Raw genomic sequence first — 72,089 nt, 5'->3', positions numbered from 1 at the left:
GGAGTTTCGGGACTGTTTAAATAAATCTAATAAATTACGTGGTCTCTTGAACGCTATCATTTTTTTATTCATTAACAGTTCGAAAGGATCATTGCCGTCTTTTTTTATGGACATTTAATTGAGATCTTCTAATCGGTACCGCACTGTTGCTTTTTTTTTTTTTCTTCTCGCTTCATCGTTTAATGTGACACGAGCAAACGCGTAACATTGGGCCTCTCATTGGCTTCACATGACACCAGGTATAGTTGGGTTATACCCAACCACATGTCCCAAAAACTGGTTTTATGATAAGAATGGCAGTAATAATATTATATTTAATTATTTCCATAGTATTTATTGCATTGGTATCAAGATATATTAAACTTTTAAGCGAGAATTTAGTTGAGTAGGCACCCGCTAAACGGTAAGCATTTTTCCAATTAACTTCTTCTTTTTTCCGGCCGTTTTTTCTTTGATTGAAAGAAAAGGAGAACGAAGTCTTCTCACTTGACTGACGAAGAGCCTACCAGGCCCGAAACGTTTCACTGATCTCTTTTTTGGCAACCTCCTCGGCTAACTCCTTTAAGGGCTATTATTGTGTTGAGCATATTTCTCTCGAGTGCCGTCTTTTGTTCCCAGGTGCTGTTCCTATATATATATATATATATATATATATATATATATATATATGGGCGGTTTCATTTGGATTCAGGCAACGAGGTGAAGTCGTAATTTCTTATTTTCCTTCAAATTTTTATATTACGTAGCAGATGTTCCAAGAAGAACAATCCTTTTTATTTTAATGTCCTGACATGTTTAGTTTCTGAGAAAAAAAAATATCAAAGAAGCGGGAAAGAACGACGAGGCTTTGACGATTGTCGTGTGGCGTTTCTGAATCACTCCTACTCTAAAATTATTCAAAAGAGAGCATCTATATTTTTTATTGTGATATATATGCAAGTAGGTAAAACGGCATTATAACTACTATGTATTATTCGCAGCTCTAATTGTTGTAAAAATCCCCAAACATGCCTCCGTGAAGAGCTGTGACTTAAACTCCGGATTTTGTTTTTTGAATCGACTATGTTTATTATCGTTTTTAAATTAATAGCACATGTAAAACCTTTTATTGCCTTCGAAGCTGAGCGAATATTGTGTCTTTATCATGTACGAGTACTGAGAAATAAATAACGAAACAGAGAAGGTTTTCACTTTTTGTTATATTTCAGCACTGCGTATATATAAAAAAAAAACATTTTAATATTTATTTCTTTTACGTCGCGTTCTCTTCTCACCCTTCTTTTAGCCAGAATACATTTTGTTAGAGATATGTGCACTGGCTTTGAATTTTAAGCTTCTAGATACGCTAAAAGAGAGCAAATGCCGAAGGTAGGTTAATGGGTTAAATTGACGATTGTCGTGAGTGGTTTTTTTAATCACTCTTTTTATTTTTGAAAATTTTGGTAAAACGTTATTTTTGCTTTTTTAATATCCAGTGCAAGTTTGTTCCTATATTTGTAGAGTCACTTAGTAAATTATTATTCTTGGTTTTGATAAACTTGGAAAACATTTTATCACGCGCTACTATTTATTTGTAGATCTAACGTGTAACCCAAGGTTTTCTTGACTTTGTAATTTCTTACTTCAAGTAATGGAAAGGCTTTATCGTAATACTCCTGTAATTTGTTATGAAAGAATCGTAGGCTTTCCTGGATTTGGGTGATTTAATGTGTCATTTCATGTTTCTAAGGAGACGATCGAGGTTGTAGAAGCATTCTAAGTTATTTTGATTTATATTCCTACAAAATATACTATTATTGTTGGTGGAGCAATTGTGTGGTGTATTGTTTTTAGGAAGAAAAGAAAAGAAGGGCAAATAGTCACTCAGATCTACATTTAGTACTCCAGCGAAAACATGCGAGCTTTGGCAGTTTGTGATGCAGATATCGATCAAGGTTTCGGTACATTTGGTTGCACGAGTTGGGACATTGATAATATTCTCGCATCTATTTAATTGAACGATTTTTAAAAAAAATCAATATTTATTTATTCATTCTTTAGCAGATCAACATTTCGGTCACCTATTGCATATATTTGTTGAGGTAACATATTCTATTGAATAAAAAAAAAATTGGAAAAAAACGAACACACAAGATGGCGGTCCATACATCACAGCAATTATGACACTTCCACACCTCGTAACGAAACCAACGGTTACACAAGTAAATTCAGAAAGTACGCGGTACGTCATTTTACTCCGGAAACACAACAAATCACCGCCCCCGCGACGCAATCGCGGCAAATCACTGCACATTTGTAAGCATCAAATTGAACAATATCTTTTTCGCCAGAATACCATACTTTAGAGAACGCTAGGACATCAAAAGTACAACAGCGTTTCCAGATATAGGACAGACATCATGAGATTTATTACGCAGACTACGTGCATTTAGGCGAAACAGTTTAAACATGTCCCAATTTGGGAAGTTCTTATTTATGCAGCTTCGGAAAGACGTCACGTCATAGTAAGCATCCTTCATGCCCTGAAGCGCCATGGCTAATTTTATATTCCAAACACTTTAGACGAGCATAATGGATTTTGGTGAGATCGCTTTCACTTTTTATGGCGATAGGTCGGTCACCTGACTGTCTCGTAACAAAAATCTTACCACACCTTTGCCATGTAAACTGATTATGCATTTCGGTGGCCTTGGTTTTTGTAAGTCAGAGCAGTGCTATTGTTTGACCGGTCAGATTTGATACCAACCAAAAGTCAGATTTGTTCCGCTGGAGTAACGTCCTATTTTCGAACCAGCGGTCTCAAGTCATTCTGGATGCGAAACGCATGAGCACTGGGGGAACCTTATCTAATTTCCCGGGGAGTCTATGGATGGCTCAATGTCTCCCTCTGTGAGCTCAGCAACGTCTAGCAGCTTTGCTACCTCTTTTAATCTGTCCAACAGGTTTTCATTTGATAGGCGTGGTGTACCATGCACTTCGAGGATCATCCTCCGATTGTACTACTGTAGCTCGCTTACTCGCTGCCTCAGTTCTTCCACTTCCCTTTGTGTCCCACTGTTTTTGATCTTTTCCACGCGTTCCTTCAGCTCTCTGATATCTTGATTTTGTTCTTTTCATTTCTGCAAGCACTTCATCGCACTTGTAAGACATGCGGTGCACGGACTGCTCGATCCTGTCTACGGTTGCCTTCATAGCCAGAAGGGTGTCCAGTTTTATAATCATCTGTGTCATTTGTGTCTCGGACTTTTCCGCTTCGTCACGCTTTTTCTGAACTAGGCAGTGCCTTTTGTTTTTTGCAGTTTGACACATCGGACACTGCCATGTCTCTCTCGTTCCTTCAGTAATTTTTTTCAGTGCAGTTTTGCTTATTCTGAGCGTTTCCCCAGGAGGTAACCGAAGCGACACCCTGAGCAAATCATTCACGTTTCACCCGATAAAAACTCCTTACAAGGCAAGAACACATCATCCTCCTACGACATCGTTCGCCGTTTGCTCAACCCCTCTTTTTGCACGAGCAACGGTGTTAAAAGTTCGGAAACAATAGCAGCAGTGCAAGCACTGCTGCTATTACTGCAGTGCTTGCTGCAATTCTGCCAGTGCACGCTCTGGCAGCAGCGATAGAAAACGTTCAAAAGGTGTACGAAAAATAAAATCGTTCCACCAACCTGAAAGACGTAAAGCCGCAGAGATTTAGCTGCGTGCCGACCCTCGCCACCGCTGCTGCCGCCGAGTGCGTGTGAAGCTGTCTTGGGGCATCGCGGCTGTACAACGCTTAATGTGCTCTGGCGAAAAAAGGTAACGGCATGACAGAGGCAAACGGGTTGCTGGTGCTTTTCTCGTAAAGAAATTTGCGCCCAGATCAACGACAAGACGTTATTAGTGAGTCTTACTATTGCGTATATGAGGAAACGCAAGACACTCTGCGTTCTCGTTGTGTTCCTCACTCAGTTTGGGCTCCGCGCACGCACGATGCGGAACACGTAACGCGAACGCCAACGCACAACCCTTGCTTTTATACGCAATACTAAAACTCTTTTTATAAAAAAATCGATTCATAAAAACCGGGCACAAAATATATAGCTAAATTATTTCGGACTTTACCTCCGAAGAAAAGCAATTCAAGCCTATAAACTGTTTTTGAGTGCAAGTAACCAATCACTGCTATACCAAAACGCACTCCCTTAGGCGCTGCCCTTATTGCTCGGCACCGAATTGAGCTGTCAGCAAAAGACTACGTTTATGGCCTTCGAAATATGCGAAAAATCAGCACTTCTACCGCCAATACAACTGCAGCAACTCCGCAACATATGCAATAAACCCGGAGGAATTGTGTGCCGTCGTAGCGTGCCGGCGAGACCTCTATATCCCCCAAGCGGGAACAGTACCAACTGTTCAATTTGTCCAAGCGGACCTTGAAACCAGTCTCGAATATTCCCGCCACCAGTTCACCATAGCTGTCTCTCAGCGGGAAGTCTTTTCGCACTGGGGTGCTCCCGAACTCCGTGTAGATCGTGTCTTTACTAGGAATCACCTCGTTGCCAAGCTTTGATCGGTGGCATCCGCTCCAGTCATACGAGACGAGCACGTGACTCCCTCTGCCAACCTTATCTGTGCAGCCCTTGTCGGTGTCGCTTTGGGTAGAGTTCTTGTCGGGCGATCGTTGCCGAGCGGCCGCCATGGCACTGATGATGCCCTGCTTGTCATCCGATCGCAGCAGAAGATGTTCGGAGAAGCTACGCCTTTTCACGCAGGGTACCACTTTCCCAGATAAGAGCTTGGGGTAGAGCTTGTCTATAGTGTCGTCGGCGTCCCAGCCGTATCTGGAGCTCAAGCTGGACGTCAGCACGCTCTGGAAGTAAACGGCGAGTGAGAATCCGCCGACCATCCAGCAGAAGAGCACGATGCGTCCTGCCAGAACGTGTTCAAACCGTCGCGGTACGGGATACGAGAAGAGCATTACCGTTGCGACAAAAACCAACGCCACGTCTTGGATGCTATGGAGGAGCTTCCTTCCCGAGCGGTAGTTGATGAGACAGAAGATGAATGCGCAGGCCACCATCGAGAGGAACAAAAGGGCGAAGAAGGTTGTCGGTGCTTCTCGCAGGAACTCATCTGCCAGGCGTGAAGGCTTACGGACCGTGTAGAAGACGATTCTTCCGTAATAGAAGATGCCGGGAAAGTGGACCAGTCGCCAGCGCTCTAAGGTGCAGCCAATATGGTCGACCATAATGTCTATCCTTCGCTCTCTGACTTTTGCAATCCAGTTCTCGGTGTTCACCATCACTGTTCTGCAATCGACACCAAGCCGCTCCAAAATGTCTAATATAATGTTTTCTTTCCTGTCGGCACACACAGGCTTCAGACAACCAAGTATGAAAGTTTGATTTTTAAGCAGATGCCAGGTTTGGGCAGCGGAGAAGCTTTGCTCCTGCATGGCTGAAGTGTTATGCAGGTTAATGTAGCTGGTGGTGGTGCAGTTCCACGCTGAGCTCTGTAAGGCGCCGTGGCTTTCTACATTCGTCGGTTGATTGTAAAAATATTGGCTTGGGTGCCCACGAGCCCGAACGCACGACAAACATTTTGTCTTAGAAAGAAAAAGCCAACTTGAAAAGTCGTGGGAAGAGAGTAACCGTGAAAGGCTGCCGTTCCATAAGGACTCTGGAATGACGACCACCGCCTTTCGGCTGTATCCAATGCTGTCACGGAGGTTCTTCAGGTAAACTGACCAGGAGCCTCACCAGTAGCTCGCTGTGAAAATGGTTCCGATTCTCCGCAGGAAGAGAAAGCTGTTCATGTCCCCACTTGCGCAGAGAATGTCGACGTCTATGTCATTCGAAAGCAGAAGTTGCACATTGTTTCTTGTGGAGCCCACCTGGCATGGGAAGAACGATCAGGACTATGACGAGAGACGCATGCATCTTTAAAACGCGTCTTTGTTAGCCGAGAACCTAACCACAAAGCAGAGCGAAAACGTCAGGCGAACTTTTAATCCAAGTGACAGCTCGTTCTTTCAGGTTTGTATTCAGGTTTTGGATCTCCAGAGTCTGTCGTCTCCCGTGCTGAAAGCAAATATTGTCATATTTGGAGAGTTTCAAATTTCGCCCTTTTGAATAGAAGAGTGGGTGGTCGATGTTTTTTTTTTCTCGCAGCTTTTTTTAATTTTTGTTATTGACGAATGTTCTTTGTGCATACAACATAAGTTGGTGAAGTTTTCAGACAAGATAAATATTTACCATATGGCTGATTTTCTTTTGTATTCGACCAAACTTTTCGGGTGGGGTCTTCGAAAGAAATATATCTGATGGCTTAACTCCCTCGATAAACGAAAATTGGCATAAAAAATTAATAACTAAGAGTTTTATACCAATAATCTTGAAGTGCCCATTGGTAGATTACGTTGAAAGCTCGATTAGTTTTTTTTTCGCAAATTTGGTCGTTGACGAACTTTCATTATGGTTGGGCTGCTAATATTTTTCATATATAGAATTTTACGACGTATTCTATACAAGTGTACTGCCTAGTTTCGATCTTTTATGGGTTTTTGTTTACATAATCGCAAACGTGCGACCCGATTAAATCAGCGCTTTGTGCATCGACTATTTGATGATATATTGCTCGTGTAGGGAACTTTTATGAAATTAATTCTATTCTGCTCCAAACTTGTTAAAAACCTAAACTTTTTTTTATATTTTTAAAATATATTTTCTGAAAGCTGTTTTTTTTTATTTCCGTGTAATTTGTGTTCGTTCCTCATAAGAATGACAAACACCGGACATAAATATGGGGTAATTTTTTGTTTGCTTTTTGCATGCCACAACTAGCTAAGAAAGCCTTTTTCTTTTTCTTTTTTTTTTTTGCTCTAAAGTTCAGAAAGCTTAGCATTTTTAGATATATTTGAAGTAGATTTCTTCTAAACATAAATTTTTCTTTCATTTTTTATTGTTGTGGTGATTTACATTAAGGTGCGGAATCGAAAAACAAATATTGCTTGATTTTTTGTTGCATTCTCGGGACAACTGGATAAGTAGCCTTTTGGCTTGAGTCTTACTTTTCGGGACAGGTATGCTAGCTTCACCGCAACGCTGCTAGTCGGCTCAATATTAACAAATGTTGCAATAGAGTACTTCACGACGACGTATTCTTTAGTATGTTTTTCGGTCTGCGCTGCAGACAACCGAAACCGAGTGATCATGCCAACCGCGTTTCTGAGATGAATGATATCACATCTAAATAGTATTAAATGAGCCACTCCAAAGAAAAAGATAAATTCATTGTTAGTTGCACCGTTGAACTTGCTTGCATCCCATGTTTGCATTAAATTTGAATAGCGAGATGAAACTACCGGCTAAACACCAGCCCATTAAACATATATTGATGTGTAACTAGAAATGAAAGCTCTCTTCTAGTAGTTTGTTTCGTGTAGGCAAACAAGTTCAAATAAATTATGTATTGCGCCGAAGTTCCGAAGTTTGCTTTAAAAGATTTTTTAAAGTATTGCATTTCTGAAGAAAAATATTAGTTAAACTTTTATTTATTTCCTCTTTCGTTTTTAACACCTGGATACAAGTTATTGTACGTCCCTTTTTTTTTTTGCTGTATTCGTTCTAACAGACGAACTAGACATCTTTAGCAGTTACGTCTGTGACGTTCCTGCATAATAGCTTCAAAGGTGCGTTGCGAGTAATCTCAGTGAAAAAGAAACAATAAAATCTCGAGCAACACTAGCAATAGTACAAAAAATCGTTTAAATTTGTTTAACTTCCTACATCGGTTCGAAGCGACAACGGGGAATTTCTTTCTGCCTGCGGTTCACACGAAACATGCTAGACCTTGAAATGAAAACAAACCTGTCCTATTTACTGTGGGAGCCGAGGGTGAACGACGAGGCAGAGGGCACGTGACAGGCGGTCGACGGAGAAGACACGAGCTTGCGCGAGACAGTGCGAGCTGAGCGAGGCTGGTGGCTGGACAAGGAACGTCGAAGCCAAGCTGCCTGACCTGGCCCATGGCGAACCCCGGAGCGGTCCACCAGCGAGGTCTGGGGCAAGACCGGTAGAAACGGAGAGCCCTGGCCTTATGACCTTGGCTAATACGATCCCGGGGTGGTTCCGCAGCAAGACTCGGGCATTGATAGCCCGGGACAGAAAGCCTACGCAGCGCTGGCGTGGGAAAAGCGATCCGCAGGCCTGGACACGGACCCCGACTGTGAGCTCTGATCGACGGGCGACAACAAGGGTCGGCGGGCCCGGACTACCGGCTCTCGACGACGGTCAACTGAGAGGTACAGTAAACCCATTCGCTGTCTTCTCGTTGCTGTATGCCACTCCCTGGGTGACGGGCGGAGCGCATACCGATCGGGCGGCGATTATTAGTAGAGCGACCTCCCTAAAGAAACCCACATTACCTACCCTCTGTACCGGCCGAAACGTTGAATCGTTGCGAAAGAGCGTTCCTCAGCCAAATATCCCTTCTCCCCTTCTCCTGTATTTTATGGAATGAATCTGAAAAGCTCAGTGACCCACAGGTATTGAGTTGTGTCTATCGTTCAATGCTTCGATCAAAACCTTGATTGGATACCACAGTCACATATTACAGGTCACAAACCTATCACGTGCAATTACCTTTGTAACGTAATCATGCACTGTTATACTGCTACAACTGGATGGCCGTCCTGTAGCACCGCAGGAGTCACAGCCTTAGAATGCACCCCTTCTCTATCGATGAACACCTAAAGGCCCGTCCACATACCTGCGTTTACTTAGAGTCGAGCTCTTGTGCTGTCTTACGCCGGAAAAACACCACTGGCACACTGGCGCCATCAATGAGTTGATCTGCAGCTGTATTTCACTGGAAAAAGTCAAAAAGCGGCCCCTTAACTATCCTACAATAGAATTGTAGGGGGCTGAAACAGAAGCAGGAAAACCCACGATTAGCACAGAACCCAAACGATATCATACTAATACAAGAAACGAAGAGTGACACAGACACATTAAGTGGATACAAGAAATTTTTCGCACCGCCTATCTAATACAAAAAGAGGGGCAAGGTAGTGCTACAAACGTATACCCAGTGTATACCCTACCGAGGAGTTGCCCGTCACACAGATAGACACCAGTAAGTGGTTTAATAGCTCCCAAGAAGTCATAGCAGTCCGAACGGAGGTAGACGACAAAAGAATCACACTAGTGAACACGTACGCCAGACCATGAACCCATGAAAACGACGAAAACGACTATTCATGCGTACACTAAATACGGCAATATGTTCCCTACCGTTGAGTTAATATTCGGTGGAGACTTCAACGCTCCAAACACGAAATGGAACTAGATAACAACCTCTATGAGAGGACAGAAATTAGTGGAAACATACGAAAGAGCAAACATAATTTAAATGAACGACTAATCGGTCAACACGAGATACGCCACTGATACGAAACATGAAGACACAACACCAGACCTGACCTTCACTACTCAGAAAATCAGAAGGATCAAGATCTGCTGAAAGGGAAACTCCGGCCAAACCTCAAAACGAAATAAATGATTGGTATCGCTAAAGCGACAAAAAATACGACCCCAGCCAAAATATTACGTCAAGGGGACGCCGAATTCTCCAACTAATGCCGATAATAAAAATGCGACCCGCTGCGAGCCGCTGCTCCTTAGCAGGTCGTCAGCGGGTTACCAATCGCTAAAGCAACGTTGAGCCGTGACGTCATAGCCGTTCTCTTTTTTTTTTTTTTTGTTTTCTTTTGTCCCCTGGTCCGGACGGGCGCACCCGTTGCGCGGTCGAGCAGTGCAAAATGCGTTTATTTGAGGCGCTGCCGCCGCTACTTCGGCTGGTGATTGGCGTGTTTTGCCGTTGCTTTTATCTGTAGCCGGTGTAGCTTCGGTGTAGCCTTTTGTTTATTTGCTTGTGAGGACTCCAAGGCTCGTTTCAGCGAGCAACTCGGTGCGCACTTGCGCGCATCATGGTGTCAGAAGAACTGGCCCAGTTGCAGTCATGGGCGCATTACTGCTCAAATGTAACAGTGTTACAGTTACTCAGGCAAAAAAGTAACCCAGTTACAGTAACTGTTACAAAATTGAAAGAGTAGCATGTTACAGTTAGTCACATTGCTAAAGAAACGGAGTTACTTCGTCGTTACTTCGCAAAGAAACATGAGAAAACATTTAAAAGTAATGTTCCTTTGTATGCCTTTAAATTTTCATAGATTTCTTATAAGACACTGTGTTGTTCACGGTAGTGAATCTGATTATTTTGAGAAACTAAGACTTTCTTAATAATCAATAATAACATGTTTGGTTCTTCCTATTTCAATTTTTACCATGAATAGCTCCTTGAACAAGATAATAATTTGAGGCAGTATCCGAGTAAATCCACTAAATGATAAACAAATTTATAGTCTCTTCTTTGGAACGTTACCGGCGACTTAAGCTTTTTCAAATTTTTAACATAGCACATACCTGGTCCATGAAGAACTTCAAGAAACTTCGACCACCATAAGGCATTCACGAACACAACAGCGGGCGTCCAGATCTCGTATATATCCAATCATTGTGCCAGTTCACAATCAGCCAATTCTAAGTTCGAGTTTCTTTGATGACGCGAAATTGGATAGAAGCAATAAAAATCGTGCAAATATGAAGTCAATAATAATATGTACCTTGCAATCAGCTTGTAGATGTTTTCTAATGTCACTCCAATCCACTCGTCGGTCGAATCAGTTTTTACCGCGCACGCAGAATCTTTCATGAAACATTTGGAGAGCAATGTTGCGGTAACATTCCTCCGACAAAATAAGCACTGATCAAGGTACAAATGACCACTGCGTGTAGGGTTCCAAACGGCTAGCGATCTTTTCTCCGACACTTCCTAACCAGATCGAACACGCTTGTGCTCCTCCATCTCACCACCCGAAATAGAAGAAACCACCCGGAAAACCCACAACGTGAATATCTATTAATCACGTGATGCCAAGTGCCCCTGGTACCGGCTAAGGGCGGTCTTTCAATATCAAGAAAACACACAAACAAGCAGAACGACACAGATGTTTAGAGCGAATACTTTTTTCTAAAGTGACAGGTCGACCCGATTGAAATTGGGTGACGGGAAGCAAAGCCAAATACCAAGTTGTAAAAAAAAAAAAAAGGAAGGAAGAGAAAGTGGGCCTGGAGTTGACACCCCGCAATAGTGCATCTGGGAGTTGGACGATTAAAATGAGAAGGGAAGGAAACTATGTTTGGCGGCAAGAAGACTATAGGTTTAAAAAATCGGTTGTACCGTAAGCCTGCGGGTGTTTGGGGCGACAATCGCCAAAAGCTGTCCTCTGCAAAAAACACTCGCTCCCTTCGCCGGACAAAGAAAAGCAAAACGCTTGATAGATGCCGCGCTTCGTTACATCTGCGTGCGCTGTGGGCGATCTATCATACACAACTTGTATGGGCACAAACGTCCACTCCGGGCCAGGAAGGGACCGTGTGGTGTAGGCAGGGTGGTTGCTGCGGACTCGGAAGTCGAGACCCAAAACCCTTGTGTCCGGCATGTTGCTTCCACTCCTGGGACGTCTTTTCCAGACTGCAGACCGCGAATTATACGAGTTCACTTTTTAGACGGTGCGGACTGTCTACAGCACGGGTGGCCAAAGTGTCAGGGGGTTAGAGCCGCAGACAAAACTACAAAAATTAAAAAAAAGACGCAGAAATTTAAAAGAAAGGGGGGGGGGGGGGGGCTACTTTTAGCAAGAAACGATATAGTCATTTCTTAAACCGGTAAGAAAAAATGAGTGCATGGTTCGCTAGCCAGCCACCGCCACTGAAACGCATTATGCGTAGGCAGTTCGAAATTCTTTCTAAAACACTAATAGAGGCTTTGCAAAATACTACGGGTGTAGCCGAAGAGCCATGCGGCAGTCGGGCAACGATGTGCAGCCGCTCCCTAGCCGTCTTGAGAAAGGAAGGCTTAGAGAAAGGAATCTCCGCAACTCGACGACATGGCCTCCGCTTCGCTCCAGGTCGTCTTTCCTATAACCGGTTGGGAGAATAACCTTGCCGTTACTCAGTGAGCAGCGCATTCTCGATTTTTATTCGGGAAGATCGTCCACAGAAAGGAGCGGTGCAATGTTGACATCGCTGGAAAACAGGATCACGCGCAAACTCGCCGAAAGTCACGCAAAGACAAACCAAACGCACTGAAACTGTCTGGTCATCACGCTCTGTGTGCGGCGCCCGACACAAACGTTTCGTCACAGGAGTAATGCTATATGCACTCCGGAGTGCAGCTCGACCGAAAATTGCTATATGCACTACGTTCGTCTCGTATAAAATGAATGATCACGACGATTTCTCCAACCTGTATGGGAAGGGAGTCTTCGTGCCCTGTTCTCTGAACTGCGACCTCTGCGGGAACACCGAGACCATCCAGCACGTCCTTGTCGAGTGCTCGAACGCCTACTTGTTCTGGGACGAGATGAGGACGTGCTTCCGCCTTAGGTCGGCCTTTGACGTTGAGTGGGGTACTTTCAAGTACCTCCTTCTCGGTGACGGAGAAGGGACGGAGGTGACGAGCGCGTTGGTGTTGCTGGGGCTACACGCCATCTGGCAGTCGCGCACAGCAATGGTGCAGTGCCACTTGGATGCGCGTCCAACCTGGGACTACTTCCTGGCTAAACTGGACTGGGTTGTCTCGGTGACCGGCAGGGGGGCAACGGGAGGGGCGGACGAGTGGCAGGGCCTGAGGAGACAGCTCGAGTCCAGACGTTATAGCCCGGGGCGCCGGCTTCTAGGTGGCCGCGGCTGTCGGCTGCCCTCTGGCGGGCAGGGTTCGGTTGTCGTGTGAGGGGGGCGGTGCGCGTGCGAGGCCACTTTTCTCTTTTTTACTTTTTTCTCCTTCTGTTTGTAATTTTTCTTCTTTTTTTTTTTTTATCTGTAATATTGGCTGAGCGTGGCGCGCATCGTGTGTGCGGGAGCACGTATGAGCACACGAGAAGAGCGGCGTGAGCAGCCGGAGGTTCTGTGAGGACTCAGGAGTTCCCATGGTACCAGAAAACCGACCACGTGCGTCCTTCGTCAGGTACCGCCTGAGTAGGCGTTCAAACGAATGGAACTTTCCAGCTGGCGTTCCTCCTCAGACATCGGTGAACAGTGTGCAAAACGGCTGAGTGTAAAATTGAGTGTAAAATATTGCTTTGCATATTTATTGTAAATAAAGTTCTTGTTACAAAAAAAAAAAAAAAAAAAAAGGTGGCATAGCGTAGGGGCTAGGGTGTCCGCTTCGTGCGCAAGTGGACGCGGGTTCGAATCGCGGTGAGCCGCCTACTTTTTTTTTTTTAACGTTGTTTTGTCGAGGCATTTGGCGATATTTATATTTCTTTCTTGCAATGAACACTAAAAAAAAAAAAAAAAAAAAAAACCGATTGTTGTCGACGAAACTTCGCAGACTTCGAAGATCGGGGACAGCGGGGCTTGGGTTGCCGGTTGGACGCCGCGAAGTGGCGTGTACTGGTTAACTTTGGTTAACTTTTCTAATTAGCAGCCGCATACTGTCGCCGCGAAGCGGCGTGAACGCAGGCGGGGGGCTGTGTTAACGAGCTCCCCAGTGATACACGCCCAGTTCGAAAAAGGGTGGCCCGAGCGGCATGAGCTCTCCCCGTAGTGCATATAGCAATTTCCGTCCAAAGTGCACTACGTAGTGCATATAGCATCGCTCTTCGTGACAGCGCACTAAATTTTGATCGTAACAAAAGCAACACAGTGACACGCGAAAATTTCTGTTCACGTCGACAAACTCCGGCAAAAGCACTAGCTGCGTGATCGGCGAGCTGAACGGGCCTGTTTTGAACGGCCCACTGAGTACGTTCTTTACAAAACAAAAGAGAAAGAAATTGAAGTATTAAGAAAGTGACCGAGCGACGCAGCTTAAAATTTTTTCCAAATAAATCGCACGACTAAAGACGCGAACAACGGGACGCGTGCGTACCTTTCGTCCGGACTCGTTCGTGTATCCGTACCGCTTAGAGAGCGGAACGCAGCAGCGGGTAGGCCTATTCATTCAGTCTCGAAACTGCATAAGCAGCTCGTAGAGCAGACGAGCTTTCTTTCTAATGGCGTCCACGTGGAGATTTGCTCAGTCTAGCCACCATGGGGAGTACAGTGTTGCCCGTCTATGTGTCAAAACAAGAAAAAAGAGAAAGGCCAGCTATGTGTATTTAGTCTAAAACAAGCCTGCCAAGGCTGTAGGCCTTTTTCGATATTTTTTTTTTTTAGTTCCAGAACACTTTTTGTCATGGGGACACACAGGAGGGGAAGGGGGGCGCGCTTACCAGGGAGGTCGGGAGCTGCACTTGGACCCGCCAAGAGCCGCAGTTTGGCCACCCCTGATCTACAGGCTCGTTTATTATCAGGAAACAAATTTTGTGAATGAAGGAGTGTGTTCAGTATGTATATAACTATCCAAAGTGTTGCCCCCCCCCCCCTCCCCTTCTAATAAAAATAAATAAAGAACGTGTGAGAGGCTCGGCTCCCCCGGACAACGTGGCAGTAGCCGTGAGGCTGCTGCTATGGCGGTTGCTTTAGACAGAAGGTTTTGCGCTATTTGAGACGTCAAATGTGAGTGCTATCTATGAAAAAATATAATCTTTTATAACACTGACAAAATATTTAAGCCAAAGAAAAAAAAAAGGGAAATGTGGAGGACCGCCAAGTGTTCCATGGCTACTCAATAGATGACGCCAGAGTGTTCTCTCGTCGTAAGAAATTTTACGAGGTTTCAACGGTTTCAGGGCATACGGTCCCGAGAAGTCACAAACGTGGGAACAAGCATTTAGATTAGCAACGCCACCCGCAAAATGACAATAACGCTTCTCACTTTCCGTATTTATTTTTTTAGACGCTTCCTCTTTTTTTCTCCTCTCTCTCTCTCTCTCTTTCATGCATTTCTTGGTGAGAGATGTAAGGGGAAGGGGTGTAACAACATGTTTTTCGCTCAGGTCTTGACGCATTCTAGGAACAACCGTTGAAACTAAAACGGATGCCCCATAATCTTGGCCTTAGTTTTCATTAGAGTCAATGCATGTTATAAGTTACTCAAAGACCAACAGGGTCCATAGCCAATATGGCTATGCGCTATGCCCCGACGTTTAAATTGACTTGTCCATGCCTTAGCTTTCGGCGTTTACCGAGCAATGTCGCCGACACGCAAGCATTTCCAAAATGAGAATTTACCAGGTGGCCCCATCGCTCAACCCCCCTACATAAATGCCCCCTGGGCGATGTAGGTATGTGCATAAATAAATAAATAAGTAAATAAAATAGTGCAGAATACTGCAAACCCGCGGGACGGTCTTATAAGACGAAGACGAATTTTGGGGGAAAGATACCAGAGCTATAAAAAAAGTGTGACTTCACTCTTTGAAGATTTGCATGGTTAATTTCTGAAGCGAGGTTAGCCGAACTGCGGACTTCGAGCAGCCTTCGGCTCTTTGAATGTGTGAAAATACAGAAAGAGTTGCAGCTGGTAGCCAAATAAAACATGAAAAAAAAAAAACAAAAAAAAAATTGCTGATACGTTTGGATTCTTGCAGTATGTGCATATTATGCCTCTTGCCTTGTAATTGCCCTTACCTCGTCACCACCATTAACCTTATCCCAGGTATTAGTAATCATCATGCTGTTATAGCAAACATTGGAATTCAATTCAACAGCACAAAGTCATGTCCATGGAGGAGAGTCTTTTGCTTTGAGATGTGTGATTACTCTAGTATTTCTCAAGAGATTCGTAACCATCTGACTGTTTTGGGTGCCTTTGCGAGGAATATGATGCTCACCAATCACGGTTTCCTTTTAACAAAAAAAAAAAAAAACGCTTCAACTTACGGACAAATATATTCCTAGTACAGATTCTGAAAAGCTCAATAAACGAAGGAAACCGTGAGTCTTTTCAAAATAATAAAACAACCGAAGGCGCGCATTCGTTAAATTTAAAAACTAACAAACAAAACGAAGTACCGAACAGGAAAACATTCCGAGCTTACGGGTGAATACAAATAAAGCATAAATACTGCGAAGAAAGACAATTTTAATAAACTGAAAGACAGGATAAAAACCAACTCGAAACTTTTCTGGAAGTGCTTAAAATGATGAGGATCAGACACAGTCGGAATAACTGAAATTATTTTAATCATCAAACAATTTCTAATGATGGGGAAAAAACAACGTGCTTAAATAACTTCTTTCAATCTGTATTTTCGCCCAAGCACATCGAGGTTAATCTTACAATTTTCAGCTAGGTTATATTAATGCAGCCTGTCGGAACTTAGCGTGAGTGGTATAGAGGTGGTCTTAAAGAACGTAAGGCAACTTGGCCGCATGGCATTTCCCCGCGCATACTAAAGCGCTGTGCCTATCCAATTTCGGTCAACCTTAATTTAATGTATTCTAAGACACTGGAGACGGTCGGTTTGCTTGATGAGGGGGAGATCGCTTACGTCATTCCTATTCATAAAGCCGCATAAAAATGGTGTAAATTATAGGCCAAATTCATAAATCTCTATCATGAAAAATCATGGAGCATACTTATATTCAGAGATAATCGGCTATTTGATAACAAACAACTTATTGATTACTACGCAACTTTTTAAATTTTACCTTGGCCTAGCCTCTGATGTTGACCTGCAGGGAGGCAGTAGATTCTGTATTACGGTTTCTTACTCACTTCTTCTTAATAAACTTATAATGTTAAACATAAATTCGTCTGTACTTAGATTGATTTAAAATGTTTTGCTTCAGCGTCGCCAATCTGTAGTAGTATTGAACTGCGAAAATTCGGATTACGTTGATGTAGCATCAGGAGCTACACAGGGCTCTGTCTTGTGTCCTCTTTTGTTTTTAAGTCATGTTAATGATATCCCTTTTAGAATGTCTCTTGTATTCGGTTGTTTGGCGATTATCGCGGTATGTACAAGAAAGTTCAAAGTTCAGATGGTGCCGCTCGTTTGCAAGTGAACCTAGATCGTATCCATAGTCGGTGCTCATGGTGGAAAATTGATTTAAATCCTAAGAAGAAAGTTCATGTTAGTTTCAAACGGAAAAAAGCGAATCCCAGTATTGCATACATAATTCTCCAGTGACTAAGGAGCTTACATACAGGTATTTAGGTGTCACGTTGTCATCTGACTTTTCGTGGAATACTCATACGGAAGAAGTAATACTAAAGGCTGGCACGGCAGTGAATTTCATTCAGCGTAGCTTAAAATGTGCACAACCAAGCTTAGAAACAACTGCTTATTTGAGATGTGTAAGACCCACTACAGAGTACGCATGTGCCGTCTGGTACCCAGTCCAAAAATCGTTATCAGATCAGCTAGAAAAAATGCAAAACAGGGCGGCTAGGTTTGTTCTCGGAAGATATGGGAAGAACGAAAGCTGCACAAAATTGAAAAAAAAAAAAAAGTGTTAAACACGGGAACCATTTTTCGCGCGCCGGGAAAAATTGCGTTTAAAATTTCTGTTCGGAATAGCCAAAAATAAAAATGAATAAAATGGCGAGACTTACCTAAAACAACCCTATTATATATATTCTTAGATGGTTAATGGAAGGTTGCTTTTAATGTATAACCGAGTGGGTTGAGGACCAGGTTCCAACTGATTCGGCCAGCATGCGCCGCGTGAGTCAATGACGATCACGGTGGCTCTGAATAAAGACGATGACGAAGTATGAACGTCAATCTTAACATTTTCCCCCTCTATATGAAGGATGGCACATTGGCGTCATAGGGGTATCACAGAGCTGCGATTGGTGGGTAGTACTTTTTGAGTCTGGCGACGTGAACGGTGTCACGGTAACGATGGCGGTGGTCCACGGGAATCTCAAGAGCTTCTATCACGTAGTTCACTGGGGATGTTTGGGATATCACCCGATAAGGTCCGTCATATTTATACAGGAGCTTTTCAGAGAGGCCTACTTGGCGTTGTGGGATCCAGAGCCACACTAAGCCTCCGGGATTAAATCTGTTTGGCTGATGACAAGAATCATACCGGCGCTTTTGTTCAACCTGGGAGTTGATGGTTCGCAGACGCGCGATTTACCGGCACTCTTCTGCATAGGAAGCCATTTCTGAAAGTGTCTGATTTTCAGTTGCGTCTGAACGGTATGGTAAGATTGTGTCCAGGGTAACAGAGGCTTCCCTGCCGAACAAGAGGAAAAATGGTGAAAAGTTGGGGGTGGCTTGGATGCTAGTATTGTAGGCGAAAGTTATGAATGGCAGAACCTTGTCCCAATTAGTTTGGTTGGCGTCGGTATACATGGCAAACATGTCGAGAAGGGTTCTATTGAGTCTTTCAGTTAACCCGTTTGTCTGTGGATGATATGCAGTGGTTGTAGAATGAATGGTATTGCAAGCTGCGAGAAGTCTTTGAACTAGAGCAGAAAGAAATACCCGACCGCGATCGCTGAGCAGTGTGTCTGGTGCGCCATGGCGGAGCAGTATATTGGTTAGAAGGAAGGTTGCCACATCTTCTGCGGTCGCGGTTGGGAGGGCGGATGTCTGAGCATATTGGGTGAGATGGTCGATTGCAACTACAACCCAGCGATTTCCAGAAGATGAAGTGTGCAATGCTCCGATCAGGTCAATTCCAACTCGTTCAAAGGGTCGCGAGGGACAGGGTAAGGGCTGTAATAGTCCAGATGGCGCTTGCGTGGGACGCTTTCGTTTTTGGCACTCAGCGCATGCTTGCACGTAGCGCTGCACGCTGCGAAAGAGTCCGGGCCAGAAGTATCGCTGGGAGATTCGAGTGTAGGTTTTTGCGAAGCCGGCATGGCCACATGTTGCGTCTGAATGCATGGAATTCAGTACTTCGCCGCGAAGGTGTTGGGGGATGTAAAGTAACCAACGTTGGCCATGAGGCAGGTAACTGCGTCGGTATACAAGACTGTCCCGTAGACAAAAATGCCGCACTTTTCTTGAAAACGCGCGATCCGTAGATATTTGAGATCCGTCCTGGTGATTGATAATTTGAGTGATACAGGGATCTGACGCTTGATCGCGGGCGATATTTGTTAGGCTTAACGATTGAAGACAAAGAGGATTCTCATCAAATAAGGTGTTTGGTGACTCTTCGGGAAGAGGGCAACGGGATAAGCCGTCCGCGTCACCATGCTTCTTGCCGGACTTCTAGCGAACTGTGTAGTCGAACTCTTGGAGACGTAGCGTCCACCGCCCAAGACGGCCAGATGGGTCTTTCAGTGACGCTAGCCAACAAAGAGCATGGTGATCGGTGACTACGACAAAATGGCGGCCGTAAAAGTATGGTCTAAATTTCCCGATGGCCCACACGATGGCAAGACCTTCTTTTTCTGTTGTGGAGTAGTTTCTTTCTGCTTTTGTGAGCGTACGGCTGGCGTATGCAACGGCGTAGCTGGTGTATCCTTCTTTCTTTTGAATGAGAACAGCTCCCAAACCGAATCCACTAGCGTCGGTGTGGAGCTCTATGGGTGCGGAACTATTGAAGTGGCGTAGTATGGGGTCAGAAGTTAATAAATGCTTTAGTTTGTCGAAAGATTGCTCGCGCTCTGAAGACCAGCTGAAGGTAGTGTTCTTGTTAAGGAGGCAGTAAAGGGGTTCGGCGAGGCAGGCAAATCCGCGAACAAACCTCGGAAAATATGAACAAAGTCCTAGAAAGCTACGAACGTATTTAACACTTTGTGGATGTGGGACATGTGAGACTGCTCGGATTTTATCCGGATCTGGTTGGATTCCTTCCTTGGAGATGATGTGACCAAGAACTCGAATGGATCTGCTCGCAAAGCGGCATTTCTTTGTGTTTAGTTGTAATCCCGCTTTAGACAGAGCTGAAAGAATGTTATCCAGACGGCGGAGGTGTTCTTCAAACGTTTGAGTTAATACTACGACATCATCTAGATAGCACAAACAAACTTTCCATTTTAGTCCACGAAGTACATTATCTATCATGCGCTCGAAGGTAGCGGGAGCATTGCATAATCCGAAAGGCATGACATTATATTCAAACAATCCGTCTGGCGTAGAAAATGCTGTTTTATCTTTGGAAGATTCGGCCATGGGAACCTGCCAGTACCCGGATCGAAGGTCGATGGAGGAAAAGTAGTTCGAGCCCTGAAGACAGTCCAATGCATCGTCGATACGCGGCATTGGATAGACATCTTTTTGTGTTATTTTGTTTAGGCGACGAAAATCTATACAGAAACGGACTGTGCCATCTTTCTTTTTTACTAACACCACTGGCGAAGCCCATGGGCTACAAGAGGGACGTATAACACCTTTCTCAAGCATTTGATTTACCTGCTCATCAATTAAATTTCGTTCAGCTGAAGACACCCTGTAAGGTCGTTGTCGTAGAGGGAGAGAGTCACCAACATTTATGTTGTGCTCTGTAGATGTCACGCGACCGAGTGAAGGTGAATTAACATCAAAACACTGTGCGTAGTGTTGGAGTAGAGCCAGCAGGCTTTCTTTCTTTGATACCTCGAGGTTAGGATCGAGCGAGTCAGCGAGGAGAGGGTGAAGGGACTGACCAGGAGATCGGCACGTGATTTGAGTGGGCTTAGGGCTCGGCGTATCGAGGGACATAAGCTCACATTCGTCATATACTGAGACTATTCCAAGGGTGGAGCCTTGAGGGAGAAACAAAGAGGTAGAAGATGGGTTAGTCCCAACAAGAGAAGCAAACCCGTTGACGAGCGTCGTTACACAATGCGGTACTACGATACCACTTTTGAGAAAGTTTGCTTGCGACGGAATAATGAGGGCAGTACAATTAACACAGTCGGGAGATGTGACATCCATTATGACGGAGGAGCATGGGGGGATTACGGTATCCTCAAAAAGGGGAGAGTTTTGCATCTGGAGGGAGCTCACAAACATCGGATGGACCTACTTCCCATAGCTGAACCTCGTCATACGAGCAATCTGTACACGCATCAGCAAGGGTCGAAAAATCCCATCCAAGAATAATTTCGTGTGAACAGGCAGGAAGCACGACGAGTTCAACCACATGAATTATCTGATCTATACAAATACGCGCAGTTCATTTTGCCGTCGGAATTAAATTCTGCTTACCAGCTGTAAGAAGGGTATATTCCGAAAATGGTGTTGTCACTTTCCGTAGCCGTCGACAGAGATCAGACCGTACTACTGAAACTGCAGCTCCTGTGTCTACCAACGCATTGACCGATATACCTTCCACATTAACATCAATCAGATTTCGCGGGTTATGAGGGCTTCCGAGATGTGATGCAGCTGCAACTCTTGCCTCATGAGTTGAAGTTAGCAGTTTCCCCCATGCGTGGGATTGCTGCCGCGAGACATCATGGGAGATGGAGATCGACGGCGCGGTGATGGGGAGCGGCTTGTTATCCTGGGACGATCGTTTCTTTCGTGTCGAGGGGCGGACATCTCGGAGTTGTCGCGACGTTCGGGTTCCATCGAAGGGTATCGGCCGTTGTAGGGTTCTTCATATCTTGTTGAGTTCACGTGCAAAGGACGGTATCCTGGAGAATGGCGGCGGCAATATCGGGCGATATGTCCAGCAATGCCACAGTTGAAGCAAATCGGACGACCGTCCTGAGCCCTCCAGTACCCTGGCTGGGCGCTGACTGGAGGCTGAAGTGAAGCACGCGGAGAGGGAACGTGGGGGGCAGCAGTACTGGTCGCGCAACAACTTCGGCGTATGTGGGTGTTATCGGAGGGGGAGGGGGACGTGGTACAGGCCCCAAGGCGAAGACGACTTCTTCTTGGATCAGACTGCGGATGCCCGGTGGCGCGACCGGAGGGTATGGTACGTGGGATACACGGGCGGATGTGCTCGTGCCCAGAATCCGCGTGACTTCTTCGCGAACGGCCTCGCGGATAAAACTGCGAAGGCTTTCGCGGGAAAACGGCGGATCATCTGGTGCTTGAGCAAGGCTCGCGATTGTGTGAACTGCGGTAGTTGAGTGCGGGACAGTCAAGCGTTGTTGGCAAATTTCATGATAATTCTGACATGCCTCGACAAGCTTGCTCACCGTGAGGTCGCTTTGGGTGGCAAGGAGTTGGAATGCATCCTCAGCAATTCCCTTCAAGATATGGTTTACTTTCTGTTTTTCGGTCATGTTCGGGTTGGATCGTCGGCAGAGCTGGAGAACTTCTTCGATGTATGCCTTGAAGGTTTCTTCTGGTTGCTGGACCCGGATGTTGAGTTTTCTTTCGGCGGTGAGCTTTCGAACAATGGGTCTTCCAAATACCTCTTTGATTTTTGCCGTAAACTCCTCCCAGGTGGTGAGCACGGCCTCGTGGTTCTTGAACCAGAGGTTAGCAACGTCCGAAAGGTTGAAGACAGCGTTGCTTAACTTGGTAGCTGAATCCCATTTGTTGTGTCGACTGGCTCGGTCGTAGGAGTCTAACCAGTCCTCTACGTCATCGTCGCCCGCACCAGAGAACCATTTCGGGTAGTGTTGCCAGCGTGCTCCAGCGCACACGATGGTTGCGGGGGTGTCGGGTGGTTGGTCGGAGGTGGAATTGCCGACGGAGGTCGTTGAACCGGTCGCCATGCTAGTTGTTAGGACGCGGTTGCGGAGTTCCAGGGTGGTGTCTGGTTACCAGAGCCGAAGATGCTTGAGGGCGTGGAAAGCCCGCACCTCCACCACTTTTTAGATGGTTAATGGAAGGTTGCTTTTAATGTATAACCGAGTGGGTTGAGGACCAGGTTCCAACTGATTCGGCCAGCATGCGCCGCGTGAGTCGATGACGATCACGGTGGTTGTGAATGAAGACGATGACGAAGTATGAACGTCAATCTTCTTAAAAAAAAATATATATATATATAGTCGAAATGATCATTGTCTTAACTTTAGAAAGTGCCGCGGTAGGACAAGCATGTTTCCCAATTCTTTCTTTGCTCGAACGAGAGCTCAACGAAATCGACTCACGCAAAAAAAGTGTAGTGTTTTACTGAAGATGTTTTTTTTTTCTTTCATCTGTGTAAACCTCCCTGCTGTAACGCACCCCTGCGGGGTAATTATTTCATAAAGGAACCATAAAGAGTGAAATGCATCATCTGGAATATTCGCGATGATAGCCACGCAGCTTTACGGATATTCATGGCCATGTGACACGTTGACCCGGTGAATAGTTTCTAGGGGGTTGCACGGTCGAAATGAGAGTAATGCAGAACAGATTCAGAGACTGATACAGCCACCTTATGCAGTCAATATGAACAGAGATGTTTCGAATCCAAAATTAAGCGACGATCAATTGCATCGTTCACCGTTTATCATCAAATGTCGACATTACCGAGAACTATAAGAAAACCTGAGGCGCACTACTTGGCCACAATGCTTTTATAAGTGTCACCAATATACTTGACGCAGCTGCTAGCCCCTTCTTCAATCTGTAAGTACTTCCTCTGGGCGCCGTCATATTTCTGTGGACGTGCGTGTCAGTGAAGCCTCGCTGCCTCACCAATAGCGAAGTCCATTGGGCGCCAACGCCTCGGAGCAAGGTTTCGCGCAGTGCTGTGCTCTAGAAGGGGGTGTAGTGGCATGAACGAGGCCATCGTCAAGGCCATCGGCAAAAAAAAAACGCAATGCAAAAAAAAAAAAAAAAAAAAAAAGCGGATATCTGCATCAGGCGCTGCTGTCGTACTTATGGCATAAGTCGAGGGAAGAATATTGTTTTATTCTTTTTTCCTTTCAATCCGTAGGGCGGAGTTGTATTACCGTCACTCGGATGGAAACTCTCAGTGTTTTTGAGGAGAATATTAAATGAATGCTCGCGCTTAACAGCGATATGAGATTCTCCATTAATTGCGAACTTGATTGGACATTAGTGAACTTTCGCAAGTAGAAGCTTTGACTTTGTGGTATGCAAGGCGCCGCCCAATTAAAAGGTTTATTCGTATCCACCTGTTCATTCATTCATGCGGAAGAACAAACAGTTTTAATGCACGCTAGAGGTTTAACTGGTGTAAGGATCGACGAGAGCTTCGCGGGTGGGCCGTTAGCACCAGGGAGATTTGGCTGGGGGGAAAGCGCTGTTGTAAACACTTCCCTTGGCGGGCGACCTCGAGAGGCAGGCGTACTTTACGACGCGAGGTTCGGAACGCGCGTTTTCTGCTGAGAGAATCGGAGCGTGCGTTCCGGGCCGGGAAAATAAAGTTACACCACCACCACCACCAGAACGCAGTTGCTCTGGCCGGCGCTGTTTATACGGCGCGTTTACATCGGTTTGGTCTTTCTCGCCCGAGTGTGGGGGATCGCGGCAGAACGGCAACGTCAGACCGCCTCTGGCAGAATGAATTGCGGGATGGCTCACTTAGTCGGCGCTATCCACACTGGGGTCGGTTGTCCGCTTCGCCATGCGAGAAATGGTTTTGCTTGCCTCCGAACCAGCCCGACCTTTGACCGTGAGATGTACGCAGACCGCGGCTTCCCACCCAGGAATATAGGCAATTCCCACGTGGCGAGAAAGCGAGCCGATTAGTTGGCGGTGGGAAACGCCTGTCTCACGACGCGTCGAGGATTCGCCGGTCCACTTAAAGGGGACGGACCAACGAGTGACTTTGATGGGAAACTCAGCAAGTGAGTTTAGTTCGCGCTGGGGCTCGAAAGCTGACGCTCCGTAATCGAGTCAGGTCGTGGGATTCCGAGGGACTTCTGTCCCCGTAATCGGGACGTCATCCCACGAGCCAGCCAACTCCCGAGCTTGGATAAGCTAACACCCGACCACCTCCTTCCCAACCCCTTTCAGGGGAGGTTATCATTTCGCAGTATTGTTTATCTTTGCATTTTCATTCGCTATAAAAGTATTAAATGGTTTATTGAAAAGTAATTCCGAAATTCAACTCAATTAGTCGTCGACGGCCAAGGGAAGCAACTTCGTCTCCGGCAAGACCCGCCCAGCTTCCCACAACGAAGTCCGTCACCCCATCCGGACCTGGCAATCCGGACGGCGCAAGGTGACTGAGCAACGAAAGAACCCGTACTACTGGGTTTTGTCTCTACTGGACTTCCGAATTCAAATTGAAACAAACCTCAACCAGTCGATTCTTGCGGTGTCCCTGTGCATTTGTATTGAAAAAAAAAAATGCACGTACATTTTGTCTTTTTACGGGAGAATAAGAGGAATCACCTTTGTTACTTAAGTCGCAGCGAACAGTAGGTGACTTCATCAACATTATATAAGCGTAGAAGGTTTAGTAGCACTATTTTTCTGATCAGTGAGCGATGTTTAACTTTCGCAGTATTTCGGGCCCAATTTTATGTTCTTCAGCAGGTGTCTAAAGAAGAGCCACGAATCTAAGCAAGAACCACGACTGAAAAGAATGTTGGGCTTGTTGAGGGTGAGCAAACGTCCTGATGACGCCAACATTGATAATCTGGAAGATTTATATGCGACTAAAAAGTCCATCAATTAGGTAGCCCCAAAGTTTCCTATTTTATGTACCGTTAAAGCGCGTGAAGCTCTCAGCATGATCTCTATGCACTGATGTTAAGGTTTTGTAAAATGGAAAAGAAGAAGGCGGATATGTACTGCCTTGCACTACTTTGCAGCAATGCACTAACCGCTGAAGTGATAGCAGTTTACGTTAGCACTTGTTTAGATTCTATTGTTAATTAACTCAATCGTGCAATGGTGTTAAAACGTGAAGTGGATAATACCTAAAGCCTAATGGTTAAACGATCATGTGTTATGTAACCTAGGCTGAAACTATGTTTGCCATTCGAGAATATTAAAAAAAAAGCGTAACATTGTCGCATAAGTAACGTCAGTAATGTACTCTTATACATGCTGAAATTCTAGTTTGGACGTATTCTTTGGACGTGGAATAGATATTTGCATACACAGGCCAGGTTACATAACACATGTATCAAATGGGACTCAATGTCTGACACAGACTATTTTTACTTCAGTTGGATGTCTACAAATATATTGCAGCTTCGCCCAAAAAAAAACTTTCCAAGAGTATAGAAACATGTTCATATTGATTCAATTCTCAACTGTTACGTCCATTATGTATTTACATTGTTCTGACAGACATATGTCTACTTGGTTTTTATTGCTCAAATAGACATGCACAATCAATTTAGAGATTGCTATTGAACGATTCGAGGTTTCCACTTGTCAAGGAGGTATTCCTATTTGGTCAAAAAAACTTTTTGTTTGACTGATAAAAATTCCTAATGGTCCAATAAATTCTCCCTATGAACCTCCCTAACCTCCATTGAGACCAATAGGAATGCATATTGGACTGGTGAAAATTTCTAAAGGCCCAATAGGCATTCCTATGGGACCGATTACACTCCTATGGGACCGATACACATTCCTTTGGAACCAAAAAAACTCCTAGGTGACCGATACAGATCCGTATGGGACCGATAGAAATTTCTATCGGTCCAACAGAAATTCCTATCGGCCCGATAGAAATCTCAGTCGGTCGGATACCAATATCTATCGGGATTTTTGCCAGGGAAATTAGTCACTTTCAGCCCTACACGTATTTTGTTTGCCAAAGGTCCGCTTCTTGTTGTTTCATTTGGCGAAAAACAAACCACATCCTCAGAGGAGTCTCAAAGTTGAGCCCGGTGTTGGCGCACCGATGGATTGGCGAGACGTGGACGGACAAGGAAGCTAAACATCTAATACGACAAACTTGTGCCAAAACAAGAGTAATATCAGGCGTGAAAGGCGAGCGTTAATGACGGCGAGATGACACGTTCAAACACTAGCGAAAAGAGTGAGCCAAAGCCACGCGGAGCACGTTTTATTGAGAAGGGAAGTGTCGCGAACAATCGTAGTTCGGCCTTAGTACTTTCTGACTCAGAACTAACAAGAACCATCGAGAAGCTTCTCGAATAAACTTAAAACACTTTCTAGCAAACTAACAAAATTGATGTGCCCTTCGAAGTCCTTAAAAGACTCCACAGTTTACGAGACGCTTTTGCTGTAAGGTTTTCTAAGTGAACATACCAGCTTAAAGTAGATGTGGTGGTAATACTCAAATATTTATAAGTGACACTTTCCAACGGTACTGAGTTGATAGTATAGCAAAACAAAATGGGAGACTTCTTTAGTGTTACTCTCATTCGCACGCATTTTTTTCACGTTCAAATCCATCTGTCATGCTTGACACCAGGAAAACACAGATTGCAGGCTACTGTCAAAACATAATTGATGGAAAGTGCATGCCACTTTGGCAAACAAAACACAGTCCTCGGCGAAAAGACGGCACGGAATCCCGGGCTTATCTACACGCAGATAATTTATAACTACAAGGACTACAAGGGGGATTACAGGAATCTACGTTCGGAACCTCTGTTTTTAAAACACCCCATGCTTAGGGCAAATCAAATATATTACTTTAAATTGCTTCAATTAATCTACAGAAATAGAAGTTACTTAACGCCAGAAAGTGAACTAACGCCAGTGTACGATATTCGACGACCGAAACGTAAAGTACCTATAATACGAACAAATTACGGACGACAAATTTTAGCCTTCCAGACTGCTACAATTTTGAATTGTGACGTACTCGAATTAAAATTTGATGTATCAATATCTTAAGTTAAAAGAGATTGTAAAATAAATTTAATGTGCAGTGCACTCACATAGTGTTAGATACTGCTCGTTTTTCTTGAAACTGGAATCATGTTTTGTTAGCAATGATCTTACCTTTATCGTTACTTCGTCTTTCGAACGGTCTTTTCAGTCTATGCAGAGTTATTGTATAAAAATGTTATTTGTATATTGAAATTCTTTCTTTTGTAGCTTCACGTTTTTCGACATAATTTTGTGGAAGTATATCTCTTATAAACTTGTGTGAAACTGTTGTGATCTAGACTTTCTGATCATACCGCGCATATGTATATAATACTTATATGTTTTAGTTTGTCTAAGCTAAAAAACTGTATATTTGGCAGTATTAAGATTTGGCTATTGAACTTGTATGAATTTAATGTATATGTATTTAATATGTATGATGTATTATATGTGTATGATGTATTATGTGTATATGATGTATTGTATATGTATGTTCATGCTCGCTGCATACCAAGAGGGGGTTAAGGCCTAGTCAGGCACTCGTGCCTTTAGCCTTAGACCCCCTCTGCGGAACCTGTATCCACAGACACAAATAAAGAAAGAAACACACACACAAAAAAAAACCAATAAACCGAGTTCTGAGCTTTGGTGTGCTACTGACAGAACTGACAAATCCAGGGACTCTGCTTTCCCAACAGTTACGTAGTGGCGACGGTTCATAAGATAGGAATCGACGGAACGTAAAAGGTAACCGTTATCGAGTATCTCCCTAAGTTTAAACAGTAGCTCCCGATGCGATACCCTGTTGAAGCTTTCGCGAAATCTAACAAGGTAGAATCCACTTGGCCATCGTGATCCACTGTAGCAGCGAATTCATGGAATGTGTGGAGAGGCTGAGTAACTCTTGAATAACCACGTCGGAACCCATGTTGATCTTTTACCAAAAATTCTGCGGGTTCTAAAAAAGTTCCAATGTGTTTAAAGAGAAAATGTTCAAGAACTCTGCGGCATCTGCTCACCAGCGAGAAAGGTATGTAATTCGAAACGATCTTTTTATCTCTACTTTTATGAATTAGCACAACTTTAGCTACATTCCAGTCTTTTGGCACCTCGGCAGTTTTTAAGCTGCAAAAGTATATTTCACAAAGAAACTTCGCACTCCATTTGCATACCTGTGAAGGAATACGCAAGGAATCCGGTCCGGGCCGCATGACTTTTGTAACGTCCAGTCGGAGAAGGCTGTCAAAAATAATACTTACTGACACGACTAAGTCGCCAATTTTGCGATGGTCATGGGTAAATGGTGGCATCATAGAATTATTCATGGTAGAAATACAGTAGAAAGAAAGCGATTAATCTCGCTTGCTATACTCGGTTCATCGGTGAAGCGAAAGGAATGAAGTGTACTTTTTCTTAAAATTGGTTGGTACCTTTCAATACGGTGTATCCTACTTCTGAGGTGTAAAATATCTCGTGTAATCCAAGGAATCTGCCTCTCATTTCTTGCACGTTCTAGAACATATCTGTTAATACACGATAAGACAACATTCTTAAAAAAAAAGCGATAACTTGCCAACACATACACCATTCTGATTGCTCATCTCGAAAAAGTCCTCAAATGCCACTTCCAACATATCGAGGATGCCAACATCATTCGCCCTAGTGAAATCCCGGAACCGTTTCAACTGTTTAGTACCGCTCGTATTTCGCCGGAAAGATACATCACATCATGCATTAAGCAATCAGTTGTCAGCAAGCGCTTGTCGTGTTCAATCTTTGTTCTGTCCTTGCCCTTTCCGCTTTTGTAATCAAGGTGCTTGAGATTTCAAGAACCAAGGAAGGCGAGAGAGAAAAGGGGAAAGGGCTACCGGCGCTTTCCCCCTTTCTGATTGTGTAAAAAGAGTAAAAGCCCAGGATGAGAGGCTTGGCCGGTGTTGGGTGCCCGCAGTACCCCAACTTCGTTCGCGCTTTCTTTTCTGTTTTCAACTCGCAAACTTAATTAGAGTAACGGGCTTCGATGGCAACAGTTCCCCGGTCATCGGGACACCATTGCTCGGTCATAGGGTGCACGAATAACGAAAGAAATCGTCGAATACCGTCCGAGGACCTATGTAGATTGCAATCTTCTCGACTGTGCTCGGAACAGCTTGTGAATGGAGCGCGCACCGAACGCTGTACCGCCGACGAACATGGGGTACGCTCGCAAGGTGCGTGCCAGTTTTCTCGTGATAATTCCTGTTTCAGCTTGTAAAATTTTGTAACTGAATTTATCTTAATATTGATAACTTGCAGTGGTGACTGACTCAATTTCATAATTTACAACACTTAGTTGAAGGCTTATTTCCGCCGCCGGGTCAGGCTAGAAATTGTTGAAAAGGTAGTTCTATCGGTTTCCCTGAATAGCGATCCCCTGTGCGATACCAGAGAGCCGACAAAAGCGCTTCTTGGAGTGCCGCTGGTGGGTTGTTTGGGTTGTTTCCGTTGATTGGGCGCTTTGAAGCGCTGGATAGTCGCTCCAGGGTACGACTTGTGTGTTGCGATCTGCGTCTTCGAGCCCAGTGTGTACGTTTCTTTCTTCGAGTCATGGCATCCGCCAGTGCGGCAAAGGAGGGAACAGCGACAGCGAACGTGTCAGCGATAGAAATTGGAGGTTAGTACTCAGAATATTGGATCAAATAGTAAAATAATTCGTGGCTGCTTTGACGCTTTCTGCGGTTCGATATAAGCACATCTAGAACGTCTTCGTCGTTCATCCACAATGAAATATGAGCACACGGACACGCAAGATAAAAGCAGCGCAGCAAAACGATATGTAGCAGCTCCGAGTGTTTACAAAAGTTAATTGAGGTTCCCGTTTCGTGTATCGCTTGTTCATTACTAAAAACGGCTGCGTTGAAATGGGCCTATTGCAAGCAAAAATTTATGAATGGTTCATCATTTCCAGTCACGCGGAAAGCGGTGGAGCTTCAAAACATTGCAGCCGCACGTTCCTTGCCGAATTCCATGCAAGCTACGAGGTCCTTGGGCGGTATTCGACGCTTTCTGTCGTTATTCGTGCACCCTATGACCGAGCAATGGCGTTTCAATGACCGGGGGACTGTTGCCATCAAAGCCCGTGGCTCTAATTAAGTTTGTGAGTTCAAAACAGAAAAGAAAGCGCGAAAGAAGTTGGGACACAGCAGACACCCAACACGGCCAAGCCTCTCATCCGGGACTTTTACTCTTTCTACACAATCAGAAAAGGGAAAGCGCCGGCAGCCCTTTCCCCTTTTCTCTCTCGCTCTCAAAATGGCGCTACCCACGATAAAACGGTCTATAGGAACGCGGCACGGGTGAAACTGCCGGCCATTGCCAGACCAGTTGTGCATTGGCTTCAAAAGAGGGACTTTTGTTCAGTTCAGTTGAATAACCCTCAAAGGCACCTTAATGGGGTGCGTTACATGAGTTGAGATCAAGTACAAAACAAAATAACAAAGAAGGTTGCCGAATAACAGATATATTAATAGGGACTTCTAGCAAACCTTTACCGCTTCCCGCGTAACGCACTAGTGGAGCATTGTGAAGCATGCTTTTAAGCGCGCTCCCCGCGAGCCGGAACACGGTAACAGTTTGCTAAAACTTCCTAATGAAGAACTAGAGGCATATTATACAGAACATCTAAGAAGACATGGAACAAAAAAAGGAAGTGATATTGAATACGCATTTTGACCCATTAAAACACTTGTAAGGTGTGCACTGCAAATATCACCGAACTTAGCCTGATTAGTTTCAAGTACGATTATTTGTGGAAGATAGTTGACTTCAGTGGTAACTGTGAAAGCGTGTAATTTTGAAATTTACTAGTTTTCGCAAATAAAGAGTTCACTTTCAGGTTGTGCATAGTCATGACGTAAATCGATGTGAGATGGCGGGTCACAGTAATTCTCACGCAAAGAAGAGAAATAATTGATTTTGAGAAACATGACCAGTCGAACAAATTTAGATCTTTCAGTCAGTGGACGAAGCTCTAGATTTGATTATAATGCAGTTCTACTTGATGTCCGTGAGTAGTCGTGCGAGAGAAAACTAGATGCTTCATTTTGAACAGATTAGAATTTGCTAATGAGGTTTGCTTGATGAGCCGACCAAATAAAGCGAACGTATAGTCTGAGTGTGATCTGAAAAAAGGTTTATGGACTGCATTACAGCGACGGGGATATCTAAATATAAAGAGAACAAAATGTGCATCTTAGAGAGCGCAGGTGCATACGCCCAAGATAGCACAAACAAAAGATATACTGAAAATAAATGGAAGATGCACCAGCACAATGCAGGATAAAACGCGGTTACTATTTTTTATAACCTCTCAAGACATGGTTTCATTCGTTAATAGCTTTAGTCGAAAAAGCGATTATTTGCTCCGGTTTGTCTTGTATTTCTATCTTCGTACCTTCTATTTGTTATTGACACGTTTGACATATAATCCGGAAAGAAATTGTGACCTTGGCGTTGTATTGAGTATTGTGAAATAATTTGGACCATATTTTTCTTCTTATTTGAATCCCAACCCAAGGTTTGCTTTTCACTTCTCATGGTGATTTCCCTACTAAAATTTCTCAACACATACGTGCTGCTAAGTTTTGAACTGTCTCTCGAGCCTTTTTTTCAGCTTCTGACTTTGACGATTAAAATCAAAGCGCGCATAGATGCTCTACAGCTACCAGTTGAAAACAATGCGGGCAGCGAATGAGCGTTCGCGGAAACAAAATGTGGTTATTCTAAGCATTTTTTTTATCGTATAGTAACGCATTGGCAGCTCAAAAAATGCGCGGTGCAGAAATTTCCGCGACGCATATTGCAGTAGAATAGAACGCCGGATGACTGATAGGAAACAATGAGTGTGAACATAAGAAGCAACGTCCTTCGTCTTTCAAGATGTCAGTGACTTGGGTAACGTGTTCCCGAACTCTTTGACATAAATTATACTATGACCATCTCTATAAACTCCATCATGCTGCAACGCCTGTATGCGAAGTTCCACACTTGCACAAATTACTGAAAAAGTAAGGAATTGCATTTACAATAACTCGAAGCTAAATTGTAATTAATTACAGTGACAATTACCCAAACTTCTCCGGTACCACCCATAGCAATTATTCAAAATCATTGTAACTGATTTCTTTTCAGAGTCATTTTCTAGTCATTTGAATACCTCAAACAGCAATCACAAAAAGGATCTGATTACGTGTGGAAGTAATAAAATTACTCGTGACCGTTACGATTTTTTCTTGCCCGTTATAACGGCGTCCTATTTTCGTACAATTACAACCAAAAATTAGACGAAGGACGAGTGAGGGGACTGTACACGACAAGTGCTCACTAACAACTGAATTGTAATTAGAACAAACACGAAACCCTCGAACTCCCAAAACACAAAACACAGCCAATCTTACCAATGTGATTAGAGTCTTGCTTCGTAAGAAAAAATGTAAGCAATCTCTCTGGGAAACAAGGCGATGGACGGCGAACTGACACACATATCATCCTCGTACTGTGAGATGACAAAATCCTCCGTAATCTCCCTCGTTCTTTGGTTAATGGCAATGAAATCGGCTAATATTGCTGCGACCATGACGAATTTGCTCCGAAGGGAGCGGAAAGGGCGCCGCCATGTTGCCGACTCACCCGGCCTCAAGCAATTAGGGGCCCCACGCTTTTACTTAAATTTTGCTTCGGAGGCGACCGCCAAACCAAAACCCCAAACAGAGTTTGGGTTCTGCCCATGCGCAGTGGTGAGCCCCTATTTCTTTGTGGCCCCCTATTCTTAAACTCTCTATTATCTCTCAAGTTCTGTGCCACATACTCTTTCACAATCCATTCGAATACAAGGCTTCTGGCCGGTACCACTTTGAGTGTTCGTACGCACGACACTTGCTCAGCTCGCTTTCCAAAGCGACGTGCGTGAGCAGTGCTGGGCTGTGCCGACCCAGCTAAGGCACTCCAAAGCCATACCGGACATTGGTGTTTTTCGTGGGGAAGAAATTGCGATCGGATCAACAACCGAGCCCTAATGGAAAAAGTAATCCATTTCAAGAAATTGGGTGCAAAAAAGTCGTTCCCTCACCCTTCAAAAGCGTTACCACTACGAAAAGCAATTCAAGCATTACAAAACTACAACAAAATAGTATTGATTTCAAGTACTGAGTCAGCCCTGATACAATGCCCACGATGTTTGTGCTGACCTCACGGCGCACACCAGAGTTCATCTGCCAACGAGCAACAGCGTTTAAGTTCGTCGGAATATCGACCAACGCCCGGCTCTGACATCAACCCGCTGCGCATCCGCGGGCGCTTCACCTCTCGCGACTCTAGATCCTCCGCACGTGCAGTGCCCACGCCTGGTGTGGGCAGACTCCGGCTTTTTTTTGGTAAGAAATCCGTTGGCGTATACGAAAAATTAATACCTCTAGCGTTGGCGTATACGAAACATTAATACCTCTAGCGCTAATACAACTGCAGCCGCACCGCAACATATGTAGTAAAACCAAAGGAACTGTGTGAAGTCATATGGTACCGGGGAGACATCTACGTCCCCAAAGCGGGGACAGTTCCAGTTCCATACCTTCATCTCTTCGGATTGCAAATTAGTCTCGAATATTCTCGTCACCAGACGGCCGTAAATGGCTCGCAGCGGGAAGTCCTTTCGCACGGGGGTGCTCATGTAGAGCGTGTAGATAGTTTCTTTCCCAGCAATCACCATGTTGCCAAGCTTTGCCAGGCTGCATTCCTCTAAATCTAGCGAGAGAAACACGTGGCTTCCTCTGACAACCTTATCTCTGCAGCCAGCGCTGGTGTCACTTAGAGTAGAATTCTTATTGGGCGATCGCTGCTGGGCGTCCGCCATGGCGCCGATGATGCCCTGCTTGTCGTCTGATTGCAGTTGATGGTACATGAAGGTGCCTCTTATCACACAGGGCAGCACTTTCCCAGAGGCGAGCTGGGGGTGGAGCTTGTCTACGGTGTCGTCGGCGTCCCAGCCATATCCGGAACTCAGGCTAGAGGTCAAGAGGCTCTGCAAGTAAGTGGCGAGCGAGAATCCGCCGACCATCCAGCAGAAGAGCACGATGCGTCCAGCCAGAACGCGTTCGAACCGTTGCGGTACTGGATATGAGAAGAGCATTGCCGTTGAGATGAAAACCAACGCCACTTCTTGAATTCCCTTCAGCGGCTGCCTTCCCGAGCAGTAATTGATCAGACAGAAGCCTAGTGCACAGGGGACTATCGAGAAGAACAAAAGGGCGAAGAAGGTAGTCGGTGCTTCTCGCAGCAACTCATCTGCCCGGCGTGAAGGCTTACGGACCGTGTAGAATACGGCCCTTCCGCAGCGCAAGATGCCGGGAAAGTGGATCAACCGCCAGCGGTGTACGTCGCACGCCGCATTTTGGACCATAATGTCTATTCTGCGCTCTCTGACGTCTGTAATCCAGTGCTCGCTGTTCACAAAGATTGTTCTGTAATTGACACCAAGCAACTCCAAACATTTTACGACAATGTTCTTTTCCGGGATGGCGTAATAAGGATCCACAGAACCAAGCACGAAGCTTTGGTTCCGGAGCCGCTGCCAGGTTTGTGCAGCGAAAAAGCTTGGCTCCTGTGCGGCTGAGCCTTCATTCACGTTGATGTAGCTGCTGCCGGTGCAGTTCCACACTAAGCGCTGTAAAATGCTGAGGCTGTTCACGTTCGTGCGTAAATAATAAATAGATTGGCTTGGGCTTTAACGATAACGAACGTAAGGTAAGTGCATTTTCTCAGAAAGAATAAACCAACAGGAGAAAAGATCGTCGACAGAGAGTAAGCGCGAAATATTACCCTTCCATAAGGACTCAGGAATAACGGCCACCCGCTTCCTGTTGTCCGCAGTGATGTCACGGAGGTGCTTCAGGTAAACTGACCAGGAGCTGCACCAGTAGCTTGCTCTGAGGACGGTTCCGATTCTGCGCCGGCAGAGGAAGTTTTCTATGCTTCCACTTGCGCAGAGAATGTCTACGTATGTGTCATTCGGAAGGGCGACATGCACACCGTCTTGTCTGGAGCCCATTGCTGCAACAGTCATAGGGTGAACGAACAAGATGAAGACGAGAGATGTAAACATCTTCAACATGCGTCTGGTTAGGCGAATCTTTCACCAAGAAGCATGACGGAGACGCGTAATCCAAGTGAAAGCCTTGCTCTTCCTTCACATCTGTGTTCAGTTTTTGGATGTTTGGGGGCAGTCATCTAACGCGGTGAAAGTAAATACTGCCGCGAATGGAGAGGGCAAACTTTTTGCCCTTTGAATATAAGAATGCCTAATTGATGTTTTTTTTACGTTTTTTGTTTCTGACAGCGACTTTTTAATTTATGAATGTTCTCCGAACAAACAAATGGGGTCGTTAGAAATTTCAGGCAGAGTCTTTCAATATTTTCTATGTGTACACAGCAAATGGGAAACAGGCAGGGTAGTTATAATGGAAATGCATTACGGAAAATGAGACCCGAATACGTGAAATAACAAATACTAGGAAGCACACTTTTTTTAAGACCATGCTACTTTGATTTGAACGCTCGCCCGTGCCACTGCAAGGTGTCCGATTCTAGTTCGAATGAATGTATTAAAAAAATCCGTCGAAAGCACCGTCGAAAATTTCAGCAAACTTTTTTTAATATTTATGTTGTTTTGTAAGTTTCTTAGTGAAACGCGTATTTTTCTCTCACTGAATTGCCAGATGGAATCCCTTTGCATCTATTGTAGTCGGTTCCCCCTCTACCTTTGGGATCCTCTTCGGCAGCAAAACTCGAGCCTCTTTCGCCAGCACATGGGTATCTTGCTGCAGCTCGTTCCCTTTATGCCTGGAACCTGATATCCAAGGCTCTGGCGAAGGCGGTGTTGTGCGCGCTAGGCTTGGAGGACCTCGTTCTGGTTTGGGTGCGGGCCCTAAAGAAAAATCGAAGCAGGTCTTAAAAGAATGCCCCTGGTTCCATAAGAACAGAAAAATAATGCTGTTGTTGTCGTTGTTGTTGTTGTTGGAGTAGTTGCTTTTGCTGTGTTTTTGCTGGGGCTCTGATGAAAACCAAGGCCAAGAGTACTGGACATCCACTTTAGTTTCAACGGCTGTTTCCAGAATGCGTCTGGACTTGAGCGAAAAACACGTTCTTAAACCCTCTCCCCTTACATGTCTCACCAAGAGATGCATGAAAGGGAGATAGAGAGGAGAAAAAAGGGGAAGCGTCTAAAGCAGGGGTGGCCAAACCGCGGCTCGCGAGCCGCATGCGGCTCTTTGCTTGTCCAAGTGCGGCTCGCGGATCCCTCGTAAGGGGACCCCCCCCCCCCCCCCCTCCTTCCCGCATTTCCCCAGGAAAAAAAGAAGGGATTTCAGGCACAATAAAGTATGGCTCGCGGTTTGGCAGCCTTGTACCTCCATACGTACTGTCGTATACAGCCTTGTGCACTCATACGTACGATCAGACTCTGAACAAAATTTAAACTTGTCCCCCCCCCCCACCCCCCCGTGGCTCTTAGAAGTTTCGTGGTTTCGTTTGCGGCTCTTAGGCCTGGTCGGCCTGGGCACCCCTGGTCTAAAGAATAAAGACGGAAAGTGGAAAGCGCTCTTGTCTTTTTGTGTGTGGCCTCGCTAAGCTTAAAGCTCGTTGCCACATTTGCGACATCTGGAGACCGTGTGCCTTAAAACCGTTGAAGCCTCTTGCTGTCCTCCATATTTTTTTTCTTTGGCTTCAAAATTTGCTTCGTGTTATAAACGTTTATTTTTTATAGGTAGTGGCATATTTGGCCTGGAAAATACCGCAGAACCTTCTGTCTAGCTTAACGCAGTTTCAGGCTCACCGCATAGATGGTGCCGTGTAGCAGTGTCATCTAGAGTGCCTCAATGTCACTCGCTGGCGCCGTCCCAGAGTGGAGACAACTGTGACGTCTGCTAGCGGAGCCACCATATTGCCGCCTTCTTCACCCATTGAGTCTATGTGAAACAGGGCTGATGCAGTGGTTTGTGAGCTCCCTACTCAGTTAGGGAGCATTCTCACTTGTGAAATAGAGCGTGACCACTACAAGACACGTAACCTCACGCGTTCAGTCAAGTATGGGTTTTATTTCCCGTTTAAAATTATGATTTAGTCCGTATAAAACGCAAATGTGCTCGCAAAAGTTCCGTCGGCTGCCGCTCGCATTCGGGTCCACTTCTTACAAATGGTAGACCTATCCAAGTACATTTGATGCCGACAATGTTCGTTATCATCTGCTGCAATGTCTACCCATGTTTGGCCTTCTATTGAATGAAGAAAGTTAAAACGATCAACGAGCGAGGCGCAGATATGAGAATAGCAAGGCCACTCCAAAACGGTGACCTGCGTCAACGTTAACCTAGTCTGCGGCGTGGGTCGGCTGGGGCCGACGCAGCCGGACTCCTGACAGCGCGCTCGGATCATCGAGACGCAGCTGGCGCAGAGTGCTCCACGAGGGCGGCCAGTGCAGTCGTCGGTGAGGACGGCTTCCAGCAAGTCCCACCACGTCGACGTGTGAAGATTAAGGCGGGCTCCGACAAAACGATTAAAGGACGAGAATGAGAGGAGGATTGCTAAATTAAAATGCCAATTGCATTCGCAAGAAAAATGCTTAAAAATTATTTGGTAAAATATTAACAAGATTAAATTGAAAAAAGAGATGGATAGAGAAATGAAAATATAACACGAAAAGCAGCCAGATTAAGAAAAAAGGTTGAGGTACCCTATCTCTTTCTCGGACAATGAAATTGATGGTGTGCTAACGCACGTGTCTCCTTTTTCTCTTCTAGTTTTTGCCTTGAAAATTTCTCGGGCTCTCTTGCTCCTAATGCGATTGAGCACTTTCGTTTGATTCAATAGATGAGTGCATCTACCTGACATGTATGGCCAAGTGTCCTGAGGTGACGCATGCAGGGAAAGATCATGCTCTCGTAGTCGTACAATTACACAGCACCCAGATTGACCGGGGTACACTCTTCCATATCTGCAGGGAATTTCGTATACGATGTTAAAGCTGCAGTTGATATATTTATGTGCGTGCTGGACTGAGCATTGGTCTTGTCTTTCGTTCTGGGAGTTGATTTTTGGACACAGTTTTTTTTTTTTTAAGTTGATCAGGAGCTGATGTTACAACCTGTATATCATATTTAGCCACTATTCGTTTCAAATTGTGTGATACTTTGTGTTAGTAAGGTATCATTGCGGGACGGCGTTTCTTATCTCTTCTTCTTTCATTATGAGTGGTGAGGCTCTGTGCTACATCGAATATAAAGAACTGGTATACCCGGATTCATGTAGTTTTTGAACTTGTGCCTCAAAACTCTGCTTGGCTGTTTGCTCGCATGATTTTTGCAAGGCTGCTATGAAGCTGCTTTTTACAATTCCACTCTTGATTAATTTAGGATGAGCCGAATAAAATGGTAGAAAGGACTTTTTGGACCATGGTTTGTATGTCCAACCAGTATGGTTGTTGTTAAAGGACAGCTGAAGATCTAGGAATTGAAGTTTGCTTTCATCTGGTAGCTCGTCGGTAAACTTTAGTCCTTGAGGAACGTGGTGCAAAGTTTGTTTTGCCTAGTTTTTCGTTGCTGGTACACTAGGCTGAGGAGCCGCCAGGGTGCACACAGAGGGAAGGGCTAAATGGTTAACTACCCAGCATCTCCACCAGAACACGCGATGACAGGTTAGCATAGCCTTAACTTTCCAGAATAGTAAAGAGTAATAGAAGAATGGACTGGGCCAAGTGTCCGTGACAATATAACAAAACTGACAGAAGAAAGTCTATCCTGACCAGTAAAGAAGCTCTATTGCTTTAGTGGCATTCTTTGCGAATGAGTCCTCTCCTTCGAGATTTTGAAGACTGCCGTGGACGAACTGAACTGAAATGGATGTGGGACCACTTTTCTGGTAATCAGCCACTGTAGACCTCCGCCGCAAAGCGGCGTGAACGGGTGGGTTGGGCAGCTAACACTTACCCCACTTATACACGCGCGATGAAATATGTCCATACAGCTCGAAATTCACGTAACAAGTGTTGATGAAACCTTTGTGGCGACGAAACGTGCCGCAGACCAGCGGATTCAATCCGAACTGCTACACCATTGCTCCGTGAAATTACACGTCTATGCCAGAGCGATTTAGGAAACAACACTGCATCATCTAGCACGTCACAGGAACTACCAGCTTGAAGGCAGCTCTTCGGTGCGCAACACACCTGTGCTCCGTGAAAGTACGCGTCTAAGGCAGAAGAATTGAGGATGCACACTCTCAGGAAAAGGGGTTTATTCTCACACCCTTTGTCCTGTATACGCCACCCCAAAGCTTCATTTCGACGAACAGCGCACTGACGTCAAACAGACGGCCCCAACTTTTACGAGGGCCCTGAGAACGCTGAAATATACCTCATGAAACAGCTTAAATACGTGTCAAAGTCTACAAAAAAAAACACTGCTTTTCGTTATAGGGCCTAGAAAACTCTGATTACTTTTTTTGTAGTCACGAACACGTACATTAGCTTTTTAATCAGTTGTACCGCTCGGCTATCAAGCCGCTCATGAAAGTTGGTACCGTCCGTTCGGCTTGGATTGGATTGGGTTTTTATGGCGCAAGGGCTGCTAAGGCCAAAGAGCGCCAAAGAAGGAAACTATTGCAGTGAGGGTAAGCGAGAAGAAAGGACTCTATACTTCGTCTCACCCTACGATGGACTAAAGGCAAAAGCTATGGACCGCCAGATCCAATCACGAGCCACTTAGAAATTGTGCGGTATTTCGCTTCGATGCACGTATCGGTTCCCGCGTCTCGGATCACTGATGAGGGGACGGGTGGACAGTGGTTCGAATCGAAGAGCATTGAGTGACTCAACAATTTTACATCGCAAAGAAAGCCACGACACATAGGCTCTTGCAGCGTCGAAGCTATAAAAATGAAGTGGCGCTTTTGGATTTGAGCATTATTCGTGCACTCCTAATCAATGTTAAGAGTGTCAAAGTATAGAGTGGAACGTGATTGGACCTTGCGGCCCGGGGCTTTGGCCTTTAGTCCATCATAGGATGAGACAATGAATAGTGGTCAGGGTTAAAAATAAAGGTATAAAACATGAACCGGATAATGTCGCAGACAAAAATGGTTCACAATCGACGTAGAAGACCAATAGCATCTAAAAACTTAAAAACCTGGTTGTAAGTTACGAATAGTTCATCACCCAATAACAACATTGGGTGTAAGGGAATGTGCTTTCTGTATAACTGTGCGAAGTGAGATTGGCGTTCCCGTTCATAGAAAAGGCACTCAATTACAGAATGGAGAACACTTAGAGGTTTGTCACACTGTTCACGAAAAGCGGCATCGTCCCCATGGAGCAGGTAGCCATGAGTCAAATGTGTGTGGGAGAGGCGCAAGCGACACAGTATTAGTTCATAAAACCGTTCCTGGTGCCGGGCGCTCCCTCATTCACCCAAATTTGGCTTAATAAGATGCAGAATGTTGTAGATCTCCTCATTCCACTCGGCTTGCCATTGTGCTCGTATACGAGACCTTACAGAAGGGCGATAGTCCATGTAAGCAATACTTTTAATATCTACCTGTCTGCTGACGCATGTGCGGGCAGCACGGTCGGCCGCCTCATTGCCTGGGATACCAACATGGCTGGGAATCCAACAAAAGACAATGGTGCAATGCTTTCTGGCTGCCGCAATAATTTTCTTCTGAACTTCAACAACAAGGGAGTTCCTTGTAGGCAGCAGTGCAGAGATGGCTCGCAGGGCACTAAGTGAGTCAGTGAAAACCACTGCCAGGGGTATCCTGTGACGGGCTATGTGTTATGTAGCCAAGAAGAGGCCATACAGCTCCGCTGTGAGAATGGAAGCAGCAGCATTTAATTGCCTTAAAACTTCCACTGAAGAGCCAATAACAGAGCACCCAACAAAGGTCTCAGATTTTGTTCTATCTGTATAGAACTTTGTATAATCTTTAGAATTGAGCGAGTTCATGAAATTCTCGCAGAAGTACAGCACTTAGAGTGCTTATCTTGTTATACTGTGCAAAAGACAGGTTGCAGTGTATGTCAGGGTGCCCCCAAGGTGCTATGATGCCAGGGAATTCGCCTACCTGGGATGACACATCTAATCCGACAGACCCTGCCAAGGTCTTCAATCGCACACTGAATGGAGGGATCACGCTAGGTTTCGTGAGAAAAAGTCGTTCCGAGCGTGTTTCTTGAACAGCTTCTCGAGTCGGTTGCTGGAGGACAGATCGGAGGCGAAGAGAGTACATCATGCCCAATGTGAATCTGCGTCTTTCGAGGCAACACGCATTAGCCTCTGCATATAAACTGGACAAATGGGATGTACGAAATGCACCCGTAACCAAACGAAGCCCAAGATAATGAATGGGATCCAACATCTTGAGCACAGACTGCCTGGCAGTCCCATCAACAAAGCAGCCATAGTCTAGTCGAGAGCGTACCAAACAGCGATAGATCCGCAGGAGGCACAATCGATCCAAACCCCAAGACCGGTGAGAGAGAACTTTAAGGATATTGAGAGACTTGTGAGCTTTCAGTTTCATGCTTTTTACATGAGCATTAAAATTCAGTTTACTATCAAACATAAAACCCAAAAATTTGTGCTGAGGTTGAACACCAACATTACTATTGTAGTTTGTTAAAGATGGTTTAAGAAGGATTCCCCGTTTGCGGGTGAAGCAAACTTATGCAGTCTTTTCAGGAGAGAACTTAAACCCATTACTGTCAGCCCACTCAGTAAGCTTGTTGATGCTTAGCTGAACCCTGCGTTCACAGACTGAGACGTTACAGGAGGGAACTGAAATTCGTAAATCATCGACGTAAAATGAGTACTGAACCGTCAGAGGGATTACAGAAGCAATGGAGTTCATTTTAACTATAAACAAGGTGACACTTAGTGCTCCCCCTTGCGGAGCTCCATTTTCTTGCAGAAATTCACGGGATCATGACGATGATGTTTGGGGTTTTTATGGCGCAACAGCTACGGAGGCCATACTGCGCCAAACAAAATTTAAGAAACCAGCTGTTGTTGTTAACGAGCTACAGGATAATAATTACCGATGCAGGGTTAGATCTTATTAATAAAACCCGCGCTTCTGATAAAAGACAACACACGGTTGAATGGGATGAGGGGGTATTCTCCCAGCAAAAGAGCAGGATGGAATGGGATTTGGAAGTGAAACAATTCAGGAAAGTGAATACGACGTTCCTTGTCCAAAGTTGAACACAGCCACAAGATATGCATGATGGTAAGCGTATCCCCACACTGTTGACACGCCGGTGGGTCCTCTCCACTAAGAAGATATTTGTGCGTTACGTAAGAATGACCGATTCGAAGACGGCACAATAGTACTTCATGGAATCGGTTCCTCTGAGAAGAGCTCTCCCAGAGCCCAAGAACCGGCTTTCTAATATGATGTTTAATATTGCACTCCATGTTCCATTCAGACTGCCAATAACGAAGAAGGGATGACTTTGTTATAGGTTTAATGTCTTGGTGTGGCAAACAGGCGTGAGACGGGGGAAGATTACCTGAGGATGTAGCGAGTCTGTCTGCTTCTTCATTACCTTTTATTCCCATATGACTTGGCACCCAACAAAATTTTATATCAAGGCCTCCATGTACCGCTTTATTAAGCTTATTTTGAAGTTGCTGCACCAGCGCATTCTTAGTAACTCTAAAGGAGCATATTGCGGTAACCGCACTCCAAGAGTCTACAAATAGGACAGCCCGTTTGATTTTAGCCCGGAGAATATAATCTATGGCCGTAGATATTGCAATATTGCATATTGCGATCTCCGTTGCCATGGCCAACCTCACGATGGAGTACATCGAACAAAAAGCTCTTTCTTGCTTTAATCCAAGGCCCAAGACCTTCCTCCGGTATGTGGATGATTGTTTCTGCATCGTCGAAGCCAGTGAGGTTGAGCGCCTGTGCCAGTGTTTAAACTCCGTTGAACCGTCTATTCAGTTCACGGTGGAGCGAGAGACGGACGGCGTGCTCCCGTTTCTGGATGTGAGCGTCAAGAGAGCTTCTGACGAGCTCAACTTCACGGTATACCGTAAACCTACGCACACCGGTAGATACCTGGACTTCGAGTCGTATCACTCCACATCGCACAAGGCCTCAGTGGTCAGCGCCCTTTTCCGACGGGCGCTGTCCGTGTGTTCTACGGAGGAGGCCCTACGAGAAGAAGCTAAGAAGATCAAAGCTGATCTAGTTAAAAATGGTTACCCAAAGCGGTTCATTAACGACATGTACAAACGCCTACGCCGCCCCCCTGTAACTCCAGCCTCGAGACCGTCTACTGGGATCTGTCTCCCTTATGTGAAGAATGTCAGTGAGACCGTCGGACGCGTCCTGCGGAAACACGGCATTGCCATCTCCCACAAGCCCGTGTCTACCATCCGTCGACGGCTTCCTCTCCCCAAAGACAGACCAGGAAGGGAAAGGGCTCGAGGTCTCGTGTACCGTGTGCCTTGCGCGGATTGCCCGGTCGCTTATGTGGGGGAAACGAAAAACTTCCCGGATCGTATTCGACGACACAAATACGACGTGAGAAAGAAAGACACTGAGGCCAGCGCCCTGGCAGAGCACGAGCAAAAAAATGGGGCACTCTTTCTCCCTCGACTAGACCCAGATCGTGGCCATCGAGGGACATTGGAGGAAACGCCTTCATCTAGAGTCCTGGTTTATCCAAACAACGAGCAAGAACGTGAACCGGTCCAAGGGCACTCTCCCGAGCGCGTACGTGTCTGGAATTCGCGCCCTCTGGGGTAAGGCTTAGCAAGGCCAAACAACCGGGAAACCTTCCACACCGCGCCCTTCTCCCCCGCGCCCTCTGGGTTAAGGCTTAGCAAGGCCAACCGCCTGGGTAACCTTTCTCACCGCGCCCCCACCTACAGTCACCCGTGACCAAGGGACCGAGTGGGTCCCGAAACGTCGGGTTTATGTGTTTTTAATAAAACTTTGGTTAGAGTCCGCAAAAACTATGTCAATTTCTCCCTACCCAGACAGACCTCTGTCGAAAATGTTTATGTTTAAAGGACACAGTTTCTGAAAGTTCGTAGCATGTTATCTCAGGATGAAACCTGAGATGAAGAGAGCCTTCTCTTTTGGATGCTTCGCCACGACACGAACCTTAAAGGGGCCCTCCGGAGCGTTCTGCGATGGTCTATATATGGCGGTAACTCAATCTATGGGTCCTAAGGATCCTAAAAATCGTAAAATTACAGTCATGCGCGGCGGATTTCCCTATTAAAATTGCTATCAAAGTCCCCGGCACGCCCCCCTTTCTGAGATGACCCCGGAAAACGGGAGGGGCATCTCTTTACGCATCAGCCAATGGCCATCGAAGGATTACAGTGTCACTGCGCGTCACCGACCGCCGACCCGCGGAGGAATCTCTCCAACGCGCGGACCGTCGTCAAGGGGCCCGGACCAAAGTTGCCCGGACTTTGTGCTCAGCATTCGTCGTTCGTCGCATCCCACGGTCGCGCTATGGACCTTTCGGACCTAACGTCTCTAGAGCTCGAAATCCTGGAACGGACAGCTGACATGGGTGCCATATCCTACGATTCGACCCCGATGCGCGACGTCGACGAACGCAGCGCCGCGGGCACCGACTGTGGCAACGACGAACGGCCGCGCCGCGGTGAAGCGAGTCCGCAAGAGCTGGAAGACGCACCCGACGATGGAACCGGGCGGCTTGGGAACACGGACTGGTACGTGGTGCGCTCCATTATACCCCGCTTTAATGGGTAATTGATGCGTGTTTTCTGCGAAGGTGTCTATGTGGTTCCTGCGCGCCGATGGAGACCGTCGTCGAGTGCGTCTGCTGCCGCGAATACCCGGCCGTCGCACGGAAGCAGCAGGGCCGGCAGGGCTGCGTAACGGGCCACCCGGACTTCGAGGCCCTGTGCCTCAACCCTGAGGTGTTGAGGTTGGCCTACCTCAACATGCGGCACTACGGGCAGCAAGGGATGGGCGCAAGTGCCAGCGAGTGAGTACGATGTCATGCTTTGCGCGTGAGCAAACTCACCATGTCTCGGTGAGGACCGTGCCCTCGGCAACTACGTTCACTGTCCGATTCACAGCGTACATACGTACTTGTAATAACTTGTTGTTAGGCTAGATGAACGTTTAGCACCATCCTGGGAAGCGGTCGATGAATTGTTTGTGTTGCCGATAGTGAAATTAATCATAACCCCCACTGTCCAGGCGCAATATAGCGCTCCAGGGAGGCTTTCAAGAGACTAAATGAGAAGCAGCCTGCCTAGTTACCACCCAGTCATTTGTTCAATACAGAAACACGGACACTTCCAACTGCTGTCCCACTATAAACTACACATATTCTTATATGTTCTAAACGAACTGTTCTGACGAGACCGCCCTTTTCGAGCGTTACACTTCTTCCCGTTAGGCCAGATCATGGAGAGCTATTTTTCCTTGCATTTACGGTTATCAGTTTAGATATGTCATTTTCTTGCTCTGTTTAGATGCAATGTTATGCAACAATAGCACTATGAAATATATGACAGTCACATGGCCTCGTCTCTAGTCGAGACGGCCTCGTCTCGTCGAGAGCAATAGAAGGCGACACCTTGGATGTACATATGCTTTGGCGTTGTCCCCATGCCCAATGCTCCCTTACCTCCCTCTTTTTCACCCTTCTCGACCCTCTGACTAGGCAGGCTGGCTCACCCCCCCCCCCCAGCTTCAACTCGTTGATACACTACTGCTCCTACTGGTACAGCATGTCCATGCTGTACCGGGTGAGCACTGGTGGCCCCAATCAAGCACCGGACTATGGTGTAACTAATAAAGGTTCCCTCTCTCTCTCTTTCTCTGTCTCTCAAGAGAGCAGTGGATATCCCACACGTTTGGCTTTGGCGCAAACGACAAAGATAACGCAGTCCGTGTCAGAAACCCAAGTCTGGCTTGCAGCTTGCTCAAATGGTGTCTCTGAACAGAGCCGAATTAGCGCCTGAAGCCCCTCTACAAGCTCGCAGAGAGCAGGTGGCCGCAAAGGCTTGAAAGTCCTACTTTGTCAACGAGAGGCGAAGATTAACTCACTCCCGAGATTGTATTCGTCTCATGCAGTTTCCTTGCTTTTCTGTCTTAGCATAACTCAACAAAGGGTAAAAGCTACTGCCCTTGTGGGCCAGTCTGAGCGACGGAGCTAAGCACGTGCCAAAATTCCACAGGAGGAGTACTTGAAGACATTACGTTGTCACATGCATTGTTCTTACACGCCCCGATTGGCTTGCTGATGCCGTAGCTTTTGCATTTTCCCAAGTTCGGAAAAACGAAGAATTACTGTTTCCAGATTCTTTCCTGCTAGCTTCATGGACTGGACCAGCACTATGCTACAGAACAACACTTTTGAAGCAACAAATAAATAAGCACGAAGTTATCATATTGACGCAGTAATTCGCAACCGTGTTGGGGAAGGATGCTCCAGTCACTTTGTTTCTCAGAGCTAAGAGTTCAGAAAACTGCATACACCTACTTTATCTTGCATGCACCAATGCCTTGTTGCTATCTTAAAAATGAGCTTAGCTATGCCAGCTAAGTTGATGCTGGGCAATCTTTTTGAGAAGAAACAAACACCAACTGCTTCAAGTGCACTGTCAACGTCGACAGTACAGTTGGCACCTTCAGCTCAGACATCATCGTTTTTTTACCTGGTCTAGTCTCTGCGTGTGACCTTCAAGCCCATCAAAACAGGGGCCGATATCAAAATGACGAAAATCAAAATGTAAAGGCCAAACATTGAAACGTCGAAAAATAAAATGCCGAACAGCAAAACGCCGAAAGGTGAGAATGCGTACATATCTGATCGCCATATTTGGTACGGTATTGGCAGATGCTAGCTGCACCAGTGTGTTGGAATCATGGAAGTGTCTTCTGCAAAATTAGGAGCATGAAAAATGTGCAAGCTGCGCTCGAAGACGATATCGAGGCAGAAATCAGATTAGAACCTCGCCATCTACCACACAAGAAGCAAAGCATGCGAGAAGAGAGCCTGACAGCCGCTTTGGGCAACTGGGACAAGCTCAACATCCTTCGCTTTCTTTGGGAAATACACACAAACTATTAGATCATATTCAACAAACAAAGAATTCCTCTGGCAGAACAAATGTTTCTTCCACTTTCTCAATCTAGAACCCTGTAGGTTCGTGTTGAACATAATATTTTGGAATTGTTTGGTCTCTGGTACCGGGTGATTCGGCTAATAGAGATTTCGGCGGTTTGTTCTTTCAGCATTTCGATAATGCATCCTTTCAATTTTTGGGTGTCCCAAGCGAGTGCAATGTTCTCTGGTCAAAACAATCAAAAACTTGAGAACGATGACATAGGCACAGATTGCTGTTGAGTCCATGGATGCCACTACGTCTTTCCTCTAGAAGGCAAGTGGAGACTTATATTCCAACCCTATCGGCAAAAGTCATATTCTTTACTCCAGTATCCAAATTGTCAGAAGGGGCTTTAGACGGTGTTTGCATGCTTTTTGGCCAAGAAACTACACAAAAAGGCAGTCATTGAAGGCTCATTGCTCTGGTTCGTGCACCGTTTACAATGCAATGGCAATGCGAACTAGAAACCTTCCATTCGCCCAGCGATGCAAAGTATCCCCCCTCCCCCCCCCCACACACACACACCAGCAATGTAAAACACCCCCCTGAAACAAATTTCTGGCTATGCCACTGCAGGCCATGCACTCAAAAAAAAAAAAAATTTCCTCCTTCCCATACTATAATTGTCAAGGCAGTGCAGCCATATGGGGGCGTACCATACTGATTTACGATTTATTTTTCCGCAGATATTGTCCACTTAGGGGTCGGTAGGTGTGTCGACCTCCTCAACGTAGTCCCCCTGGAGACGAACGCACTGGTTCTAGTAGTGTGGCAGCCTTTCCGTTCCGAGACCACTCTTTGGGAGTGCTTCGCACCCACGCCTGGACAGCCGCTTCGAGTTCACCAGTGTCCATGAAATAGGGTCCTCATAGGTGGTTTTTTTCATGGTGCTGAATGGCTGATGGTCACTGCGGGCTAGGTTGAGGGAGTACGGTGAATGTAGGGATGGGCATTGTCATGCTGCAAGAGCGTACCTGCCGCCCCTTTCCCTGGCAGCTTCTCGTGAATCGCGCAATCACCTGAGGGTAGCCACATACGGGGCGATGTTGATGGTGGTGGCCGGTTACATGCAGTCAATGAGCATAATGCCCTCCGTATTCAGAAAGCCACGCGAGGATGTCTTTGCGGACATTGATGACTCGGAGGCATCTGTCCAGGCGTGGCTGAGACACACTTATAAACAGTGCAGGAATGTGATTGCTGCGCCAATTGCGCCAAACTGCACCAAGGGGCTAACTTTGCTACATCCTGCTACATTTCACCGAAATATGGCTAATCCGTGCCAAGCCTGCGCCAAAGAAGCAATTTTGGTCGCCTTTCATAAACGAAACGAAACTGAGAACCGTAATTGAGCATGCGTAAGCTAGGTCGCACAAGACGCCACCCGACACAAAGTACCCTGTATTAATCGTCTATTTGGTCTTGCATGATTTTTCCCCACGTCTCGCGTTTCGTGCACTCGTCGTCTCAGGAATCTCGTCTCGCGTCTTTTTTTTTTTTTAGCGGTAGACACGGGCGTGTGCGGACTCTCAGACGTTAGTGTATCGGGTGCCAAACATGCCGTCATGCTGTGAGACAAAACCACGTTTTTGCGCGGCGGGAGTTACTTTTTGAGCTGAAGCGCTCGCGCGACGTCGTGTGTTGCCGTCCCCACGTCGCTGCAGATATGGCGCTTACTAAACTGAAACGCATCGACATTCCTGCTCTTGTTTAAATCATACGCTGCTATAAAAATCCCTCTCTAACTCAATGACTGCTTGGCAAAGTTTTGATTACTTAGGTTTTTCCTGGTGGGCTTTCTTTCGAGAGGGACCCCGGTACGTGAAAAATCTGCCGCAAAAGAAAGTTGGTGAAGAGAAGTGAGCTAAAGCAAAGAAGGCAGTGTCTGCACGCTGAACCCGCACAGCGTGCTTGTTTGTCTCGAGTTCAGTCGTTGCACGAAGCGCTCCAAGAACTTTTTTGACCTTGATTCGCAGTGTCTTGCATCGATACGCTCAGGTTCTTTTTTTCTGTGTGTTTAGCCTGTACCTCGCCTGCCGGCCTGGCAAGCACAAGTCGCTGGACTGTTTATTGTCGTATGCTGGACAGTTACATTTTGCATACTATTTTGGGAACCATGCAGTTGGCGACGGAGCGCGGAGTGGCATGGTTTCGGTTTCGGTCGAACAGCCGTTGTCTCCGCCCGCGCGACGAAGCACGTGTAACTGCAAGCCTGCCGAAGTTGCCCTTACGTGCATGTGAACATCATTGCAACAAAGGCACCAGCCGGGACGCTTGCAATGCGTTGTTTTACGTTTGCTTACTTTTTTTATAAAAATCTGCCACGTCAAGAATTTTGGCGGTGCCAGAAGAGTCCATGTGCGTATGGCAGCTGCCTAATTTGCTGTGCCAAGAGCTGCACAATAGTTTGTGCTCACTTGATTGTCACAAGGGGGGACGCCACAACAGCCACACTTGCATCTGCTCGTTTTCTCTGTCGTAACTTTGCCGGCATCTGACAGCATGACACTTTGGCTCCCGTAACATATTTTGTTGCCACTTTGGGACGGCTTTTGGTCCATGGGAGGTATATAGGGCAGTAAACACCCCAGTCAGAGACATGTCAAGGCGTCCTGCCCTCCAATCCTTCCTAGCTTCGATCCCTTAATCCCCTGATCTAGTTGAAAAGCCAAAATCTCAAGGTGGGGTGATAATTATTGGGTGTCTGGGTCTTGATTTACACTATTTTTGGATGCAGATACCAGACACCCTGAAGCCGGTGGATGATCATCTCGACATGTTCCTTGTGGTGCCAGCAACACTTGCACCGCTGGTGTGGCATTCTTTGCACGCTATGCTGGGATAGTTTTTTAGGAGTGCCATGTCTGGACAGCTTATTCAGAAGCAGGCTGTCGTCGTCGAGATCCATGCTTTTTTTTTAACGGATGATGTTGCAGTGCCCACATGGGTGAGTATGACAGAAAGGATTCGAGATTGGAATAGGTCACCAAACAGTATCGCATCATTTTTCGTTAAAATATTTTTCTAACAACACTATTCATTGAAATAAACACTGAAATTCAAAGTTTCTCGTGCAAGAATGGGGAGGCCTGGGGGTGCTCATATGTATCCCCACTACTCTGATGATAGTAGTGTCACCTCTAAATCAACACAGCATAATGGAAGACATATCGCAGTCTAAAACGGGAAAAAATGTTGATATATGTGTCTTGCAGATGCGTATATGACCAAATAGCAAATGATTGCGGTGCCCTGAGCCCTAAGGTATTCAGGACCAATAAACACATGGGGGTGGTAGCAGCTGTCATGGCAAATGGAAGCTGTCAGAATGACATGTTCGGATATTGACACGGATTGTGTCGGAGAGACATGAAATCACAACTGCTGGAGCCACTCCAGTATTGCATGAGCACTTCAGCTCGTATGTTTACACCAAAACTGTTCTGTGCGAGCTTCATAGAACACTCATGGCCAGGCTGCTATTCTCAAATCCCTAATCACCAGTACCAATGCCAAGCTTCGGCAGTGCCAGCAGCACTTTAGACAATGTTAAATTGGGACGTTCTCTGATGAGTTCACATTCCCTGGCACTTGTGTGCAGGAAACCTTTGCAGTAGGTGTGTGCGAATATTGGTTCAAATTGAATAGTATGTTTGCCATAACCTTTGCGCTGCAAAGGGAAGCCGATGGAACCGGCTCTTTTTGCGCTGTTGATGCTAGAAACGACAGTGCACTATTTGATTCAAACCAATATTTGCACACCACTGCTTTACAGGCTTACGAACTGCACTGTTTTGTCCCAAATTAAACAACATCATATGGGGAGCTTTCCACTGTTCTGGATGAATGGCTCCCATTCCCTCTGGCCAGTGCACATAATTTTCATGTGTCCTTCCCAAAACACAGCGATGCAATATTCGTCACCAACACCAATGACAGATATTATCTACAATTGTGAACTGGGACCCTGTGAACTTATTTTATGTATCATGACCACGCAACAGATATTCCTTCCTTGTTAATTCCGGTGTATAACTGGTTGTTGTGTCGATTGGAGTTGGAGGTGCGTTAGGAGAACCAAGGCCTATAGTTTTTTTTTTTTTTTTTAAACTCTGGAGCATTTAGAATGAATCTACAGCAGTTCACTTCAATTTGGCTTCCATGTCTAGCCCATCCGACATGGACTGCCAAATAGGGATTCTGCTATGTGATAGCTGGAGTGGACGTAACAGAAAAGGAGAGTATGATTACATGCCTAGAGAAATGAAAACAAGTGTAGAATTTGCCAACAGAGTGATAGGCTTTGCTTCTTACATCCAATCTCTGTCATTGTTCCAGGCACTACAGATTTGCAGCCTACAGGCAGTGTGCCCTGTGGCTGTGGAGCCGCTTGGGAAAGAAGAATAGGCGGCCCCTGCCATCCTGTGTGGTCAAGACAATTAGGGGCAGGTACCCTGCTGACGTGTATGCGGGCTACAGGGATGCAGAATAAATTGCGTTGACCTAGAGACCACGCAACCCCCTTCCCTTGTCTCTTCACCCTCCCTGCATGTGTGTGAAGTCGCTCGTAGCCATGAACGGAATCCTCTAAATCACGTGACCTATTATCTACGATATCACGTGACCATAACTATGATCACATGATCGTAGTCAAACCAAAGCCAGTGCACCTACGTCACATTCAGTCACACGACGAAGCCGCCTCGGTGGCTCCGAGGCGAGAGTGCCGGCCTACGGATCCCCATGTGGCGGGTTCGAATCCCGGCCGAGGTGCCTGCAATCTGATGGAGGTATATTGCGGAGAAGGCAGCTTGGTAATCGAGCTTTCGATTGCACGTCAAAAGATCCCCAGGTGGTCGAAATTAATCCTCGGTCCTCTGCTGGGGCGTGCCAGATGCCCGTCGTTGGTTTGGCACGTAAAACCCCCAAATTTGATTTGAGTCGCACGACCGGATTGCTTCATTTTCCTCCTAGAATCCAAAGGCTGTCATCAAAACTACTAGGGCGTGAGAAGTGCTCATTTGGAACACTAACCTAAGCAGTAAAATTTGGCACCCACTAATACCATTTTAAAGTAAAGATAGAAAAAGCACCGATGTCATGTTCGCACTAACAGTGTTGTGCAGTGTACTTCTACTTTCTTCTGGATCTGTTCTTTCAAATGGAAAAACTGCATATAACATGGAAAAATCTGACTGCATGAAGCTACAAGATGCTTCCCTACATCAGCCGTCTGAGCGTGCCGGTGCGATGAGGCGAAGAAAGGCGAATTGCGATTGCTGCAGTTTTCAGAGGGACGTGGTCGATTGTTCCGAGGGTCTGGATGACGACGTGGCTAACATGACAAACAAATGACGTTCTGCTTGGGTGACTATAGTCCACTTCAATGCAGCGAACGACGGAGAGGAGGTCGCCTCCTCTCCAGCATTCGCTCTACTAAAGTGGAAAGAGGTGGGAGGAGCTTCCACTTCGTTCTTGACCTGTCACCGACTATAGGCATGCTGTAAATTGTATTACTTTTTTTATTTAGAATTCATTGCCAACCTACATTTCATTACTGTACTCTCAACATGTGCTCTAGTATAGACTTTTCCAGTCCAAGCCTTCTGCGAAATCCTTTTTTTACTTGGCTGTGGAATGCTTTTTGAGCATGCACAATAGATCCCCTGCATGGAATATTCTATGCCTCCACAGCCCAGTTACCCTGGATTTTTCCTCCCGGTGGTAAATAGGATCTGCTTATATATTTCAGTGAATACTACGATTGTTAGTTTATATTGTCGTTATAATTGGCAAGTATACCCTCACATCATGCAAATACTTTGAGGAAATGGCACAATTTCGGTCGGGTTTTTAGTTAGGCATAGTGCAGTATTCTAGTTACATCGACCCATGTATTGACCTCACAATGCAGAAATCATCCAGGGGATCACAAAATTAGTACTACCATCGGCATCACTTGTTTTCAATTATGAAATTATTTCCTTTTGGTCATGCAAATTTCTACACCTTCCAGGTTCTGGTACCGAGAAGTCAAGTTGTTGGAAAATTAATGCAGTTTATTTCAATCGTAAGGTTAGCGAATGTGCCTCACTTATTTGCAAGCAGGTCAATAATGACAGAAGACAAATGTTGCAGACGGGGGGAAAACCGTGGTGTAGACTGGAAAATGCAGCACTGTTTTTAAATTGCCATAAAAAACTTCTGTTAATATTTCCAGTGTTATATGCAACCACCCCACTTATGTTATTGCTGCATTACCAGCCTACCTCCTGGATGAAAACCCCATTTATTGGAAACACGGGCGGGCTGCCCCGCCTCGGTGCAGTCTCCACAGCATGTCCGCTCATCAGCACATGAAAAGAAAGATGGATAAGGCATTGTGTTACAGTCTTCAGAAAAGTGTCGGTTGGGTTCCGAAAATACTTCAATTTTCTAAAACTGCTGCGATGGGCTAAGCTTGTGAACTGGGGATGGGATCTCTGGTGCAGAACTACATGCTATTCAAAATAGCACTTGATCCGCCTTGATTGTGGTGTGCCCACAATGAATATGACAATACGGTCACCGATTTCCTCGATCTTGAAAGCTTGCACAAATTATAGCTAGGATCCTGCGTTCTTGAATTTAATTTTTTTTTTTAGCAAAATTAGAGGGTGTTTTTTTTTGTTTTGTTTTTTTGAACCATCAATTTGGAGCTTCCATTTATGTACGCAAAGTTCGGAGTCTTTCGGCATTTTCGATGAGGCAAATGAAAGGTAGAAAACAGCACTTTGTGAATTTAGCAAAGCAGTATTTTCATATGAGAGCGCCGTATTCATCTACTGTCGTAGAGGGCCTACCTCATTTTTATTATAAGGGGCTACATGGCAACGGAAGTTGACACTGCAATAAGAGGAGAATTGCAAAAATTGTTCGAAGATTCCGGGAAATATAAAGACTGGTGGGGGACCGAAAAATTGAGTTTTTCAAATGAATCTGAATCAGCAAAATTTTAACGGCTAGTGTTTTTTGGAGTTTATCAGGTTTATCTGAGAACGCAGAACCCTAATTACAGCTAATGGACTGGGAAGAATTATAGCACTGGCCTGTCCTCATCTCCTAATGCCTCTACTGTTGGCACTGATGTGCCAACAATAGAGGTGCACCATGCTGGGCTTGAAAAATCCGGCTTGAGAGGGCAGGTGCCAATGCTTGCATCTCTCCATTACGCTTGATCGTGGCCCTAAAATCAAGCATTATCAATAGAGGAGATCTGCATTTCTGTGAAAAATGATTGCAGACAGATCTAATGTCCTCCTTACTGTCGGTCAGGGTGTCCTAACGGAAAACAATGATCTATTTTGCAGCTCGGCTGTTTTCTCTTGGGTCTGTCTGCTTGCATTCGCCGTACGTTCTGCAAAACAAAGCGGTTATTGCCTACCATGGTAGTTTTCATTAGGACGAGGCTCCTGTGTGCTTACCACTGGCATCATGAAAGATAGAACGAGGTCTTTGCTTCCTGCTGCTGTCCACCTCGTTGACAGACTTTCCAGCCAACAGTGAAAATTCAGACTTGCATAATTACATTCCTAGACATTCCAAGTTGGGCTAGATGGGCGTTCACACTGAAGTTAGTGTCGTCCTCACCGCAAGTTGAGCTGTAGCCTTGAGTCTCGCTGTTTGGTGACTTTCCTGTGAGTCCGACATTGCCACCGGCTAAAGTTCCTTGCCCTCTTTTGAGAAAGGCATGCCATGACCAGCTTGATTAGGCCCTAAAATGGAACATTCTCATGAGGAGAGATCTGTATTTCTGTGAAAAATGATTGCAGACATATCTAATGTCCTCCTTACTGTCGGTCAGAGTGTCCTAACGGAAAACGATGATCCATTTTGCAGCTCGGCTGTTTTCTCTTGGGTCTGTCTGCTTGCATTCGCCGTACGTTCTGCAAAACAAAGCGGTTATTGCCTACCATGGTAGTTTTCATTAGGACGAGGCTCCTGTGTGCTTACCACTGGCAGCATGAAAGATCCAACCAGGTCTTTGCTCCCTGCTGCTGTCCGCCTCGTTGACAGACTTTCCAACCTACAGTGAAAATTCAGACTGTTGCATAATTACATTCCTAGACATTCCAAGTTGGGCTAGATGGGCGTTCACACTGAAGTTAGTGTCGTCCTCACCGCAAGTTGAGCTGTAGCCTTGAATCTCGCTGTTTTGTGACTTTTCTGTACTTCGACATTGCCACCGGCTAAAGTTACTTGCCCTCTTTTGAGATAGGCATGCCATGACCAGCTTGATTAGGCCCTAAAATGGAACATTCTCATGAGGAGAGATCTGTATTTCTGTGAAAAATGATTGCGGACAGATCTAATGTCCTCCTTACTGTCGGTCAGGGTGTCCTAACGGAAAACGATGATCCATTTTGCAGCTCGGCTGTTTTCTCCTGGGTCTGTCTGCTTGCATTCGCCGTATGTTCTGCAAAACAAAGCGGTTATTGCCTACCATGGTAGTTTTCATTAGGACGAGGCTCCTGTGTGCTTACCACTGGCAGCATGAAAGATCCAACCAGGTCTTTGCTGCCTGCTGCTGTCCGCCTCGTTGACAGACTTTCCAACCTACAGTGACAATTCAGACGGTTGCATAATTACATTCCTAGACATTCCAAGTTGGGCTAGATGGGCGTTCACACTGAAGTTAGTGTCGTCCTCACCGCAAGTTGAGCTGTAGCCTTGAGTCTCGCTGTTTGGTGACTTTTCTGTGACTCCGACATTGCCACCGGCTAAAGTTCCTTGCCCTGTTTCGAGATAGGCATGCCATGACCAGCTTGATTAGGCCCTAAAATGGAACATTCTCATGAGGAGAGATCTGCATTTCTGTGAAAAATGATTGCAGACAGATCTAACTTCCTCCTTACTGTCGGTCAGGGTGTCCTAATGGAAAATGGTGAACCATTTTGCAGCTCGGCTGTTTTCTCTTGGGTCTGTCTGCTTGCATTCGCCGTACGTCCTGCAAAACAAAGCGGTTGCTTACCATGCAAGGCTGTATTAGGACCAGGGTGTAAGATAGACAGGTGGGGAAACGAGAGCCAAATGAGCGACCGGATTGTGTACCCCTCGGTTTTCTTTTTTTCTGTGGCGCCATCGATGTGGAGCACCGCAAACTCTCACTCCAGGTGGGCGACTGGCTAAACTGACGGAGATGGTTTCTCGTGGATTTTCAATAAAGACTGTCGTGCTCTCTGTTTATTTTGCGCACTCTCCCATAAAGTTCCATGCAAATCCGATTCCGATTTTTTTCCTCTCGCCGCAGCGCCATCTGTTGCAAATCGGGGGTACCCGCAAGCAGACGAGTACACAATCCGGTCACGGCGCTGCGGTAGGCTTCTATGGGCCGTTTCCCCACCTGCTTATCCTGCACCCTGATTAGGACCAAGGTCCTGTGTGCTTACCTGCGGCAGCATGGAAGTCCCGACCAGGGATTTGATGCCGTTACTGGGGACTGTGGCCGAACCTGGACATTCGTGCTGCCACGAGTTCCTCTTTTGGAGGCCTTGTGTAGGCTGCAGTCATCGGTGCCGGGAAGACGACGGTGTTGGCCCTCGATGCAGCAGCCAGGGACCGCCACTGTTTGCTGCTCTCCATTGCCTCCTTGATGAGCTTTCCAACATACTCTAGAATTCAAACCTTTGCATGATAACATTCCTAGGCTCTCTGGACAAGGCATTCACACTGCAGTTAGTGTTATACTCACTGTAAGTGGGATCCGTAATCTCTGGTCGTGCTGTGTGGTGGCCCTTTCGTGCTTTTGATGTTACGACCGACCAACGTGGCTTGCCCTCTCGTGTGACGGCTTGGCAGCGGTTTGAGTTTTCGTTGAAATGGAGGATTGCAAGTCGAGTCCTGCAAGATGGTTACATTTCAGTGATGGTAAAGTGTGCCACTTACAAAGAGTGGTTATTCTGGCATCAATCCAATTCCATTATCTGATCATTAGGAAGAGACTGTCAGGTTTGTCGCATTGTAACCAATGGACTGGATGAAAGTGTCCAAAACAAGGAAATGTGATTGTAAATTGGTTGACTTACTTTGCAAGCATGCCTTCTGGGCTGAAAGCCTGGGACTTCGGGGCGAAGTCTATCAGGACGCTGTAGAACGCCTCCAAAGCATATGTCTGGCCATGTGGAGACATCTGTGCAAGGTCCTTCAGGAGCAGTTTGTTGCCAGTGATGCTCTTGAATTGGTTGTAGGCCTGCGAGTCTGAGGATGATACAAGTTTTAGAAAAACCACCTTCATTTGGAAGAACAAAAACATACTGGGATCCATCCATGGTCGTGTTGGCTCTGGCATGTCACCATGGAGGCACCTTCCATAGGTTCCTTCGTGCCCCGAGTGTTTGTTGATGACATGGTTGTGCATGCTGAGCCAGATGTCGATGAGCAGCTTCTCGTCGCCTCCTGCAGCCCTTGCTGACCAGTACATATGGTTTGTAGCTGTCTGGATCCAGATTTGCAGGTCTTGGCATCCAGCCCGTTTGCTTGCTGCTGTCAGCTTCTTTTTCACACCTAAAATTCAGAGTCGTGTCAGGGAAACCTGCAGCGTGATCGCTGGAAAATAAAGGCTACACGAATGGCCTGTTAGGATTGCTTACTTTTGGAGATGTGCCATATGTCAAAGAAGTGGTCAATCCCGGGTTCGTACGTCTTCATGTGCTTTCGTGTGGCAGGGTGACGGTCAGTCACCAACGATCGGATCTTGATACCTGCACCATTAGGTTTCCGAAGATAGCAAAAGAATAAGTGATTATGCCAATTTGAACAGAGTGCCTGAAAGGCCGCCGAGTAGTGATATACATGAACTAAGCATGAACATACCTTTCTCCTTGAAGAATTGCAGCTGCTTGAGGAGGCCCTCCTTCTCCATGTTGACACTGGCCATGGCCTGTTCAGACTAAAAAAAGGTGTGAAATGAATATTTTACCAAAATAGTGCATAGCAGTGAAGTAACTGATGACATAACACAAGAGAAAGATTATGAGATTGTTGCAACTGGTTCACGTAAATTCGACTACTTGCCTCTTTTAGCTGGACCTGGACAGAGTGTAGAATCTTGTTGATTTGCTCGACGTGGACTGTGTACGTCAGGTACTTGGCACAGAACCCAGGGGAGTCAAATCTCCCGCCAGCAGAGATGTCCACCTCTTTGTTCTGCAACTCGTTGAGAAGTTCTTGTTGCTCTTGCAGCCAGACCTGTTCATGCAGATAAATATTGCTTTAGAAAGGCATGGAGCATACTACAATAGTCCCATCTGTTTATGTATGCATAGTGTAGTGTTGTAGAATGAATGACTGAGTGAAAGAAAAAGGAAAGCACAATGCAGCGAGTTTGAATGTGACTTAGATTGTGCTAGGTTGTGATTTGTGTTTTTATGTTTGTGTATTTCATAAAAGAGGCAGCAGGCCGCCCGTTACCTCGAAGCTGCCCTACCCTTTTCCATTCTGACAACCACCCTCTGTCTCTTGACTCTCACGGGGAACCTGACTCACTCAACCCAATGCCAGACAGGGAACTGCCCCAGGATACTACACATAGCAGAAATAAATTAAAGTATCGTGGATTTAGTAGCCCATGGCACATATGTAACATGATGTATAAAATTTTATCTCTTAGCACTATACCATTGAAGTGGAATACTACAAGAAGATATTTATTCATTTAACCGAAGTGTGACTGGGGCTCCAGTTTTGTACCTCATTGGAAAATTGGGTATATGGGAAAAAAATGCAGTTGCAGTGTCCCGGAATATTGCTCACCTTGTGGATTGCAGGTAGAGCGAAGGCCTTCCGATGCTCGTAGAAGCTCGAGTCGGAGATGACCTGCACGTTCATATGGCGTAGCATCCGCAGCGTAGGGGCAATCTTCACTCCAGAGAAGACCAGGTGGCTGGTCAGCAGTATGTTCCCTGCTGGTCTGCCGTTGACGATGGGCTGGCTTTTCCATGTGCGCACGTGCTCCACAGGGCAGATGCTGTAGACTGTGATCAGTGTGCCGGTAGTTTCGATCGTTGTTTGGCACAGTCTTGAGCACTCTTGGCACGTCTTGAAAAGCTCCCTTAGGCAGCTCTCGAACACCAGAAACTGGCGCTCTTCTTCTGGTGGTGGTGGTGGAGCTGATGCACCATGCTCGATTCTGAAATGGGATCATGTGAAGCATTCTTTACAGATTCTATGTGTTTATATGCACAACTTACCTCTCGTAATCCTCGCTGTGAGACGGAGAGTAGGTTGCGTCAGAGTCTGGCATGTTGCTGGGAACAGGAGATGTGCATTCATATGGCACCCCACTGCTACAAGTGGAGAAGGCAGACTCGGGTGGATGCGACTGTGCAGGCACGTCTGCGACAGGGACAGGTGGCACCACTGCAGGGATGTTTGTTTCAGCAGTACAGTCCCTGAGGGTCATTTCTGCCTCGCAGGGTGCAGGCAGTCCAGTTGCCGAGGCCTGAGTCTGCAAAGGGCACTGTTTATTACACATTTCATATTTTTAAAATTAAAGGGTGCAACTCGAGCACTCCACACAATGCCGTCACCGCGGCAAACATCCTTGATGCCTAGTTTTTTAGCTGATGGCAAACATCCATGAATTGTTTTGTAGCCTTTCCATAGCTTAGAATTTCATGCACTCAACCAAAGCTCTCACTGTAATACAAATCTAAGGGATGCCTCACTCTTTATATTTGTTTTTATAACTTACATTACCATCTATATTTTCAGTCTCTAGCTCAGCAACAATCAATGTTCATGTCGCGATATGATGTCACATTACATACATACGTAAAGCTGCAGCTTGACATGTATTTACCAACCACTGAAGGAAATGCAACCAACGAGCACTTATAGCCGCAAGTGGGAAACATACAGCAACTGCCATGAGTTCTCAGTGTCCAGAAGTGCCACCAAGCAACAAAATCATGGCGTGCATTTGCTATGTGCATACAAATTTGCAAACGCGGGTTTGCACGCAATCGTGGGTGCAGGATTGTGAGAAGAAAAAAAAAAAACTGAGTTTGCTCACAAGAGTAGATATAAAAGAAAACCTGCTTGTTAGTAGTCACGGACACTTGGAACTTTGCTAAGCTGATACGAAAGGGTTCCTGTCTGTAAACAAGCTGGGAAAACATGTATTGACTTTGGGTGGGTCAATAGCAGAGGGGGGTGGTGATGGTGGTACCATTAGAGGCGATTTATGACTCTGTCCTTTTATCTTATTTGTTCGTGTTTTCTTTTTACAAATGAGTTCGATCCTGCAGATGGTGCATGCTGATAGGGTTCTTCGTTTTCGGGTAAAACCCGATAATACCTAATTTTTCTCCCCCGAATAGTTCTGATGAAAATCGGGTTAAACCCGATTTCTCCCCGAAAAGCAGTGTTGAAATCACCTGACTTGATAGAAAATATGAACCATTCTGGATCTGTTTAATTCCTTGGTCATCAGTTGATGGTTACAATTTTCTTCGATTTGCGTGACCTCCGCAAAGATTCACTTCAGAGCCGATCAGAAGGTAGAAACATATCCTATGCCTATATAATATATTTTGTTTACTTTTGTTCATGTAAATAACACATTGCACGTATTTGTAATTGATAAAGAAATCCCGAAAAAAAATCCGAATTTCGGAATGGTTTCTGGAAAAACCCGATTTCTTCCCGATTATCGCCCGGAAAAATAGCGCCCGATTTTTACCCCCCCGATTTTTGAAAAATATAAAACCCGAAAATGAAAACCCCATGCACCGCACCATTCGCGCGATAAGCTCTCGAACCGCTAGTCCGGAACATTAGGCACCACTGATCGACTTGACGAATGCCATGTGGATTCCCATGTTACACAAATGCCTCCTCAGTTCTTAGTTCAGAATATAGATACCAGAAGCAGCCGCACTGCGCAACGCAGAATGCCATGTTCGTGACACTCCCAAAAATATTTGAGCCATCGAAAAACTCACCACGACTTTTTGGCGCTTTGGGGGAGGATCGTCGGTCTCATCGGCGACGGGAAGCAGAAGCGTCGGCACAGCATCTGATCGAAGACGGGAACGACGCAGGTCGTCCTTTCGGAAAGCAGTCGGCTCGAAATGTTCGGCACAAAAACGGGGAATGAGAGGCAGGTTCTCGATGTCGTGCCCTCGCCCGGCGCAGCGTAACCACGCAGTCCTTCGTGGTTCTTTCTCCGGCAAAGAGAAGAATCGCAAGCCCTTGCGAACGTTCTTCCCAGTTTGATGGCGGCACGTCTTGACGAAACAAACGTTCGGCATTTCAGGGAAATCGCTCACTCAAAGGATAAAAGAAACTACTGCAATACGCAGTCGCATTCCACAGATGACAAGGAAAAGTTTGACTCATTCACGTGGAAGGATCGCAAAGCTGGCTTCGGAGTCGGGATCCACGGGAAGAAGGAACACGTGTGTCGCAAACGCACGCTTGCACACGCCCCGGGAAGCAGACGACCCGACGCGCCGACGCATCACCCCCTAGCAACAAGCTTGCGGGGAGAAAACATAGTTCGCTGGCTTTGGAACGATAATTGCAAACTATGTTTCCCGCACCACAATCAGTTTACGTTTTTCTCAAACTCTAATTTACAACAAGCTTAAAAAGTATTGCAATAATAACGTTCGCATTCACCGCGAGATGCAGCATTTCCATTGGTCAAGTTTTAGCGATGGCCAGGGAATGGGCGATTGTCTTTCAAGAGAAAATAGTAACGATATATTTCTACTGCCATTTACTTAATAAACGGTTTTGTTCTCTAAAACTTTGTATACATATTAACTTGCACCTACTACGCAATATAACAACATAAACAGACGATCGCAGAAAGCTCCGGAGGGCACCTTTAATAGTTTTGTCGGAGCCCACGTTAATCTTCAGACATCGACGTGGTGAGACTTCCTGGAAGCCGTTCTCGCCGACGGCTGCACTGGCCGCCCTCGTGGAGCACTCTGCGCCAGCTGCGTCTCGATGATCCGAGCGCGCTGTCAGGAGTCCGGCTGCGTCGGCACCAGCCAACCCACCCCCCAGCCTAGGTTGACGTTGACGCAGGTCACCGTTTTTGAGTTGCCTTGCTATGCTGATATCTGCGCCTCGCTCGATGATCGTTTTAACTTTCTTCATTCAATGGAAGGCCAAACACGGGTAGGCATTGCAGCAGATGATAACGAACATAGTCGGTATCACATGTACTTGCAGAGATCTACCATCTGTAAGAAGTGGACCAGAATGCGAGCGGCAGCCGACGGAACTTTTACGTGCACATTCGCGTTATATGCGGACTAAATCGTAATTTTAAACGAGAAATCAAACGCATACTTGACTGAACGCGTGACGTTACGTGTCTTGTAGTGGTCCCGCTCTATTTCAAAAGTGAGAATGCTCACGAACTGCGTAGAGAGCTCACAAACCGCTGCATAAGCCCTGTTCCACATAGACTCGACGGGTGAAGAAGGCGGCAATATGGTGGCTCCGCTAGCAGACGACACAGTCGTCTCCACTCGAGGACGGCGCCAGCCAGTGACATTGAGGCACTCTAGAAGACACAGCTACGCGGCACCATCTATGCGGTGAGCCTGAAAATGAATTAAACTTGACAGAAGGTTTTGCGGTATTTGCGAGGCCAAATACGCCACTACTTATACAAAATAGACGTTTATAACACAAAGAAATTTTTGAAGCCAAAGAAAAAAAATATGGAGGACGGCAAGAGGTTTCAACGGTTTCAAGGCACACGGTCACCAAATGTCGCAGATGTGGCAACCAGCTTTAAGCTTAGCGAGGCCACGCACAAAAGGACAAGACGGCTTTTGACTTTCCGTCTTTATTTTTTAGACGCTTCCCCTTTTTTCTCCTCTCTCTCTCTTTCATGCATCTCTTGCATGAAAGAGATGCGTGTAAGAACATGTTTTTCGCTCAAGTCCAGAGGCATTCTGGGAACAGCCGTTGAAACTAAAATGGATGTCCAATAATCTTGGCCTTGGTTTTCATCAGAGCCCCAGAAAAAACACAGCAAAAACAACTACTGCAACAACAACAAGACAATAACATTATTTTTCCTCTCTTATGAAACCAGGGGCATTCTTTTAGGACCTGCTTCGATTTTTCTTTAGGGACCACACCCACGCCGGAACGAGGTCCTCCAAGCCTAGCGCGCACAACACCGCCTTCGCCAGAGCCTTGGACATCAGGTTCCAGGCATAAAGGGAACGAGTTGCCGCAAGACACCCACTTGCTGGCGAAAGAGGCGCGAGTTTTGCCGCCAAAGAGAATCCGAAAGGTAGAGGGGGAACCGACAACAATAGATGCAAAGGGAGAAAGAAAAATACGCGCGAAACTAAGGAACTTACAAAACAACATAAAGGAAAGGTCGCTGAAATTCTTGACGGCGTTTTTCACGGCTTTTTTTTTTAAATATATTCATTCGAATTAGAATCAGACACCTTGCAATGGCACGGGCGAGCGTTCAAATCAAAGTGCCTTGGTCTTAAAAAAATAGAAAAAGAGCGTGCTTCCTAGTATTTGTTATCTCACGTATTCGGGTCTCATTTTCCGTAATGCCTTTCCATTATACCTACTTTGCCTTTTTTCCATTTGCTTTGTACATATAGAAAATATTGAAAGACCCTGCCTGAAAATGCCGGACCCCATTTGTTTGTTCGGAGAACATTCATAAATAAAAAAGCCGCTGTCAGAAAAAAAAAAACGCAAAAAAAAAAAAAAATCAATTAGGCATTTTTATATTCAAAGGGGAGAAAGTTTGCCCTCTCCATTCGTGGTAGTATTTACTTTCAACACGCTAGATGACTGCCCCCAGACATCCAAAAACTAAACACAGATGTGAAGGAAGAGCAAGGCTTTCACTTGGATTACACGTCTCCGTCGTACTCCTTGGCGAGGTTCTCTGCTAACCAGGCGCATGTTCAAGATGCTCACATCTCTCGTCTTCGTCTTGTTCGTTCACCCAATGACTGTTGCAGCACTGGGCTCCAGACAAGACGATGTGCATCTCGTGCTTCCGAATGACACATACGTAGACATTCTCTGCGCAAGTGGAAACATGGACAACTTCCTCTTCCGGCGCAGAATCGGAACCGTCCTCAGAGCAAGCTACTGGTGCAGCTCCTGGTCAGTTTACTTGAAGCACCTCCATGACATCACTGCGGACAACACCAAGCGGGTGGCTGTTATTCCTGAGTCCTTGTGGAAGGGTAGTTTTTCGCGCTTACTTTTTCCCGACGACCTTTTGTCCTGTTGGTTTATTCTTTCTGAGAAAATGCACTTATCTTACGTTCGGGATCATGAAAGCCCGAGCCAATCTATTTATTATTTACGCGCGAATCTGGACAGCCTCAGCATTTTACAGCGCTTAGTGTGGAACTGCACCGGCAGCAGCTACATGAACCTGAATGAAGGTTCAGCCGTACAGGAGCCGAGCTTTTCAGCTGCCCAAACTTGGCAGCTGCTCCGGAACCCAAGCTTCGTCCTTGGTTGTGTGCTACTTAATTGCTCCATCCCGGAAAAGAATATTGTCGTAAAATCTTTGGAGTGGCTTGGTGTCAATTACAGAACAATCATTGTGAACAGCAAGCACTGGATTACAGACGTCAGAGAGCGCAGAATAGACATTATGGTCCAAAAAGTTGCGTGCGACGTACACCGCTGGCGGTTGATCCACTTTCCCGGCATCTTGCACTGCGGAAGGGCCGTATTCTACACGGTCCGTAAACCTTCACGCCGGGCAGATGAGTTGCTGCGAGAAGCACCGTCTACCTTCTTCGCCCTTTTGTTCCTCTCGATAGTCGCCTGTGCACTAGGCTTCTGTCTGATCAATTACTGCTCGGGAAGGCAGCCGCTCAAGGGAATTCAAGAAGTGGCGTTGGTTTTCGTCTCAACGGCAATGCTCTTCTCATATCCCATACCCCAGCGGTTCGAACGCGTTCTGGCTGGACGCATCGTGCTCTTCTGCTGGATGGTCGGCGGATTCTCGCTCGCCACTTACTTGCAGAGCCTGTTGACCTCTAGCCTGAGTTCCGGATATGGCTGGGACGCCGACGACACCATAGACAAGCTCTACCCCAAGCTCGCCTCTGGGAAAGTGCTGCCCTGTGTGATAAGAGGCAAATTCATGTACCATCAACTGCAATCAGAAAACAAGCAGGGCATCATCGACGCCATCGCGGCCGCCCAGCAACGATCGCCCAACAAGAATTCTACTCTATGCGACACCATAGACGGCTGCAGAGATAAGGTTCTCAGAGGAAGCCACGTGTTTCTCTCGGAAGATTTCGGGGAAACCGCCTGGGAATGCTTGGCAACATGGTGACTGTTGGGAAAGAAACTATCTACACGCTCTACATGAGCACCCCCGTGCGAAAGAACTTCCCGCTGCGAGCCATTTACGGCCGATTGGTGACAAGAATATTCGAGACTAATTTGCAAACCGATGAGATGAAGGTACTGAAATGGAGCTGTTCCCGCTTTAGGGACGTTGATATCTCCCCGGTACCATATGACTTCACACAGTTCCTTTGGTTTTACTACATATGTCGCGGTGCGGCTGTAGTTGTATTAGCGCTAGAGGTATTATTTTCCGTATACGCCAACGGATTTCTTACCAAAAAAAAGCCGGAGTCTGCCCACACCAGGCGTGGGCACTGCACGTGCGGAGGATCTAGAGTCGCGAGAGGAGAAGCGCCCGCGGATGCGCAGCGGGTTGATGTCAGAGCCGGGCGTTGGTCGATATTCCGAAGAACGTAAACGTTGTTGTTCGTTGGCAGCTGAACTCTGGTGTGCGCCGTGAGGCCAGCACATACATCGTCCGCATAGTGTCAGGGCTGACTGAGTACTTGTAATCAATAATATTTTGTTGTAGTTTTGTAATGCCTGAATTGCTGTTCGTATTGGTAACGCTTTTGAAGGGCGAGAGAATGGCATTTTGCACCCAATTTCTTGAAATGGATTACTTTTTCCATTAGGGCTCGGTTGTTGATCCGATCGCAATTAGTTCCCCACGAGAAACACCAATGTCCAGGTTGGCTTTTGAGTGCCTCAGCTAGGTCTGCACAGCCCAGCACTGCTCACGCACGTCGCTTTGGAAAGCGAGCTGAGCAAGTGTTGTGTGTACGAACACTCAAAGTGGCACCGGCCAGAAGCCTTGTATTGGAATGGATTGTGCAAGAGTAGGTGGCACAGAACTTGAGAGATAATAGAGAGTTTTAGAATATGGCGCCACAAAGAAATAGGGGCTCACCACTGCGCATGGGCAGAACCCAAAATCCGTTTGGGGTTTTGGTTTGCCGCTCGCCCCCAACGCGAAATTCAAGTAAAAGCGTGGGGCCCCTAATTGCTTGGGGCCGGGTTGAGTCGGCAACATGGCGGCGCCCTTTCCGCTCCTTTCGGAGAAAATTCTTCATGGTCGCTACAATATTAGCCGATTTCATTGCCATTAACCAAAGAACGAGGGAGATTACGGAGGCTTTTCTCATCCCCCAGTACGAGGAAAATATGTGTGTCAGTTCGCCGTCCATCGCCTTGTTTCGCAGCGCGATTGCTTACATTTTTTCTTACGAAGCAAGACTTTAATCACATTGGTAAAATCGTCGGTGCTTTGTGTTTTGAGGGTTCGACGGTTTCATGTTTGTTCTAATTAAAATTCAGTTGTTAGTGAGCACTTGTCTTGTACATTCCTCTCACTCGTCCTTCGTCTAATTTTTGGTCGTAATTGTACGAAAATAGCGCGCCGTTATAACGGGGAAGAAAAAATCGTAACGGTCACGAGTGATTTTATTACTTCCACACGTAATCAGATCCTTTTTGTGATTGCTTCTTAAGGTATTTAAAAGATTACAAAATGAATAATTGCTATGAGTGTACCGGGGAAATCTGGGTAATTGTCACTGTAATTAATTACAATTTAGCTTCGAGTAATTGTAAATGCAATTCCTTACTTTTTTCAGTAATGTGAGCAAGTGTGGAACTTCGCGTACAGGCGCTGCAGCATGATGGAGTTTATAGACATGGTGTTAGTATAATTTATGTCAAAGAGTTCGGGAACATGTTACCCATGACATCTTGAAAGACGAAGGATATATATATCCCAGGCAGCACCGAGTTCTGGGCCAAAACTTGGCTCGCGTCTGGCAGTTTAGGGCATTAAAAAGCCCGAAGAAGCCAAAGTAGTGCCAAACCTGACCTCCCTTGGCAACAGTCTGGGTATCTTGGCCCTAATTCGCCAAACAAGTGCCAAACTTAGGCTTCGCTGCCGAATAGTTCGGCTGTCGTCTGGCATCTTCGGGCCTAAATCGCCTAAAAAATGCCAGATTTAGGCTTACTGCCCGGTAGTTCGGTAGATCTTTGGCATTTTTGGGCCTAAATCGCGAAACTAATGCCGAAGTTAGGCTTCACTTTTTGATAGTTCGGCTATCACCTGGCACATTCGGGCCAAAATCGCCACAGATGTGCCAGAGTTAGGCTTACTACCTTGTAGTTCGGCAGAGCTTTGGCATTTTTGGGCCAAAATCGCCGAACTAATGCCAAAGTTAGGCTTCACTTTTTGACAGTTCGGCTGTCACCTGGCACATTCGGGCCAAAATCGCCAGAGATGTGCCAGAGTTAGGCTTACTACCTTGTAGTTCGGCAGAGCTTTGGCATTTTCGGGCCAAAATCGCCAAACTTATGCCAAAGTTAGGCTTCACTTTTTCACAGTTTCGCTGTCACCTGGCACATTCGGGCCAAAATCGCCACAAATGTGCCAGAGTTAGGCTTACTACCTTAAAGTTCGGTTGAGATCTGGCATCTTTGGGCCCAAGTCGCCAAACGAGCGCCCAAGTTAGGCTTCGCTGCCCGATAGTTTGGCTGTGATCTGGCAGCTGCGGGCCAAAGTTGCCAAACAAGTGCCAGAACTAGGCTTACTGCCTTGGAGTTCGGCTGATGAAATATTTCATGTACGCGGGTGGTCTTCATCTTAATTAAATAGAAATCAAGTTTTATTCGGCTGGCAACTTTATCTTATTTTGGGTGTCTCTTGATTTCTGCAGTCCAAAGTTTGGCTGAATGTTTTGACGCGGCTGGAGCAGGCTTTGCAAACGCAAATCGTGCCAGATGTAGCACTCGCGCGTAGGTACACAAGCCAATATCGGGGCGCGCCGTGAAACTGGTTCGACATTATGGCGCGTTCACACCGGCGATCCGATCTAGTCGCGCCATAACTTTCATCGCAAAAGCCACCATCGCGGGCAAAAAGTGACGGGTTTTGAGCAGTCGCTTGCTGACCCGACTTTTTACGATGCACTCTAGTCGCGGAGAGGCCGAGCCAACCAACGGCGTTCGGAGCGAGAGTTTTTGAGAAGCGACTCGCCAACGAAGGCGTTGGACTCGCTCATCGCGCACGCCAAATTGACCAACTAATTACTTTTATTTATTTATTTATTTTTTTGCGATGCGATTTAGTTGGATCGCGCGACTGCTTACATCCCCGGTGTGAATCCGCCTTTACAGAAAGTGCTGTCAATGAGCTAACACTGCGCAAGACGGATGTACGCACGTTTCCACAAGAGATATCATTATTAGGCGGCGCATTGCAAAAGCGAGCGTGGCTCTGTGCGTGTCTTGCATTGTGATTGAGCACTGTCAAATCCTAGCGATAACAAAGAGCGGAAACGACCGGGCCTCCGTGGCGCGGCTCCCGCATCACACTTGGGGAATGAAAATAAAATCCTGGAAATTGTACTATTTTAGCGTGTTGATACTTTTAAAACATTAAAAGTGGAGACACAAAAGGGACGATACAGACAGGACAATCTGAACTTTAAAGGCCGCTGTACAAACGGGACGTTCTACAGAGAAGAACCTTCTCTCCCGAAGCTAGGGGACGGGGAGGGAAAGGGCCATCGTTGGGTGGACAGAGCGTCTAGAGAATGGGATTAGCCTCGGGGCGAGCCATCCTCTCGAGAGGGAGTGGGGACGGAACAAAGCTGCCGTGGGGTTCCGGCTAAAAGGTGGAAGAAAGTCTGTCAAACGGCGACCTCGGATCCGAGGACGGGCACGTTAGAGAATTTGAAAAAAGCTGCTTGATTAGCCGGACGACCCAGTGCGGTCTACTGGTTCTAGAAGGTGACTCGGATGAAGAAAACTCGTTTTCCTCGAAAACTCTAAAAGCATTCTGGACGTGAACTCTTGCCACAAATAAAAATAACACATGCATGAAAAACTACGAAGGCAACTAAGCTTTCTCCTATGATGGGAGAATGCGTGAGCATTACAGGCAGAGTTATGTTGGCGCAACTTGCAATAAAGAAAGACAAAAAAAGTTATGTTGGCGCAACGGACAGCGCGCTAGTTTCACGATCAAGCGGGTCTAGCTTCGAAACCGGGCTGGTTTTTTTTCTCGTGTTCTTTTTTTTATTTCGTTTATTTATTTATTTTTTTGTTTGGTCACGTTACAAGAAAAATCACATGAACAGAATTTTTTTTTTTGGCCACGTCACAAGATTTTTTTTTATTTCTCCTTTCCTTCAGTCTTTCTTTTTTTTTTTTTTTCCTTTTTTTCGGTTTACGCTTCCTATCTCAAAACTCTTTGCACCTATTTCGCGTTAAATTGGCGTTAGCCAAATCTTTTTTTTTTATGGCAGGGAATTCTGCCGTACGTACCTTATGTTACTATTACCAACACTGGCTTGCAATTTCTGCTATCCAAAGGACTGGACTATGCCCTTGCTCTACGGTACGTTCCAAAACGTGACTTCATAATTGAAATTGAAGAGAAACTCAGACATGTGCACGATGTCACAGGGGTAAATTTCGCGAGAAGCCGCGTTGTCAGTGTTTCGAACAATGTGAAACCGGCCGGGTCAAATTTAGATCAACAAGAACGCATTGCTCTTAATGAGTTGAAGTCAGACAGCTCCATCATGACTTTAAAGGCCGACGAAGGAAAGGGAACCGTTGTTCTTGATAGGGATGACTACATGAAGAAGATGTATGAAGTTATAAATGACAGTCGCTATTTCGTGAGGCTATCAAGAGATCCCGCTGCTAAGTCCGAAAGAGAGTTAGCTGACCACCTTCGAGAGCTGAAAAAGAAAGGACGCATCAGTGATGACCTATACCGTCGTCTCTTCTCCTTTGACGCCGCGACACCCAAGATGTATGGACTCCCCAAAATTCACAAACCGGGTTGCGCCCTACGCCCGATTGTATATGTTATTGGTTCATCCACTTACAGCCTTTCCAAATATCTGCTTATGATTCTGAGCCCTCTTACGGGAAACAATGAGTTTAGCGTCCGGAATTCCCGTGACTTTGTTGAACTTATACGCGCTCAGACCCTGCTACCGCACGAGGCTATGGTATCCTTTGATGTGATTTCATTATTTACGAATGTCCCCAACGCCCTGGCGGTTGATGTCGCCCGTGACCGGTTGTTGGCAGACCAGTCGTTGTCCACTCGCACAACCCTCCTTGTTGATGACGTTATACTCCTTTTGCGTTTTTGTCTCAACCAGTGTAATTTTAGTTTTAATGGGGACATATATCATCAGGTCAGCGGATGCCCTATGGGGAGTCCAGTTTCCGTAACCGTCTCGAATCTCGTCATGGAATATGTTGAGGAAAAGGTAATGTCTGGCATTGATTTCCCCGTGAAGATCTACCGTCGCTATGTCGATGACACTTTTGTAATAGTTAACAGAGAGAACGTAACCGATTTTCACCGCAATTTGAATAGTGTCCACCCCTCAATTCAGTTCACCTGCGAACATGAAACCGATAGTACCTTGCCGTTTTTATATGTACGTGTCCATAGAACTAGTGAATCTTTCTTTAAGATGGAGACATCCGTATATGGTAAACCATGTGACAGACAAAACTTTCTTGACTACCACTCTCATCGCCCTACTCAACACAAAAGCTCAGTTGTAAGATCGTTGCCTTCATCGTTCAGAAACAGTCCCATCTAACTCAACACTTAGCGATCAAGAACTTAGCCATGTGCGGGAGGCTTTGAAGAAACGTAACTACCCCGACCGGTTTATCAATCGCGTTAAGGGACAAATGTCCCCTCGGCGCCCGGATCGAGCCGAACGAACACGTGACGTCGTGTGCATCCCGTACGTTAAGGGAGTTTCGGAGGCATTGGGACGCGCCCTTAGGCCGTTCGGGGTACGAACTGTATGCAAACCCTACAGAACAATTGCCAATATTATCTCCAAGCCAAAAGACCCGACCCCGCCAGAGGCAGAAAGTTTCGTGATCTACCAGGTGCAGTGCAAGGAATGTGACGCTTCCTACATTGGAGAGACGGAACGAAAAAGAAAAACAAGACT

At 45.9% G+C, this 72,089-nt stretch overlaps 1 protein-coding gene and 2 long non-coding RNA genes across 3 annotated transcripts; 1 reads left to right on the top strand and 2 right to left on the bottom strand.

Annotated features, from left to right (window-relative positions):
- Window positions 1–45,546: 45,546 nt before the first annotated feature.
- On the top strand, window positions 45,547–52,396 carry LOC115321477. The gene is made up of 3 exons (XR_006077886.1): window positions 45,547–45,602; window positions 50,477–50,686; window positions 52,078–52,396. It is a non-coding gene; the product is annotated as an uncharacterized LOC115321477 (long non-coding RNA).
- A 1,475-nt stretch (window positions 52,397–53,871) lies between these two features.
- On the bottom strand, window positions 53,872–55,630 carry LOC120836270. The gene is made up of 5 exons (XR_005715383.2): window positions 55,573–55,630; window positions 55,369–55,493; window positions 55,203–55,204; window positions 55,044–55,135; window positions 53,872–54,964 (listed from the first exon to the last, which is right to left on the bottom strand). It is a non-coding gene; the product is annotated as an uncharacterized LOC120836270 (long non-coding RNA).
- A 1,034-nt stretch (window positions 55,631–56,664) lies between these two features.
- Window positions 56,665–62,174, bottom strand: LOC115317364. Its single transcript, XM_042291183.1, has 11 exons — window positions 61,722–62,174; window positions 59,967–60,223; window positions 59,530–59,905; window positions 58,792–58,965; window positions 58,591–58,666; window positions 58,368–58,478; window positions 58,033–58,281; window positions 57,804–57,975; window positions 57,470–57,618; window positions 57,168–57,389; window positions 56,665–56,725 (listed from the first exon to the last, which is right to left on the bottom strand). The coding sequence occupies exons 1-10, from the start codon at window positions 62,028–62,030 to the stop codon at window positions 57,208–57,210; spliced, it is 2,055 nt and encodes a 684-aa protein (XP_042147117.1). The 5' UTR covers window positions 62,031–62,174; the 3' UTR covers window positions 56,665–56,725; window positions 57,168–57,207.
- Window positions 62,175–72,089: the final 9,915 nt, after the last annotated feature.

This window comes from Ixodes scapularis, unplaced genomic scaffold, assembly GCF_016920785.2.
Source record: "Ixodes scapularis isolate PalLabHiFi unplaced genomic scaffold, ASM1692078v2 PGA_scaffold28__5_contigs__length_5199819, whole genome shotgun sequence".
NCBI classification, from domain to species: Eukaryota; Metazoa; Arthropoda; class Arachnida; order Ixodida; family Ixodidae; genus Ixodes; species Ixodes scapularis.
Note: the sequence above shows the minus strand (reverse complement) of the source record. Positions and strands in the feature narration are given on the sequence as shown.

Excerpts from the sequence above, each read along its gene's own strand:
- LOC115317364 (XM_042291183.1), bottom strand. The coding sequence starts at position 62,030 with ATGCCGAACGTTTGTTTCGTCAAGACGTGCCGCCATCAAACTGGGAAG. Across the intron at positions 58,479-58,590 it reads GCAATTCTTCAAGGAGAAAG|GTATCAAGATCCGATCGTTG; the intron begins GTATGTTCATGC and ends CTAATGGTGCAG. Across the intron at positions 58,282-58,367 it reads CATATGGCACATCTCCAAAA|GTGTGAAAAAGAAGCTGACA; the intron begins GTAAGCAATCCT and ends TCTGAATTTTAG.